General features: G+C 39.5%; 2 pseudogenes; one reads left to right on the top strand and one right to left on the bottom strand.

Annotated features, from left to right (window-relative positions):
• The first annotated feature begins 24,468 nt into the window (after positions 1-24,468).
• LOC121530297 lies at positions 24,469-27,416 on the top strand (annotated as a pseudogene).
• Positions 27,417-48,168: 20,752 nt separating this feature from the next.
• LOC108104320 lies at positions 48,169-53,266 on the bottom strand (annotated as a pseudogene).
• Positions 53,267-72,089: the final 18,823 nt, after the last annotated feature.

Genomic DNA, 72,089 nt, shown 5'->3' on the forward strand with positions numbered 1-72,089 from the left:
GTACCTGTGATTTCGATTTACTGATTAGGGTAGCGGATTTGCACGCATTAAAATTTTGTGCGAATCGAACTTAATCAGATGTCCCGCGAACTTAATCAGATTTCGTCGTGCTCGGCCACGTTGGGCTCCAGTTAATATCCAAATTTAAAACATAGAATTGTTAAAAGTTCAAATCGGGACTGACCTATTCTACTATCAACTTATCAGCTTAACATCGGTGATGACTGTGCTTGTTAGAAATTGAAAAATCTGATCAGATGCTCGTATTTATGCTTTTGACCTGTATGTTATTGAACTTCGAGCTGGCTCAGTATCAATAGCGAAGTCGATTAACCATGTTCGTCCGTCCGTCTGTCCTTATGGACGCTGAGATCTCCGATACTATAAGATATATTAGGGTTGTCTTGCGGTATTTTCGCTAGTTGGCGCTGACACGCGTTGACACGTGTTTGATTGATTGTCTTTTCTTTTAAGTCGTTCGTGAGTTATAGCGTCGCAATTTTACAGTACTACTACGATAAAGGCAAAAATGCATCTCAAGCCGCCAAAAAATTTGTGCAGTTTATGGACCCGATACAGTTTCCATTTCCACCGCACAACGATGGTATCAACGCTTTCGTTCTGGTGTAGAGGTGGTCGAAGATGCGGCACGCTCCGGAAGGCCTGTCGTCGAAAATGGCGATAAAATCGCTGAATTGGTCGAAAGAGACCGGCATAGTAGCAGCCGTAGCATCGGTCAAGAGATGGGCATGAGTCATTAAACCGTTATAAGAGATTTGAAGAAGCTAGGAGTCACTAAGAAGCTCAATGTATGGGTGCCACACGAATTGACGCAAAAAAACATCTTTGACCGTGTCGACGCATGCGAATCGCTTCTAAATCGCAACAAAATCGACCCGTTTTTTGAAGAGTATGGTGACTGGCGATGAAAAGTGGGTCACTTACGATAACGTACAGCGCAAACGGTCGTGGTCGAAAAGCGGCGAAACGGGCCCAGACGGTGGGCCGTCTGGCTGCTCACCTATGGCCAAACGCTCAATTCGGACCTGTACTGCCAACATATGTACCGCTTGAAGACAGAACTCATGCAGAAGAGGCCATCTTCAACAAAGGCCGAATTATCTTCCACCAGGACAACGCCAGGCCCACACATCTTTAGTGACGCGCCAGAAGCTCCGGGAGCTCGGATGGGAGGTTCTTTTGCATCCACCGTATAGTCCTGATCTCGCACCAAGTGTTTACCACCTGTTTCGCGCTTGGTAGTCTGAAGTTGACCACAAGAGAGTCCTGTGAAAATTGGCTCTCCGAGTGCCAATAGTGAAGCGAGAAGTTATGAAGTTGGCATCTCGTTGGGAACGCGTCATAGAACAAAACGGCGCATATTTGACTTGAAACGCATTATTGTAACCAATTTTATGAACAATTTAAAATTCAATCAAAAATACCGCTCGACTTTTTTGACAACCTAATTTTTTTTTTAATGTATATCTATATACAAAGTTGAGATTAAGCAAGAAGACTCTTGAGGTCCTTAGGGGGCGCAAGCTTATTTCAGCCCACCAAGCTCGCATTTTGTAGAAAAGCTGATATCTCGGCAATTATAAGTGATTGAAAGTTCGGATTAAGCAGGGTAGGGTTTTATGATGCCCCAAATGCGAATTGTTTTTGTCCATCTAGGCACGTTCACCCTAACTCCCACAAAACCCGGAAATCCAGAAATGCAAAAAGGTTGGAAACTATTAATGCAAGAAAGTTGTGTTTATGAATTTGTATTTAAGAGATGCCACTTCAACTTGCCACGGAAGTGTTTATTGAATATTCTTTAGAGACTAGCATTAGGTTATCAAATTGTAAGGCTAAACAAATATTTAACTATCTAATTGACGCTTTTAACGTAGGGCTTACACCTTTCGATTCCTGTTTTAACCACAATTTCTTTAAAAATATATTCCACTATGTCGATAGGTATTAATAAACTAATAATTCAAAATGTGAATGTTTTTCTATGCTATAGGCAATGCATGTTGCTTGAATAATGTGTGCTTGACTATAAAAATCTAATAAAAGCTCATTCAATTATTTCTTTGCAGTTCACTTGCGAAGAAATATATGGAAGGAATTTCGGATAGTGGGTATTCGTTTGGAGGACGGGACAGTAGAGACAGAAAATGCTGTTCCAAGTGTGTTAATAGACAAGGAACAATCTTTTCGAGTCTTCGGTAGCGGATTACAAAACAACACAGCTATAACATTTACCAATGAACAAAATGATTATGGTGGTCCATGTCTAAAACCAGCTACTGACTTGTTTACCCCGATAGAAGTAGCCCCTGATGGATTTTCTGCACTGTACTCAGTAAAGTTTCCCTCATTTATAAATGAATTTTATATTTGTGCCAAACTGCTGGAGGATGCAACATATGTAAGTGCTTTAATCTGACTAACAAATATTTTGAATTTGTGGTTTTGTTTTTGAAGTTACAAATTTTTCTTATTCCTGTTCATAAAATATTCTTTTCATGAACTGAATGTTATGCAAACTTAAAAGGCAATTCCAATCTACATGCCTCTTTCATATATATAGCAACGGCAACATATTAGTCAAAAGCATACAAAGGCATAATTCTGAGCTTAAGACTTTCTTAAGAAATGGTCAAATTGATAGTGATTAATTAGAAATTTTTTCAACACCGAACTCGTGGATGTCAGTTCAGCTCGACCAATTGTTTGGAAATCAATAATTTCTTTAAAATAATTACAAAATGTCAATCCACATTGACATGCAAAACATATAATTTCCGTGTAAAAAACAAAATGCCTAAAACTGCATTAAAAGAGAAGTTACTTTGATTGAATTTCATGATCAATTTTGTTTTTCGGGCGCTTTACGTATCTTGTTTCGACTGGTACAGCGTTATTATGGAGGAGTTCGCTTATTGACTTAATTTGAAAAAGGTTTCGACGGTAATCAAAAAGTCTAAATACGTAACCAGATATCCTGTTAGGAGTTGTCTTAATAAAACTAGGGAAATCTATATATAAATATAACTGCTTTAAATAAGATATTGTAGAATTATCCAAACGAAGTTCAGTAGACCATTCGGTTTGATCGTCTTTTGTTGAATGTTCTTTAGATCTCTTAAACTAAGGCTTTGCTAATGGCCGAATTAAAATATTAGTACTCCTTTCTATTAAATTCTATACTACTCGATGATCTCATTATGTATACTAAAAAGGCGGTTTACGGACTACCAATGTATCGGTTATTAGCTTAACTTATTCCTCTCTGCGAAATAATTTTTAACTGTCATTCAATTCAACGAATTTTTATATACTGTTGCCCAATAATAGAACTCGAAAATCATTTAGAAAAATTAAACTTACAAAAAAGATAAGATAAAGAAAAGATAAAAGGTCTAAGTCTCGCAGCTGGGCTGCCAACAGCGACAGCGGAGAGACGGTTATATATTTTCTTAAGTACACAGCTATGCTCGCTTAGCCTGGAGCTGGAGCGCGGAGGTATATGCATTTACATAAGGTCGCTCGTGCTAAGTTAGTAGAAGAAGTATTGGATGTAATGTGGTAGAGGGCATTTTAACTCGAACTTAATACCCTAAATGGTTCATGAAGGACAAAGTTCGAGCTGCAATGCTCAAAAATAAGGAATATAGTTCCTAGTGACCCTGGGGGCACATTGATGTTTAAGCGACCTATAAGGGCTTGGCTGTCAATATCTCCGCTAATAAGATTGTTTTTTTTCGCGACTCCCGTTGCTTGACGTACAACATCTCCTCCCGCCCAACCGACCAAGAAGCGCTGCCGTACGGCGCTATCAGCAACTCGGAATACGGGTATAGTACCGAGTGAAAAATGTTACGAACTAGTAGTTCCGAAGTGTGTGCTAAAGTTTAGTAAACCAATTTTTTAAGTTAGTAGGGAAGTATTGGATGTAATGTGGTAGGGGCATTGTAACTCGAACATAATATCATAAATAGTTCATGAAGGGCAAAGTTCGAGCTGCAATGTCCCAAGGATAAGGGAATATAGTTTCTAGTAGGCCTAGCGGGCACATTGATGTTTAAGCGACCTGTTAGGGCTTGGCTATCGGTGTCTCCGCTAATAAGATTGTTAATAAAGACAACGCCAGGCATTGTCCTGCGGTTAGCAAGGGTCGTTAAGTTTTATAAGTAATAGTCTACTTTTATAAGAGGGAAGATGTAAGTTTGCATCCCAATTATGGTAACGAAGAGCAAATATGAGAACATTTTTTTGGACAGATTCTGTACGGTCTTGGTGGACCGCGTACTGGGGGTTCCAGACACAAGATCTATACTCTAAGATCGGACGAACGAGAGAGGCAAATAAAGCTTTAGTTACTTAAGGGTCGTTGAATTCTTTCGACCATCTTTTTATAAAACCTAGCACACCTCTGGTTTTGTTAACCATGGAAAATATGTGGTCGGAAAATGTAAGTTTGGCATCCAAGAGGACACCTAAGTCGTCAACTAGCTTTATTCTATCAAGGGTTACACCACAAAGTGTATACGAGGTTATTGAGAGTTTAGAGCGACTGAAGGTCATTACTTTACACTTAGAGCCGTTAAGATTTAGTAAATTTGCAGAGCACCAAAATTGAAAGTTGTTGGTCAGCCGCAGGTCGATTAATTTTCTTTTTTTTTATGTCCCGGACGATGTTCTTGAACGAAAATGCGATCCGGTCAGAACTTGGTTGAGCACATTTTGTCAAATACCACAGAGGGGTCGCGTATCTTAAATGATGATACTTTCCTGTTATAATGATTTTTAAATTTAGTTATGTCATCCAACTTGATGTCGGCTTTCGTTCTGGCTTGTATGTAAGCAAATACGTCTGCCTCAGACGTATCATCGGAAAACCGGGGAAAAGAAATGTATGTTTTTCTCAGGTTGGATTACCTTTAGGGAGCTTAGGTGCAGCAGGTTCTAATCCTGAAAGCCAGTGCATGCCGGTAGTCCGGATACGAAATTCCCCTGCAGTCTATCGGGTGGGTTTGATGTTAATGGAAATTGGCTCTACTGGAGCCAGTAAGCTAGAAGCAGACAGACTATCTAACGATTTCATACCATCATATCCGGAAAATTCGGATGCCATAGGCGTTCCAAACAGCTGCGGCGACACTTCAATGTTCTGAAGGTAAGAAGTGGGAGGGAGAAGGGAACTAGTGATCTGCGGCACATATGAATGTGATTTTTTACGCTTTGGAGCGTCAATTAACAATTGGACATTATTAAATTGAATGTCCAGCGCCGTGAGAAAATCGCTGGCGTTACAAAAAGCGCCGAGCACCTCACGAAAACCATTTTTTGTTTGCCGCATAAAAGATCTCATTTCTCTTTGAGTCCCCCGACAACTTTCACAGTGTCCGATACGCTGGCCAACACAATACGCTTGTCTGGTTTGTTGTGATTATTTAATTGAGAGATATTTATTATTTTGAAACATTGTTTAATTGAACAAAGCCCACTGTGCGAGAAAAGGAAAGAAAGCTAAGGCAATATAATAAAAACTAGAAATGTTTAAGATATGCACACAAAAAGAAGATAAAGAGAGCGGAGGGAATATATAATATTAAACATAAGATAAGGTATAGATAAGCACAAGAGAAAAGCCCGCGTGCGATAGACAAGAAATAGGAGAATGTGAAAACAATTTAAGCAATTTGAGAGTTTAAACAAAACACAAACGCTACACAGTTTGATTCACTGCGCGGAAGGCAAACGGATGAAATAAATGTAATTAATATAGGTTTAAGTTAATATTCAGAAATAATCTAGCAGAGATAAACGAGAGTTGAAAAACACGTCCGTTCGCTTCGAAGAGAAAGTGATGTGTTTTCAATAAAACCTGATATCCTATTTTTAACTCAAAATCTAAAGCATTTTTGTCGTAATTAATTTTTTGGTTTTGCTTATGTGATTCTAATATTAATTTAGCTCTCATAAATTCTGGTTCTAATCTGAATTTTGATTCTATAGCATAGTCTTCTATATTATATAGGGGTTTTATCTTATTTATACTGTTAAAATATTTGGGCAAATTTGAAGTTTTACCAAAAACTAACTCATGTGTCATAGAGGGGGTTGTGTTAAAACAACCCATCCCAATCTGTTTTTATCAACTGAGATCTATGATCATATGATCTCTCATTAAATGTTCTGTGGCTACCGTGGCCGTCTGATGATGATGTGCGGTAGAAGTTATGTTTTTGATATTCAAATTTCTGCATAGCTCTTCCATCATTGAATTTTTATATTCTGTTCCCATGTCCGTAATGAACGTTTTTTTTGGACGGTACTTCCAGAATAAATTCTTCTAATATTGCTTTTGCTACTGTGTTTGCATTTTTGTTTTTTATTGGTATTGCTACCAAGTATTTTTGTTAAATCGCAGATTAAGGTTACTATGTATTCATTGCCATTTTCTGATTTTGGTACTGGACCAACAGTGTCCACTATTATTATTTTTTTTTTTGCCATTTAGGACATTTTCTTATGTACTCTTTTATATATATATATATATATATTTCCAATAATAGTGTCTCTGGACCTTGTCCAAGGTTTTTATAATGCCTGTATGACCTCTTTGTATGGGATCATTATACCCGTTACTCGTAGAGTAAAAGGGTATACTAACATGTAACAGATAGAAGGAAGCGTTTCCGCCCCTATATATATTCTTGATCAGGATCAATAGCGAAGTCGATTGAGCCTCAGCGTAAGTTTATTTCAGCTTTCTGCCACGCCCACTCTAACGCCCACAAATCACGATAAACTAAAATCGCTGAAATCTCGAAAACTATTAGAGCTAGAAAGTTGAAATTCAGTATGTATAAACTTTGGATACGCGCACCAAGCTGAAAAGACGTTTTTCGCATTTTCAAGAAAACCTGATATCTCGGTAACTATAAGTGATAGAAAGTTCGGATTAAGCATGTAAATTTTTATGATGCCCCAAATGCAAATTGTTTTTTTTTCCATCTAGCCACGCCCACCCTAACGCGTACAAAACCCGAAAAACCAAAAATACAAAAATCTCAGGAACTAAAAGAGCTAGAAAGTTAGGCTTAAGAACACGTATTTTAGGGATGCCGCTGCAACTTCCCACGAGTTTTCAACCGGCCACGCCAACTCTAACGCCCACAAACCACGAAACACTGTGGCGTCTATAATAATATTATGAATACCTTCGTTTGACCTTGTATAACTTATTTCTGTTAATATCTATCGATTTTGCTACTTATGAAGAAATTTAGGTTATAATGGTTTGTGACGTCACTAGCAATTACTCAACATGCTTTCTCCGACAATAGGTGGCGCTTCGGTAATTTCCACTAACAAAATAAATATTTTCAAATTGTGTAAAACAGTAACGGGTATCTTTTAGTCGCGGCACACGACTAAATAGCGTTTGCTCTTGTTTTGTAATGTAGACAATACAGCTTCTTTATCTTTATTATTCGTTATTAGGGTCACCTGGTTGAGTAGCGTTACTCTCAATCTTTTCACTATCTTATTGCCCATTTTCTTAAAATTATCAATTGAAACGTGTTCAAAAATATTTTCCCATAGCGCCACTTTGAGTTGACTGATTTTGTTAATACTGGCCTTCTTTTCAATCCTTTGAAAGATTTGACTTAACATCATATTTGCTATATATTTTTTTCCATGTTTAAATAGTTAAGTTATGATTTACATGCAAGGGGACTACTTAAGGTACTTCGTTATTGTTTATGACTTGGTTGCTCATGCAATTCTATTTCTTTTTTTCCTGCGCAGGATTTTTGCCTACTTTTATTTCTGGTAGTGATTTTCAGTATCTTATCCTTTTTTTTCAGTGAAGTGTTTTCCGTAGATATATGGTCTAAAGTATAGCTGCTAGTTCTTGCTCTTTGCTTTTATTTCTTTTTTCCTTTGTGAATGCGTTCCATTATGTTCTTGTGTTAAGACAGCTCCGCATGCTTGTTTACTTGCATTCGTTGTTATGCACAATAATATGTTATGTACTGTAATAATGTTAGTTTCAGCAGTAATATTTTTGATACTCGAAGGCTTTTTGACATTGATCTGTCCATTTGAGTTTCACATTCTTTTAGCTTAATCGCGTTATATGATGAAATCCTGACATCAAATCTAAGCATGAAAAGTATTTTGTTCTACGTAGTTGATTGAGAATATCGTCTATTCTTGGTAATGGGAATTTATCGGAAAGATTTTTTTTTTATTAATTTATTTTGGTATGATTATTAATGGACTGTTATATTCTGAGACTGATGGTTCTATGATTTTTCTCTTCTATTAATTTGTCGACTTGTTTGTCTACTTCTTCTTTTTGACTGTGAGGAATTCTATAGTTCCTTAAGTATTTCTTTAAACTGAGGTGGAAAATTTCGATTCAGTGTGACTAAAGTTTCATTTTGGTTTCCATTTTTATAAGATTTAATTATGTTGTAATCAACCAATCGTTCAACTTTTAGGTTTTTTTTATAACAAAAAATGCGTTTGGAGATCGCAAAAAGCATGCAAGCCGGAATCATTGTGGGAGAAGGTTATACAGTGATGGAAGAAATAATAGAAACGAATTTTCACTTTGGGTTTAAATACGTATTTTTAATAAGGAACTTGGTGATGAGTGGAAATTTTAATTATATACGAGGTGTGTTCAAAAAGTAAGGTGACTCTTCAAATTTCGCGAATTTCAAATTTTTCGATTATCGATTTTTTTGTTTTGTTATATTGGTACACTCTTCCCTAACATCTGTACCAAGTTTCAATGGAACATCCTCTTTTGTTTGGTTGTGAGAGGCGTAAAGTTACAAGTTGTTTTGCGAGCTCGGCGATTTTTTGCTATCGAAAAATATGGATCAAAGGATTTGGATTTTTTGGCCAAAAACAACACCACAATAATGCCTCAGCCACCATATTCACCGGATTTGGCCCCATGTGACTTTTTCTTGTTCCCAAAACTGAAGATAATCGAAAAATTTGAAAAATTTGAAATTTGAAAAGTCACCTTACTTTTTGAACACACCTCGTATAACTTCTAAAAGGTTTCGATAATCGAAAAATTTGAAATTCGCGAAATTTGAAGAGTCACCTTACTTTTTGAACACACCTCGTATATATATATGTATTTTACACACTAGAAAACAAAAATGCATTTAACTTTATTCAATTAGCTAAATATATAATTTAGCTTATATATAATTTTATAAGTTAAATTTTATGTTTTTGACTTGGAAATAAAAATAGAAACGAACTGTCTAATCGTCATCAAAATTGACTAGTTTAGCAAAATTAACCATGAAATGTTTTCAGGTTTAATATTGTGTTGCGTTACCATGGTTTTTCAAAAATTCCGGCACACCTACGAGGCATAGACTCCACCAGATTGGAGCATATTGCTGGATCAATGGAGTACCACTCTTCCTGGACTTTCTCCCAGAAATGCTCCTTATTTTTTGGTTGATAAACACTTAAACGCTTTTTAAAGAATGCCCACTTCAAAGGCATTTCATCTTCGGCATATGTTAACATAACGTCCATCATTATGTTTAAATAGTCTATACCACAGATATTGCCTTTTATCCAATAAAGTGGACCAACACCTGAAGCAGAGAAACATCCCCATAGCATTATATTGCCACCTCCATGTTTGATCGTCCTTTTGGTGTATTTGCGATCGAATGCTGTGTTTTTTGGGCGTCTAACATGGAGGGTACCATCAGATCCAAAAAAATCAATTATTGTCTCATCTGACCAAAGGGCATTTTTCCTGTTCTGGCGGGTCTCATGGTTTTTGCAAAGCAGAGTTGCCTATCGATATGCCTCTTGCTCATAAAAGGATCTCTCCTTGCTGAATGCGCTTTTAAACCGTGCTCAATCATTCTGTTGCGAATGGTGCGACTCGTTACGGATGCGTCCATGTAGTTTTTAAAATCCTTCGACGAAATAAATGGTTCCTTTTTAGACTTCATTATAATTTTGATGCTTTTAACAAAATTAAATGATAAAATGTACAACAAATTTATCATAGCACTCCTTGTAATAAAAATATTCCAAATAATACCTTTTATTTTAATTTGAACAAAGAATAACCACAGTTTTTGACAAAATACGACCGCGTTTCTATTATTTTTTCCAACCTAAACACGATGTCTTCTGTCGAAGTTTCATGAAAAACCAAAATTGCGGACGAAAAGCGTTCAAAAAGAAGATCGTGATGAATTGCAGTCATCAATGTTACTAAATTATTGGGTTTCATAAATATTCCTAAAGCTAAAACTTAAAAAAAACGGCTTTAAGTTAAATAATAATATTCATTTCTATTATTTTTTTCATCACTGTATAGCGCATATAGCAAAGCAATTTTTTTTTAACTCGCAGTCGCAAACTGCCTTGAGCTTAATCCCAATTCCCTATCTTTTAGTTGACCATTGATCCTGATAAAGTTCATAAGTGTATTTCTTTTAGGGCTGAAAAGCTTTCTTCTTAAATTATCATTACCTAAATATCATTCCCCGCTTAAAATTTTATCAAATTTTGTATTTAGATATACAAACAGATTGCAGGAGGTTCACTTCTAGGTACACAATAATGCTTCCGTTGACTATTGTGCGACACAATACCGAACACATAAATAATAAAACAAGAAGAACTGCTACAATTGAGTGCCGCGACTATAAGATATCCGTTATGGTTTTACGCAATTTTAAAATATTTATTTTACTAGTGGAAATGGACAAAGCCACTCTCCATGTGAGGCATTATAACCCATATTTCTTCATAAATAGCAAAATAACGTTCCGATTTGAAATATCTTAAGTAAATCTATAAATATTAAGAAAAATGTCATATAAGGTCAATCAAAGACGGTTTGTGGGCTTTATAGTGGGTATGGCCAAATGAACATCTCTAAAATACGTATTCCTAAGCCCAACTTTCTAACTCTTATAGTTTCCGCATTTTTGGTTTTTTATATAGCTTTGCTTTTATTTATTGAATCTACTCTCATTTTTGAGACTAACAATAAGTTGAATCTTAACATTAAAATTTAACTAACAGTATACTAAGACTGCATTCTGGTTGCGAGTATCTCAAGTCGGTCGCTGGGTGGGTAAGTCATTGCGACGAAGACGTGGTTGGTTGCTTAACCTTGTTAGACTTCTCGCCAGGTGGTTAGGGTCCAACGATAGCTTGGTAAAGTACTTTTCCTTCTGTTGAGCGATCACTTCTTTAACTGGTAGAATGTTTAAGTTTCGGTGTATGTTTTCGTTGCGAAGGTACCAGGGTGCCCCAGTGATTGTTCTCAAGATCTTCAACTGAACTCACTGACAATGTCAATATTGCTATTGCAATAACTGATCCATAACTGAGAGCAGTACATCCATATAGGTTTAAGTACCGAGTTGTACAGCAGGACTTTATATTCAAGGCTAAGAGGAGACCGAGCGTTGATAAGCCAATGAAGGCTGCTGGCCTTTAGCTCTAGGTGTGTTCTTTTGGCTCCAATGTGCCGGCGCCATTTGAGTCTTCTGTCAAGATGTACTCCATTTTTTTTTTTGTTAATGTAAACAAAGTGAAAATGTTATTCTTTTGATTAACACACTGCAGCTTAATCTAATCGGTTTCTATAAAGTTAAGTACTTAGTCTAAGGGTACTTAGGGTAAGATATTTTTGTTTTTTTTTATATATTAATGTGTGAGGTAATATTTTTATGTCAAAATCCTGTCCGGCAGGTCTTGAGGGTGGTGTCGTTTAAGTGTTCTTTTGATTCGGTTGCTTGGTTCAGCGCTTATTGCAGCGGTGCCAAGTTTTCTGGCTAGTCCATTGGGGTGCCCATAAACCTGAAGTCCGTAGAAAAGACTTGGTGATAATTTTGACTTGTATATTTTCACCTTACAGCTAAGTGCCAGCTTGTTGCGTGGTGTGAGAAGCCAAGCCATCCGAGATACCTTGCTTCTGTAGGAGTGTTGAGTACAAGTACAAGTACAAGCAGCCAAGCTGCGGGGTAAAATTATTTTTGGCTGTGTATAGAAGGCCAGGGTGCCACACTCTGTCAAAAGCTTGATGGATGTCAAGGAAGGCAGCAATAGCATACTCCTTCTTCTCTAAAGCTTCTTAAGCAAAGTTGACAACTCTATATAGGAGTTCCATGTTGAAGACGAAAACAAAACTGATGTCTGAAGGTTCCTGGATTTGCAAATTAACCCCGCTCAGTTGTTCTAGGAAGACTCCTCTGGGAAGGAGTTGCAAGCGCTATGGGTTTTTCACAGGTGTGACAAGTAGGGTGTCTATGACGTATCCATTGATTATAAAAAAATCGAGTGCTGTCGGTGTGATCAGGGGTTATATGAGTAAAACGTGGGTTCACTAGTGGCAAGTATTTGGTAATGTCCACTCGCAATGACTTCTTGTAACTGCTTTCCTGCTACAGGCTCGTGAGTTACCCCACCATGCATTTTTGGCATTAAAGTCACCGCCAACAATAAATTTGCTTCCAAGTCCAGCCAGCAAGTATTTAAATTCTGAACGAATTCATCTTTTAGTTGGAGGTAGATATATCGCCGCTAATGTGACATTTCATTCTGAAGTCTGTAGTTGGACACTCTGAATCTGTCTTTCGTTGGTAGGGGCGGATGCAGTACTCTGTGACCACCTCTACTATTGCCACTGGGCTGATGGGCATGGTAGATAATATGGCCTGGTAAGTAGATGCGCTGACCATCGCGCATGTGAGTTTCTGACAAGCATTATGTCAATGCTATTTACGTTGAGGAAAATTAGAAGCTCTTTGGATATGCGAATTAAACCACGAGCGTTCTACAATCCAATAATTAATATTGGTTGAATCATTTCGGCAGGTATGTTACTTCGTTTGCTTGCGGGAGTGTTGTTTAAAGTAATCGGCGGGCAGTTTTGCCTGTTCAGGGTGAACGTAACGTGCTTGCATTTTAGTTCATTCACATTCTGATTTGCCATTTTTCGACATCGAGCATATAAAGAGCTAGTTGCAGAGTTGCTTGCATCGGGCATTTTAAGCGGCTAAGAATAGCTGTATCATCGTCAAACTTAGATATTGTATCCGTGTGCTTGTCGGGATGTCTGCTGTGTAGAGAACATATAATCTTGGCCCTAGCATGCTACCTTGACTTCGACAATGTAATCGTCAGATATAGCAGTGTTGCACCTCACAACAAAATTTCTGTCGTAAAGGTAAAAATCTCAAAAAGCTTGTGGGTGCAGTAGGGGAGCATTGTCTTGATCTTGTACATTAGACCTTCTATCCAGACTCTATCAAATGCTTGAGAGACATGTAAAAATATGGCAGTACAGTACTTTTTTTTTCGAACGCGTTCCGAATTTCTGATGTTATTCGTTTGACCTGTTCAATTGTTCCGTGCTTTTCACGAAACCCAAATTGATTTGACGGGATTTCTTCCTTGATTCTCAGGCATGTGTTTATCCGAGTCATTAGGCATTTTTCGAAGAGTTTAGATAGGCATAAGAGTAGGCTTATGGGTCTAAACGACATGGGGATTGTGTGGTCTTTTCCCGGCTTTGCTCTCATTATTATAATAAACTTTTTCCACCTCACTGGAAAGCGGCCAAGTTTTGCGATGACGTTGAAAAGTTTGGTGAGAGTGCAAACGGCGCAGTATGGGAACTCAATTATCATTTTGGGAGTTATGAGGTCGCAGCCAGGGGATTTTTTTCGGATTCAATTGACTTTTGATGATGCTAACGATTTCGTTTGGGCGAAACTCAATTGGCTCATGTGGAATTTTTAATAGGCAGTACGGTTTCTTTCGGTGAGCTCAGAGTTGGGTGAGCTCCCCATAGTGACTGTTTTGTACTAGAAGTTGACAATTGCTCTATGTAGCGGCGGTGGACATATGTTTCTTCTTGCTGTAGAGCTTGAGTAAGTTGACGTGAGGTATGTCTTCAGTTTTGCTCTGGAGATAGCGATCTGTGGAATTGCCACTCTCGACGTTTCAAGGACGAGCTGTTCGATTTGTAGATTTGTCTTCTTTTGATTGCATTGTGTGTTTATGGTTTGAGGTGTTGAAGCTCGAGCTGCTGAGACGAGTACAGACTCTAGTGATTTAACATAGCTTTCTACATTAGCTTCATCGTTAAGATGAGGACTTAGCTCAATGTGTGAGCTAAGATACTTTCTGTACTTAACCCAATTGGTTTTCTGTGAGGTCATTTTAAATAATTGATCCAATGGTTTTGGATTTCGGAGTAAAATAAACAGGATAGGCGAGTGATCAGAAGAAAGATCCGAAAGGCATTTGGCGCTTATCAGATTTAGGAATGTTTTTGGTAATCGCAAAGTCTATTAAATCGGGTATAGTTACTTTGGGTCCACCTTACAGTATGTTGGTGTGCTAGAAGAAACATAGTCGAGCTTGTTCTTGGCCTTGATATTTGCATTGTAGAGCTGCTTTCCTTTTGGAGTGACGATACGAGATCCCCAGTGTGTGTGCTTGGCATTGTAGTCTCCTGCTGCTATGAAGTGGGTTCCTAGTGAGTATAAAAACTGGATAAACTCATCTTCAGCTATAGTAAAGCGAGGGGGCAGTATACGGCGGTTAGTGTAAGTTTCTTGCCATTATTTAGTTGTATGTTTATAGTAGTGGTGCTTAATACGACTTTTGATTAGAATTCCAGTCCTACGATGTGCTTTACCATCTGGATGATTTGTTCCGTAGAAAGAATATCCTCGTAGTTGAAAATTGTATCTGTTTTTAAGGTGTGTTTCTGAAAGCAGCATTACGTCAATTTGATTGTCAAGAAGGAATTGAGCTAACTCGAGCTTATGCTGCGAAACGCCGTTAGCGTTCCACGTAGATATCCGTAGGGAAGACATTATTTGGAATGTTGTGAAACTAGCATTTGAATCAATAGATTTTGGTTTCGCATCAGATATAGTTGTGGGTAAGGCATTATTGTAGGCTACATATCAAAGCTTCAAAATTGCTTTTTGGCTTCCGACAATTGATGCTGCTGAGCCGTGTTCGGTTCTTGGTATGCTGATTGCGGAAATGAACTTTTTGAGGCTGGGGTAGCCAGTCCCGTTTTTAAAGCACTTGCGTATTTCACTGGCTGCAGTCGAGAAAAAGACTTCAGGGTTTGATCTGGAGGCTGTCAACTGTTTATTTTGGGTGCGGGCAGTAATTCCTCTCTGGTGGATGCGACTTTTCAGCTCCTTATAAACTGGACAACCTCTATAGTTAGCAGTGTGATTGCCACCGCAGTTGCTGCAGTTTTTCGAGTTGTAGTCATCTTTGCTCGCTGGGCAGTGTGCGGAGTCATGAAGGTATGGTATAACCACCGGGAGATTGCGTTTGTGCGGTCCAAGTGTCGGGCGCCAGCCCGAAAAAAAACTACAACAATGGACGAACCACCGGACATAAGAAGTGGTACATCAATGTACAGCAAAAACCCAGGCGAACCAAAATTCATTATCTTAACGGACCAGACAACAAATCCCTCGAAAATCTTGACCCTTTCATACTTAAAAAACGATTGACTTTACATTCGATGGTGAGGTGCAGTCTTGCACCGTGCCGGATACATTTCGATGAAAACTAAAAACACCTTACAAGCAAACAAATTACTTAAAATAAACAAAATTGCAAACATTGAAGGAACTCTCTCTGAGCACAAAACCCTAAATTTCTCGAAAGGAGTAATATATTTCAACGAAAAATATTAAAAAAAGAGCAGTTCACGACTGAAACTGGTCTAATAATTATTACATTTGCTTCAATTACCCTCCCAGAATACTTTAACATTGGATACGAAAAAATATGCGTACGACCATATATCTCGATGCCCTTAAGGTGCATGAGATGCTTACGCTTTGGACACCCAACACCAACTAATGAACTGCTCTGATAATGTTCATACAGAGATAAATGAGACATGCCACTATGAAAAAGCTGCATTAACTGCATAAGCATCGCCCATTCCGACTCCAAACACAGCCCACTAGACCACAACTGTCCAACATTCAAAAACCAACAAGAACCAACAAACGTTAAAATTACAGAAAAAGTCGATTACAAAACAGCACTTACAATATACCACACTTGCCATAACCATCCACTTCCAATAAACTTCGCCTCAATTGTATCAAAAAATCTAACCAACACTATAACACCAAACAACAACATCAACACTCAGCAATCATAATAAAAACGCGCAAGATACCCGCCAAAGCAAACCACCTACATCTTACGACAACATCTTAACCATCACCCACACAAGACCTACACTAACTCGACCAGCAACCCCAGCAGAAACATTCATCATGGATTTCGACACTCCTACTAACTCCAAACATATGACAAGCGTAAAAACACAGGACCCTAAACTCCAAATTTTCTATAACAGCAAAAACAAAACACTTACTACAAACCTAAAACCGACGAAAGCTGATCAAACAAAAATAAAAAAGCCAGACCCAGCAGCAGACAACAAATAGGCACAAAATCAATCAAAACAACCAATCAACCTTTAAAATAACCATGAAAATTGTTTGAAAATTGAAAATTGAAAATTACGGCGAACTACAATAATAGCATTACAAGAAACTCATATAAAATACCTCAATATACCAATACCTATTAAATAATCCATAATAAAAAAACTCCCCATTATCATCTCCTAATCATTAAATAACACCTACCTCTTTTAATAGCATTACAAGAAACTCATATAAAATACCTCAATATACCAATACCTGTTAATTAATCCCTAATAGAAAAAAACTCCTCATCGTTACACGGAGGCGTAACCATCCTGGCTCATAAATCTCTGCAAACCAAAGAAATCACCCAAAACGATGACTTTGACGCAGTATGCTTAGAAGTGACCTTGAACATCAAATTCAGACTTATTTCGGCATACATCGCTCCAAACAAATCGTTCTCACTACAAAACCTTCAGGCTGTATTAGACAACTTTCCCACACCCACAATTGTCACTGGTGACTTTAACGACTGGCACAAAAACTAGGGCTCAAAGCTAAACAATCCTAGTGGGAAAATACTAGAGAAATACATAATACAATCTAACTACATTCTTCTAAACGATATGCCTCTAACACATTTCAACACATACAACTCACTAACAAATGTCGATCTGACTCTCGGCAGCTCACTCCTTAGAATTGACAGTACCTTGAGCACAGAAGATAACCTTTTTGGAAGCGATCTCTTCCCAATCATAATTAACTTCTTCACATAAAATACTGCTAACCTACAATCAACCACACGAAAACCCACTTTCATTATGGATAAGGCAAATTGGCATAAATTTGCCAAGCCAACAGAAAACTTCTTTGCGCACCGACCACAAAACACAAACATAAACAAAGAAGCTGCAACAATACAAAAAATTATCCTTTCGAGCGCTCACAAGGCAATACCACAAACACACCCAACGGGTAAAAATCTCAAAAAACTGCGAGACGATAAAATGAAACAAGAGGAAACGCTATAGTCGAGTGCCGCGACTTTAAGATACCCGTTACTGTTTTACAATATTTTAAAATATTATTTTGCTAGTGCAAATTCACAAGGCGCCACCTATTGTCACAGGAAGTATGTTGAGTATGCTTATAGTGACGTCACTGCCCATGTGAGGCCTTATAACCTTAATTTCTTTATAAATAGCGAAATAATGTTCCGATTTGAAAAATCTTTGGTAAATCGATAGATATTAACAGAAATAAGTTATACAAGGTCAAACGAAGGCATTCATAATAATAATTTAGACGCCACAGTTTTCCGCGGTTTGTGGGCGTAATAGTGGTAGTAGTTTTTGAGATTTTTGCGTTTTGGCTTTTCCAGGTTTTGTGGGCGTTAGGGTGGGCGTGGCTGGATGGGAAAAAATTAATTTGCATTTGGAGCATCATAAAAACCTACATGCTTAATCCGAACTTTCTATCTCTTATAGTTACCGAGATATCAGCTTTTCTAGAAAATCCGAAAATCGTCTTTTGAGCCTTGTGGGCGTATGGGTGGGTGTGGCCGGATAATAGTACCACCATAAGATGCGCTGGCATCTAAAGATTATAAATTCTGAATTTCAACTGTCTGGCTCCTATAGTTCCTGAGATTTCAGCATTTTAGTTTTTAGTTTGCGATTTGTGGGCGTTAGAGTGGGCTTGGCAGGATGCTGTAGTAAACTTGCACTGCGCAGGGACCATAAGAATCTTCATGGTTAATCTCTCTTTTGTATCTCTTATAGATCTCGGCGTTCATACGTACAAACGGACGGAGGCCAAGGTCAAACTAAGGCATTCATAATAATAATTTAGACGCCACAGTTTTCCGCGGTTTGTGGGCGTAATAGTGGTAGTAGTTTTCGAGATTTTTGCGTTTTGGCTTTTCCAGGTTTTGTGGGCGTTAGGGTGGGCGTGGCTGGATGGGAAAAAATTAATTTGCATTTGGAGCATCATAAAAACCTACATGCTTAATCCGAACTTTCTATCTCTTATAGTTACCGAGATATCAGCTTTTCTAGAAAATCCGAAAATCGTCTTTTGAGCCTTGTGGGCGTATGGGTGGGTGTGGCCGGATAATAGTACCACCATAAGATGCGCTGGCATCTAAAGATTATAAATTCTGAATTTCAACTGTCTGGCTCCTATAGTTCCTGAGATTTCAGCATTTTAGTTTTTAGTTTGCGATTTGTGGGCGTTAGAGTGGGCTTGGCAGGATGCTGTAGTAAACTTGCACTGCGCAGGGACCATAAGAATCTTCATGGTTAATCTCTCTTTTGTATCTCTTATAGATCTCGGCGTTCATACGTACAAACGGACGGACGGACAGACGGACATGGCTCAATCGACTTCGCTATTGATCCTGATCAAGAATATATATACTTTATAGGGTCGTAAACGCTTCCTTCTACCTGTTACATACTTTTCAACGAATCTAATATACCCTTTTATTCTACGAGTAACGGGTATAACCATTAATTGCGTCACATTTTGGTTACCCCGACGTGTTTATTATGTTCAGTTTAAAAGTGCCACGGAAACTTGTTGTTTTCTGTTATAATAACCATGCACTTAAATTACCATCTATGGCTCTGTTTTGAATTTGCGGACTTGGCCTTAGCGTGCACCTTTCGTGCATCTCCTTAGTGCTCCGCCGACTACGTGTGCCCTGTGCCGTATCTTGGCTACCGCCAACATTCTCGTCCGTGACCGATCAGGAGCCTTTCTTACCTACCGAGCGCTACTTGATTCCGGTTCACAAGTTCATCACATCATTGAACCATATTATCACAAAGCCAACACAAAACGCTCGGCTGGTTAGTTGTAATTATTTTGTTACAAGATTTTAAGTAGCAGACAATTTGAGACATAATTAGTTATAATTAATAATAGATTCCAACACGAGAGAGGCGCGAGCGGGAGAGGAACCGTTTATCGCGAAAGACGAGAAATAGGAGAATCTGAAAATAATTTAAGTAAATTGAGAGTTTAAACATAAGAAACAAAAGCTACACAGTTTAGTTCACTGCGCGGAAGGCAAACGGCTGAAGGTTTTATTTATACAAAGAAATTCGTATCGGTTTAAGCGTATATTTGTAAATAGCCAACAAAGTTAATGCGAGTAGAAAAAAACACGTCCGTTCGCTTCGGAAGAGAATCGCTTTTTGAAAATGAGAAAACCGTCTTTTGAGCTTTGTGGGGTATGGGTGGGTGTTTCCGGATAATTGTACCACTATAAGATGCACTGGCATCTAAAGATTATACATACTGAGTTTCAACTTTCAAGCTCTAATAGTTCGGCGATTTTAGTTTTTTTCGATTTGTGGGCATTAAAAGTGGGCGTTGCAAGATGCTGTAATAAACTTGTGCCAATTTCCGTGCCACCGTATCGGACGTTTTGGCCCGAGGCGATTCCGCCTTACATTATTGCTGTGAAAGTTGTCATGTCAGACTTTCTTAAACTTAATATTCTTATCTCTGATTTTGACTGGTCCGATCTCTACGCATGCAATGATATGACTTCAGCTTTAAACATATTCTACCATGCATTAAACCTAATTTTTATATATGTGTTCCGATGAGGTACCCGTCCAGAACGGATAACCCTCCTTGGTATACCAAGGGCTTAAGCACCTTAAAAAATATAAAGTTCAGGCTTCAGAACAAATACTTAAAAACTAGAACTCCGCTTAGTTACTCTCAATACTTATTTGCTCGGGCAATCCTCTTCTCAAACTGTTTAACCTCTCGCTTGAAACGACTACGTTTCCCCCTATTTGGAAGGAATCTTTCATCATTCCTTTACACAAGAAAGGGAAAACTTCGGATGCTGGTAATTATAGAGGTATCTCTAAATTATCAGCAATTCCTAAACTCTTTGAGAAAATTATTGTGCCCCATTTGCAACACCAGTGTAGATCAATAATATCTCCACATCAACATGGTTTTATGGCTCGACGGTCTACAACTACAAACTTGCTTGAATTTACTTCTTATGTCATTACTGGGTTCCGAAAAAGTCTTCAGACAGATGTCATCTACACTGACTTTAGTAAAGCATTTGACTCAGTAAATCACTCACTTTTAGTTCATAAACTTGACTTAATCGGATTCCCATGCGATCTTCTTAAGTGGGTTGAAAGTTATCTGACTGGTAGAACGCAACGTGTTTTATTTTAAAGATGTCTTGTCTGGTCCGATTTATGCTTCATCCGGTGTCCCTCAGGGAAGCCATTTAGGTCCGCTATTTTTCACATTATTCATAAATGACCTTCCAATCGCTTTAACAAATTCTTTTATTTTAATGTACGCAGATGATGTGAAACTTTGTATTCAATATAATGATGCGTGCTACCAGAGAAAACTACAATCTGACCTTAACAACTTTCAATTTTGGTGCTCTGCAAACTTACTAAATCTTAACGGCTCTAAGTGTAAAGTAATGACCTTCAGTCGCTCTAAGCCGTTAATATCCACTTATACACTTTGTGGTGTAACCCTAGATAGAATTAAGCTAGTAGACGACTTAGGTGTCCTATTGGATGCCAAACTTACATTTTCCGACCACATTTTTTCCATGGTTAACAAAGCCAGAGGTGTGTTAGGTTTTATAAAAAGATGGTCGAAAGAATTTAATGACCCTTACGTAACCAAAACTTTATTTGTCTCTCGTTCGTCCGATCTTAGAGTATGGATCTTGCGTCTGGAACCCCAGTACGCGGTCCACCAAGACCGTATAGAATCAATTCAAAAAAGCTTTCTCTTATTTGCTCTTCGTGGCCAAAATTGGGATGCAAACTTACATCTTCCCTCCTATAAAAGCAGACTATTACTAATAAACTTACCTACCCTTGCTAACCGTAGGACAATGCTTGGCGTTGTCTTTATTAACAATCTTATTAGTGGAGACATTGATAGTCAAGCCCTATTAGGTCGCTTAAACATCAATGTGCCCGCTAGACCCACTAGAAACTATATTCCCTTATCCTTGAGACATTGCAGCTCGAACTTTGCCCTTCATGAACCATTTAGGGTATTATGTTCGAGTTACAATACCCTCTACAACATTATATCCAATACTTCTCCTACTAACATAAAAATCGTCTTACTAAACCACTTAGCTCATATTTAATTAATTTATTTATTTAATATTCCACTCGGTACTATCCCCGTGTTCCGAGCCGTACGATAGACGGCAGCGCCCCTCGGTCGGTTGGGCGGGAGGTGGGTTGCACGTTAAGCAACGGGAGTCGCGAAAAAAAAAAAAAAATCTCGGTAACTATAACACTCTTACGCCCACAAAACCCGGAAAACTGTTACGTCACTATCAGTTACTCAGCTTTCTCTGACAATAGGTGGCGCCTTGTGAATTTCCACTATCAAAATGATTATTTTAAAATTGTGTAAAACAGTAACGGGTATATTAGGCTCGGCACTCGACTATAGCGTTTCCTCTTGTTTTATTTATAATATATTTGTTGTTTGTTTCACATTTGTTTTAAATTCTACTGGTTATCATAAGCTTAAAAAAATTTAGAAGTCAAAAAAATAAAATATTTAAAATTTTAAGGGTTACATTTTCTGACACAACTTTTCGCTGTCAATATTTTCTGCTTTCGACCAGCGCACCGTTTTTTTTCTTTGTATGTTTTCATTTAATAAATTCGTAATATTCTCTAAGTTGCTTGAAAAAAATTTAACAGCCAGCTGAGCGCCAAATATTTTTTAACAATGTGACTTTGTATAGGGATTAATTTTCATAGATAAATTGCTGGGTATTGAGCGGCTACACTGTCAACATCTTATTTGCTACGCTTTGGAAGCGAAAAATATAATTTTGTTTGGGTACTTATAAATAAATATAAAATATAATATATATATATAAATAATAATAATATATAAATACTTACCACCGTATTCAAGTCAATAACCCATAAACAGGTGCTGTTAAAAGGAACCAATTATTCATCCGATGGATGAAATATTTCCAAATACATTTTTATTGTATATTTATTGACACAAATTACTGTTAGATAACTTGGGCGCGGGAAGGAAAGCATTATTTACCTGCTCTTTTTATTATATTATCAAACAGGCGAGACGGTTAAACTAAAATATACATTTTTATATTATAGACGGCAAAGTTTCCCGCAGTTTGTGGGCGTGACCGTATGATAGTTCCTGAGATCTCAATGATTTCAGCTTTTGCTGTTTTGTTGTCGTAGATAAAGCGTGGCCGGGTGATGAATCCTAAGATTCTAGCTCTTATAGTTACCGACATCTAACCATTTTTAGATTTCCGCGTATTTTGGGAGTTAGAGTGGGCTCGTCCAGATGGAAAAAAAATATACTTCAGTGGCATGCTTAATCCCATCTTTCTATCACTTAAAGTTCCTGAAATCTGAGCGATCTTAGTTTCTCAGCGCTCAGACGAACAAACTGACAGACAGACTCGATTCAAGAATATAAATACTTTAAAGGGCGAGAAAAGCTTCCTTTTGACTGCTACATACTTTTTAACGAATTTAGTAAATCGCCTATCTTTCGTATCCCATAATGGTAAAGTTGTTTTAGCTTTCTTTTTAAAGAGAAATTCTCAAATATAAAATTAAAGTGATACAATTAGAACACATTGTAGCGTAGGATATCCCTTTTATTTTCGTTATGAAAAAGTTTAAGCAATGACAAACTCAATAAATATTCCTTAGAGAGTGATATTAAAACAAGCCTATCGAGAAACACTTACATAGACTTAAAAAACTTATATAGATATAAATTTATGTTAAATATAATTTTTTTATTTTTAGCATAGCAAAGCTGCAAACACAACGCCTTTGGAACACCAAGGAAATTCCGATTGCTTGAAAATAAAAACGTATGAACCATTACTACCCGTATGGCTGGCAATTATCATCATTGTCACATGCTTATCCTTCTCAGCTTTATTTTCTGGGCTTAACTTGGGCTTAATGTCAATGGACCGCACAGAATTAAAGGTGATAAACGTAAACGTTAGTGAGAATTATTATTTACATTGTAAAATACTAGATTCTGCGAAACACCGGCACAGAAAAAGAAAAAAAATATGCGTCGAAGATTGCCCCAGTTCGAGATCAAGGTAATTATCTTTTGTGCAGTATTCTGTTGGGTAATGTGTTGGTTAACTCAACCTTTACCATTCTGCTGGATGGATTAACTTCTGGACTTTTTGCGGTTATATTTTCCACATTGGCCATCGTACTATTTGGTGAAATTACGCCACAGGTAAGCTTACAATCAAGATCCCATAACAGCTATATGTAAAATCGTATATATTGTATTCGTTCAAAAGTATGCAACATATATATATATATATATATATATATTCATATATATATATTTGATTAACCAACAGTCAAGTCGATTAAGACATGTCTACCTGTCTGTCCGTCTGTACGAACGCTAAGATCTCAGGAACTATAAGAGATACAAAGTTCGGATTAAGCATGCTGATACCTACGCAGAGCAAATATTTTCACAGTTCATAAAGAAATGGAAGTTATAAGGACTATTTACTTTTTGACAATAGGTGTCGCTGCGTCAATTTTTAAATATATTAAAATTGAATTAAATATATTAAATTTATATATAAATATATTATTGGGTAAGACAGTCACTGCTATCTTATTTATAGTCGTGGGGCTCGACTATAGCGCTTCTTCTTGATTTATGTTATGTTTTTTTTATCGAAAGAAATTCATATTTTTGTATAAAAATTATATGAAAATGAATGAGAACCTACGAATGAAATCGTGCTTTAATAATGTTAATATTTTTACCTATCCGAACATCGAAATTACAGGTAATTAAAGATAAACAGGGAGCTTTAGGTGGGGGGATAAGTGCCCAAAATTTTTATTGCAATTGCAATTGAAATTGCGATGATTTAAAATCATTGCTTTTTATAAATAAGCGTCAAATAATACCGGTCTGTCGGAACTAAGTGATCCCTGTATTAACTCCGAACCTTTGCGATTTTCCCCTCTAAGTGTAGAGTCATAGGTTTGGTAAGTTTTTCAGAATTTCGAACAAAATTCTGTAGTATATTTGTTATTTAAAAAAAAATGTTAAATTTTTGATCTTTATTGAGTCGTTTTACTCTAGTGAGAATGGCGATGTGTATTTATGTGGGGTTTTATTTATATTTCATTTAAGTTTATATTATATTGCTTAAGTAACTTATAATTATGTTACACTATTTAATCTGAATCGGCGTCGCGTCTTAGTTGCTCCTCATGAGCACGTCTTTTCTTCGTCAAGTCATCGCGATCCTTATGTCGGTAGCTTCGTTCTTCTCGTCGTCGTCTTCCTCGTCTGCGTCTTATCGTGTCCTTCGCCAGATGGTCAGTTGTTTACTTGGGTTCTACTTCGTTATCAGGGTCTTCATCTGTTCTTCTAAACAATTCTAACATTTATATTCTGGTCAAACACTCAACTTATTTGTTGTTGGATGCCTTCCCCTTCGTGTGGCCAAGCCTAAAAGAGCTAGAAAATACGTGTTTTTCGTCAGTTGTGTTTATATATATATAACATAAGAATTTTTTTTTATAAAGTTGGAAAAGCTCATACTGTGTTTATTCGACCAATTTCATATATTCAAGTCTAGAATCGTTAGACAAAACACTGATGGGAGTGAAGTCGTTCTCATTAAACTTTTTTACATTAAAGAAGAAGTTGATTTTTAATATACTTTAAAACTCGGCTATCGAAACGAACGGCAAGTGCGTTTGAAAGGAAGTTCTTTTTCACGCTACAACAGAAAAGGTGAGAGAAGAGCGCCGGCCGAATTCTCCTGAGCAAAAACAATTTTTTAGGTCCTGGCCCCCTCTTTACATGACAAAAATTCCATATCTGCGCAAACACACCCCCTCTGAAGGGAAGACGTCCTTCAGGACAGCGCTAGTCCGATAGGCCTCGAGTTTTGTACCGCATCCACGCTGACGATGACAGTTCCGAGGCTGAACCAAAGCTGCGTCGAAAACAGCGCCTGTTGATTAGTGGGGCCCGCCATTAAGGTGTCATTCAACTCTCGATCGAAAAGAACGATAGCAGACGGCACGTGCAGTCGTAAGGGAGTTCTTTTTGTAACTAATTTATTTCTTCTGATTTCGCTTACATGCAACGACAAAAAAGATGAGAAGGTGAGCGGCGGACGATTTCGGCTGGGCTTTATTAGGTCCCGCTCCCCTCTTTACTTGAAAAAATTACATATCTAAGGGAAAAACGAAGAAAAGCTTTTGGGTCTTTGTTGGTAAAGAAGCTGATATATTTCAGAAGACTACATTTATTTTATGCATTATAAAATCCAACAGTTATGAAGAAATCATCTTCAAAAATAAATAAACAGAAAGCCTTTGCAATGTGCTATGCACGTGTTCTACCTGCATTGGAGACAGTGTAGAGAAGGTGCGATTGAGATACTAACTTTAATGTTATTGTTCAGCGAATCTGATATCGTTTAGTTATTTAATGCTTAAGCGTTTTCAAATATATTTATTTTGTCTTGAAAAAAATCACGATTTAAAGCTGACTTTAGATCTTCAATAGATCTCGGGGTCACGAAGAATTTGTCAATAGTGAAAAAATGGCTTGACAGTTTCTGGTTCATGCAAAACGTTGTGGAACCTCCACCCTCTATCATTGCGAGTGTATGCAAACATCAGTGAAAGGCTTGAACACCGTTATAACCTCTTCCAGCTCATCGAAAAGGGCATCTATACATACAAAACTGCCAGTAGGTTATCTTTGCAAAATATTTCCGCATTGGGTTCAACAATGCGCGTTTTCCACCTTTTAATCTTTGCATTAGGATTGGACTCCGATTCTTCGAAGGTTAAAATATGATGGTCAGTAAAGATGTATATACTTTTAACACAATACAGATGTTGCCTTAGCTATTTCAAACGGCTTTTGAAGTCAGGATATCTGAGCATGACATTCAAATCAGTTGCTAATAATCATCGATCTGTTATTGGTTATTGAAATAGGTCTGCGGCTATTAAGAAATTAAGTTGCAAAGCCGGTAGACCGGAGTTTATTGTTCTGGTTTTGACAGTTAAAGAAGTTTGAATACCCGCCCTCCTGCGGATACTGGCCTCGCCATCTGTCTTCGCATCCTTAAACACCCTCTATCGAACGCAGCATCCGCTTTCGAATCCGCGGCACCAAAAAGAGACAGCTTTCTACGATGAGCATCAGCGAAGGGAGTGGCCACGGTAGTGGGATTCGGAATCCAAATCGGAACGAAAATGGAGATGGGATTCTCAGCCTGATGCAGGACCTGCAAAACAAGAACAACTTCCTCGAGAATTTGTTTAGCAAGTTCTGAAAGTCCATTATCAAGACGAATTCCAATCTCAAATTGCAACTGAGTAAAGTCAAAAGGAAGAATGCCAAGGCAAAGCCCGGTTGTGCCTACCAATAAACGGAGATTGAACAGGTGGTCAACTTAATTACTCTCGGGATTTGGATATTGATTTGCGCTTATCCAGTGCCAGGTTTCCAGGCACCCGCTCCTTTGCTCACGCTCGAGAACCAAGCCACTCGGCCATACTTTTCTGCATAGAATTGATCATTTGGCTAATGCAATGCTTACCAGCAGCTCTTTCATGATACGTTCTTCTACCTGGTAATATGTCTGGCCCCAGCTCTAGTTGTTGTGTTCACTGGCCACCACTTCCATGGGATGCTGCAGCTGAAATTCGGCGGCGCTTTCTATATCGTGAGCATCGTATTCTTCAAGGTGGACGGAATGATACCGATGGCTCATGCCACTTGGCATGATATAAAAACATATATATATTAGGTTGTCAAAAAAAGTCTTGCGGTATTTTTATTGAATTTTTAATTGTTCATAAAATTGGTTACAATAATGCGATTCAAGTCAAATATGCGCCGTTTTGTTCGATGACTCGTTCCCAACGAGATGCCAACTTCATAATGCCCCTCTCATAGAAGCTCGCTTCCCAATTGGCAAAAAACTCGGAGAGCCAATTTTCACAGAACTCTCTTGTGGCCAACTTCAGATTACCAAGCGCGTTCGCCATGGACAGATACAGGTGGTAATCACTTGGTGCAGTTCCGGACTATACGGTGGATGCAAAAGAACCTCCCACACACAGAAGAACCTTCCTGGCCGTCAATCCAGGCTTGGCCCCCGTCTGGGCCGTTTCGCCGCTTTTCGACCACGACCGTTTGCGCCTTACGTTATCGTAAGTGACCCACTTTTCATCGCCAGTCACCATACTCTTCAAAAACGCGTTGATTTTGTTGCGATTTAGAAGCCATTCGCATGCGTCAATACGGTCAAAGATGTTTTTTTGCGTCAATTCGTGTGGCACCAATACATCGAGCTTCTTAGTGACTCCAAGCTTCTTCAAATGGTTAATATCGGTTTAATGACTCATGCCCATCTCTTGACCGATGCTACGGCTGCTACTATGCCGGTCTCTTTCGATCAATTTAGCCTTCCGGAGCTTGGCGCATCTTCGACCACTTCTACACCAGAACGAATACGTTGATACCATCGTTGTGTGGTGGAAATGGAAACTGTATCGGGTCCATAAACTGCACAAATTTTATTGGCGGCTTGAGATGCATTTTTTTTTTTTCGCGACTCTCGTTGCTTAACGTGCAACCCACCTCCCGCCCAACCGACCGGAACACTGGGATAGTACCGAGTGGAAAATTAAATAAATAAATAAATTAAATATGAGCTAAGTGGTTTAGTAAGACGATTTTTATGTTAGTAGGACAAGTATTGGATATAATGTGGTAGAGGGTATTGTAACTCGAACATAATACCCTAAATGGTTCATGAAGGGCAAAGTTCGAGCTGCAATGTCTCAAGGATAAGGGAATATAGTTTCTAGTGGGTCTAGCGGGCACATTGATGTTTAAGCGACCTAATAGGGCTTGACTATCAATGTCTCCACTAATAAGATTGTTAATAAAGACAACGCCAAGCATTGTCCTACTGTTAGCAAGGGTAGGTAAGTTTATTAGTAATAGTCTGCTTTTATAGGAGGGAAGATTTAAGTTTGCATCCCAATTTTGGCCACGAAGAGCAAATAAGAGAAAGGTTTTTGAATTGATTCTAAACGGTCTTGGTGGACCGCGTACTGGGGGTTCCAGACGCAAGATCCATACTCTAAGATCGGACGAACGAGAAAGACAAACAAAGTTTTGGTTACGTAAGGGTCATTAAATTCGTTCGACCATCTTTTTATAAAACCTAACACACCTCTGGCTTTGTTAGCCATGGAAAATATGTGGTCGAAAAATGTAAGTTTGGCATCCAATAGGACACCTAAGTCGTCTACTAGCTTAATTCTATCTAGGGTTACACCACAAAGTGTATAAGTGGATATTAACGGCTTAGAGCGACTGAAGGTCATTACTTTACACTTAGAGCCGTTAAGATTTAGTAAGTTTGCAGAGCACCAAAATTGAAAGTTGTTAAGGGTCAGATTGTAGTTTTCTCTGGTAGCACGCATCATTATATTGAATACAAAGTTTCACATCATCTGCGTACATTAAAATAAAAGAATTTGTTAAAGCGATTGGAAGGTCATTTATGAATAATGTGAAAAATAGCGGACCTAAATGGCTTCCCTGAGGGACACCGGATGAAGCATAAATCGGACCAGACAAGACATCTTTAAATAAAACACGTTGCGTTCTACCAGTCAGATAACTTTCAACCCACTTAAGAAGATCGCATGGGAATCCGATTAAGTCAAGTTTATAAACTAAAAGTGAGTGATTTACAGAGTCAAATGCTTTACTAAAGTCAGTGTAGATGACATCTGTCTGAAGACTTTTCGGAACCCAGTAATGACATAAGAAGTAAATTCAAGCAAGTTTGTAGTTGTAGACCGTCGAGTCATAAAACCATGTTGATATGGAGATATTACTGATCTACACTGGTGTTGCAAATGGGGCACAATAATTTTCTCAAAGAGTTTAGGAATTGCTGATAATTTAGAGATACCTCTATAATTACCAGCATTCGAAGTTTTCCCTTTCTTGTGTAAAGGAATGATGAAAGATTCCTTCCAAATAGGGGGAAACGTAGTCGTTTCAAGCGAGAGGTTAAACAGTTTGAGAAGAGGATTGCAAATGGAAGACGCGCAGTACCTAAGCACACAGCCGGGAACGCCGTCGGGGCCCGGAGAGTTAAATAATTTTTATAACACTGAGAGTTAAGCACGGTAAAATTTGACCGAGCAAATAAGTATTGAGAGTAACTAAGCGGAGTTCTAGTTTTTAAGTATTTGTTCTGAAGCCTGACCTTTATATTTTTTAAGGTGCTTAAGCCCTTGGTATACCAAGGAGGGTTATCCGTTCTGGACGGGTACCTCATCGGAAAACATATATCAAAAATTAGGTTTAATGCATGGTAGAATATGTTCAAAGCTGAAGTCATATCATTGCATGCGTAGAGATCGGACCAGTCAAAATCAGAGATAAGAATATTAAGTTTAAGAAAGTCTGACATGACAACTTTCACAGCAATAATGTAAGGCGGAATCGCCTCGGGCCAAAACGTCCGATACGGTGGCACGGAAATTGGCACATTTGGCTTGAACCATATTATCACAAAGCCAACACAAAACGCTCGGCTGGTTAGTTGTAATTATTTTGTTACAAGATTTTAAGTAGCAGACAATTTGAGACATAATGAGTTATAATTAATATTTTTAAGCACTATTTAATCGAAAAAAGCCCACTGTGCGAGAACAGAAAAAGAAGAATAAAAACAAGATAAGTTTTAGATATGCCCACTATAAGAAGTGAGAGGGAGCGGGGGAATAGATTCCAACACGAGAGAGGCGCGAGCGGGAGAGGAACCGTTTATCGCGAAAGACGAGAAATAGGAGAATCTGAAAATAATTTAAGTAAATTGAGAGTTTAAACAAAAGAGACAAAAGCTACACAGTTTAGTTCACTGCGCGGAAGGCAAACGGCTGAAGGTTTTATTTATACAAAGAAATTCGTATCGGCTTAAGCGTATATTCGTAAAGAGCCAACAAAGTTAACGAGAGTAGAAAAAAACACGTCCGTTCGCTTCGGAAGAGAATTAACTTTAACTTGCCTTTATCGTAGTAGTACTGTAAAATAGGCCGTATTTTCTCTTTAGTTTGCTCCATGATTGCGACGCTTTAACTCACGAAAAGAAAAGACAATCAATCAAACACGTGTTAGCGCGCGAAATGAGCCTTCCAAAAGGTATAGTATGACCTGATGCGACGAATAAAACAAGAACTACGCGCTTTCAGCGCCAACTAGCAAAAATGCCCCAAGACCACCAGCTCCTGTTTTGGCAATGTGTTTCTCAAAAGACTTTGTTCAGTACTCAAAAGGCGAACGATACTAACGAAGACGGAAAAATATGGTGAATTTCCTCGCCTACTAGAAGCCAGAAGACCGCATAGCCTGCATTACATTTACATATTTATACAGATTCTACAGATCAGGGACTACTCGATGTGTTCGCTGATACTGAAAAAGGCGATCATAGACGCTATTATGGGGCGTGGCTCGCGATCGTCGGATATTGCTATCGTTTCTGGTGCAGCTCCGTTAGTTGTAGTGCGGGATTCTAGGACACATACCATATATGGATGAATAAATGGTTTATCTTAAAAAAAAAATGGAAACGGTGTTTTCTTTCTTTTTACTAAAAATTTAATAAGAGAAAAACGATCAAAAATTGCCATTACTAAAGCCTTAGTAAACACAATAATGTTTATCTAATATAATATTAATAACTAAAATATAGAATCTTTTATAACGTAAATAATAATTATTATTATTATAATATTATTATTATAATATTAATTAAAATATAAATAATTGCTTCATTTTTAATTTATGAAAAATCCGTTTTACATTTTTTATAATACATACGTTTTCCGCCTGCCTTAGCAGATCGTTGCGTATTATTTCATCGGAAGTAAACAAGACTGGTTAACATCAGGGCAGGTATAAAAGGAAATTTGTTCGTTTTCACTTCTGTCTGTTTTAGTTAGTATTGTTTTATCGAACGTTAGCTAGACTAGTAGAATGAAAAATGTCGGAATAAATAACGCAATGACAAATCTTTGGGTAAGTATAGTAGATTTGGAATTACTGTAAGTGTCTTGATTTGCATTTTTGTGGGCAATTGAATGTGCCGTTAACTGGCCGCCAATTTCTATTAGCTAAATTCTGGTTAATTGTTCCCCTGTTATAAGAGGTTGTTGTTTTTAAATGTTTAACTTAAATTAGGGTTTGTGCTTGAAGGAGGTTATGAGTCAGTGAAACGTTCTGTACGCACTTTTGTTTGGATAAATTTTAATATTTTGAGGAGTTATGATATTTTGTTGCCAGCCTTCCCTGTCGAGGAAATAAAAACTACATGTGTTGATCAAAAAATTAACTTCTTAGGTGGGGCTTATGAAAGATTTTTTCCGACCTTGTTTTGATACTTACCCTTCGGTCATCTTCAACCTCCTCTGCCTTGAATCGTTGCTTTTCTTTGGTTTTTATCCGTTTATTGGCAAATACACGGTGTCACCTTGTTAATAGGAAATTGGGTCGCCTCTATTATGCACTGTATTTCCTCCAAGGGAGAAAAATGTTCTACACCTTGCGATGACTGTTCCAGCTCCTCTCTGTCATTACTAGAATGAATTTTCACATAATACCACTCGTAAAGGGCAACATCCAGGAAACAAAAGTTCAAACGAAGTCTGAAGTTAATTACAGAGTATTATCAAAATATCTCACCGACAAAAAAAGAACTTTTATACTTATCAGCTAAAAAGCAGCAAGTGCCTGCAAGTCGTACTTAAGGGCATAGAGTCCGAAGTATCGCCTGCAGAGATAACAAGGGCGCTACAAGAGAAGGGATTTAGCGCTAAGACAGTCTTCAATATCCTTAACAGGGATAGAAAGCCGCAGCCACTCTTTAAGGTTGAGCTAGAACCAGAAATTAAGCCCCTAAAGAAATACGAAGTGCACCCTATATACAATCTTCAGTTCCTGCTACACCGCAGAATTACGGTTGAGGAGCCACACAAACGCAATGGCCCGGTACAATGTGGGAACTGCCAAGAATTTGGCCATACAAGATCTTACTGTAAACTGCGCCCAGTGTGTGTAGTTTGTGGTGAGCTTCATGACTCCGCACACTGCCCAGCGAGCAAAGATGACCACAACTCAAAAAAGTGCGGCAACTGCGGTGGAAATCACACTGGTAACTATAGAGGTTGCCCAGTTTATAAGGAGCTGGAAAGTCGAATCCACCAGAGGGGAATTACTGCCCGCACCCAAAATAAACAGTTGCTAGCCTCCAGGTCAAACCATGAAGTCTTCTTCTCGACTGCAGCCAGATCCTCACTAGGACCCATAAACTCAGCCAAAAATGTTACATACGCAAGTGCTTTAAAATTAGGACTGTCTACCCCAGCCTCAAAAAGCTCATTGCCGCAATCAGCATACCAAGAACCGAACACGGCTCAGCAGCATCAACCGCCAGAGCAGCCAAAAAGTAACTTTAAAGCTATGATATGCAGTCTACAACAAAGCCTTACGGAGTTTATGTCGTTTATGCGTACAACAATGCAAGATCTGATGCGAAATCTATTAATATAAATGCTGGTTTCACAACAATCCAAATAATGACTTCCCTACGAATATTTACGTGAAACGCTAACGGCGTTTCGCAGCATAAGTTCGAGTTAGCGCAATTCCTACTAGACAATGAAATCGACGTAATGCTGCTTTCAGAAACAAATCTTACAAACAGATACAATTTTCAACTACGAGGATATTCATTCTATGGAACAAACCATCCAAATGGTAAAGCACACGGCGGGACTGGAATTTTAATCAGGAGCCGTATTAAGCACCATTATCATACGAAATTTGCTAAAAACTACCTACAGGCCACATCCATAAATATACACCTAAATACTGGCAAGCAATTAATGCTAGTATGCCACTATCCGTCCGATACTATAATGCTCGCCACACGCTTTTTGCACAATAGCCGAATTACCAAAAACATTCCTAAAAACATGATAAGCGCCGAATGCCTCTCGGATCTTTCATCTGATCACTCGCCTATACTTTTTACTTTACTCCGACATCCAGGAACATGGGATCAACCATTAAAACTGACCTCACATAAAAACAAATTGGGTTAAGTACAGGAAGTATATTAGCTCACACATTGAGCTAAGTCCTCACCTCAGCGATGAAGCCAACGTAGACAGTTTTGTTAATTCACTAGAATCTGTACTCGTCTCTGCAGCTCAAGTTTCAACACCTCATACTAAAAACACACAATGGAATCAAAAGAAGTCAAATCTACAAATCGAACAGCTCGTCCTCGAAAACCGACGCTTACGTCGAGCATGGCAAATTCACAGATCGCCATCTGCTAAGCAATGCTTAAAACATGCCTCACGTCAACTTGCTCAAGCTCTACAGCAAGAAGAAACATATGTCCACCGCCGCTACATTGAGCAATTGTCAACTAATTGTACAAAACACTCACTATGGAGAGCTCACCCAACTCTGAGCTCACCGAAAGAAACCGTGATGCCTATTAGAAATTCCACGGGCGGCTGGGCGCGCAGTGACGCAGACAGAGCCAGCACGTTTGCCAACCACCTTAAAAATGTTTTCCAACCAAATCCTGCCACTAATGCGTTTGCTTTGCCGACTCTATCATATGAGCCCCAGCCTCAAAATGAGCCGATTGAGTTTCGCCCAAACGAAATCGTAAACATCATCAAAAGACAACTAAAGCCGAAAAAATCCCCGGGCTGCGACCTCATAACTCCCAAAATGATCATTGAGCTCCCATACTGCGCCGTTTGCACTCTCACCCAGCTCTTTAATGCCATCGCCAAACTTGGCCACTTTCCAGTGAGATGGAAAAAGTCAATTATAATAATGATAGCAAAGCCGGGGAAAGACCACACTATCCCCAAGTCATATAGACCTATAAGCCTACTCTCTTGCCTATCCAAACTCTTTGAAAAATGCCTAATGACTCGGATAAACACATACCTGAGAATCCAGGAAGGAATCCCGTCACACCAATTTGGGTTTCGTGAAAAGCATGGAACAATTGAGCAGGTCAACCGGATAACATCAGGAATTCGAAACGCTTTCGAAAAACGAGAGTACTGTACTGCCATATTTTTACATGTCTCTCAAGCATTTGATAGAGTCTGGCTAGAAGGTCTAATGTACAAGATCAAGACAATGCTCTCCTACAGCACCCACAAGATTTTAGAGTCTTACCCTTACGACAAAAAATTGTTGCTGTGAGGTGCAAGCTGATATATCTGATGATTACACTGTTGGAGCTGGAGTTCCTCAAGGTAGCGTGCTAGGGCCAACACTATATGTCATCTACACAGCAGACATCCCGACAAGCACACGTCTGACAACATCTACGTTTGCCGATGACACAGCTATTCTTAGCCGTTCTAAATGCCCGATTCAAGCAACTGCGCAGCTAGCTCGTCATATGGTCGATGTTGAAAAATGGCTATTAGATTGGCGAATTAAAGTGAACGAATTAAAATGCAAACACATTACGTTCACTCTGAACAGGCAAAACTGCCCGCCGATTACGTTAAACAACACTCTACTCCCACAAGCAAACGAAGTAACTTACCGAGGAGTACATCTCGACAGAAGACTCACATGTCGCCGGCACATTGAACCCAAAAGAACACACCTAAAGCTAAAAGCCAGCAGCCTTCATTGGCTTATCAACGCCGGGTCACCTCTTACCCTTGAATATAAAATCATGCTGTACAACTCTGTACTAAAACCTATATGGATGTACGGCTCCCAGTTATGGGGGAACGCCAGCAATAGCAACATTGACATTGTTCAGAGAGTTCAGTCGAAGATCCTGAGAACAATCACCGGGGCACCTTGGTATGTTCGCAACGAAAACATACACCGCGACTTAAACATTCAACCAGTCAAAGAAGTGAACGCAGAACAAAAGGTAAAGTACTTCACCAAGCTATCGGTGCACCCTAACCACCTGGCGAGAGGTCTAACAAGGTTGGGCAACCAATCACGCCTTCGTCGCAATGACCTACCCACCCAGCGACCGACCTGAGGGACGCGCAACCAGAATGCAGTCTTAGTATACTGTTAGTTAAATTTTAATGTTAAGATTCGTCAACTTATTGTTAGTCTCAAAATTAAGAGTAGATTCAATAAATAAAAGCAAAGCAAAAAAAAAAAATAAAATTCCTAGAATGTCGTTGATAACACTCATTGGGAGCGGGGTCTGATAATGCAGTGGGTTGGATATGGTGAAGCCTTTGAGCTTTACGGAGGGGATTTAAATTAGAGTTAGCGCTCGGGCTTCGTTTGATGCCACCGGTCTCTCCTTGACGCGAGTTAAAATTTGACTTATAACTTTGGCCTGATTAGATTGACTCGTGCTTGATTGCTGCTCTAGCCCTCTGGAATCTTGGAGGGCCCTGCACGCTTCCGCTTGGAGCGAAGTTGTGCCCTTTATTAATGTGTACCCTATGGTTTAAAGGTTATTGTTAAATTGATGCGCCTGGGAAAACCTTGGTGCGATAAGAGGTCTTTAATTCTGTTAATTTTGTCTAAAGGTCTGTCCAAACAAAGCCGTCCTTGGCGCAGGGTTCCTCGGTCCCATCTTTTGTAATTTTAGACAAATAGAGAATGCCTCGTGGACGTCCGCAGGCTTACGGATTATCAGTAGCCTAGAAGCGTCGCCGTTTACCCCCCTAATAACGGCATTAAGAGCGTTGTCCCTTTGACCGGCAATCTCCGTAGAGTAATTCATGCTTTTAATTTTGTTCATTATAAGCGAGACGTGATTATTGATCATAACGCAGAAGTTGTCCAGTTTTTGGTTTCCTCTCGTCATTTGAGCTAGTTCGTACTCTAGCGTATCGACATCTCGTTTATAGGCAAAGTGTAATGCCAATACCCGTTTGACCCCTGTCCAATCGTCATCCCGCAGATTGTAGGCGTTGAGCGCCATGTCGGCGTTGCCCCTAATTTTTTGTCTAGTCTGAATAAGGACTAACCTATATAGGGGTTCCTTCCGAATGACCTTGAAATCATTAACAATGGATTGAGCCCTATTAATCCAAGAATTGTATTTCTCGGAATCCCCCTCGAAAGAAGCTCTCTTACCAGAGAACGGCAAGGGTAGACCCAGACAATGAGTGCACTTGAATCATTTGTGCCTTTTTGGCACTCAGAGTGTGATCGGCACCCTAAAATAAGGGTGTGTGTCTTACACAGCTCATTTCGAATGTGTACTTGCGCACGCAGTGCTCTTTTGCACAGACATCCGACCCGCTCATAGGAGTGTCTGAGAAACCCATGTTTTTGGGATGAGTGAGTGTCTTCAAATGATTCGGGTGTCTTCAAATGATCTGAGTGTTTCGGATGTCTTCAGCTGTATTGAATGAGCAGGGTTGACCGAATAATTTTACATGAAAGGAAGGAAGGAAATCACAATAATGGTCCCTTAAAAAAGGACAAATATTTTAGGATTTTCCGTGTCAGGTCATCTACCTGCTATTCGCAGTGCGATTGAATTATGATCTGTATTCTTATATGCGTGTCGGGTGTCTGTGCATTAGAATCATGTGCATAGAATTGAGTGGGTGACAAAAACGCGAACACTCAAAACACACAAAGCGATCTGTGCACTCGGGTGTGTACTCTTTTCTTGCTGTTCATGAGTGTAAGTGTGAGTCGGGTGCCTATAAAAGACACCCTTGTCGTCCTCTGTCCCTTACGCAATCCGGTACGGCCGGAGATTCCTTAAGTTCGCACTCCGTATGTAGACGCATTAATGGTAGCGGTATGTCCCGTTCCGGATTGCGCTGCTCGAAGTCAGTTTCTATTCCCTATTTTCCTAACCTCTTCATGCCCGCCATCTGTGTGGTTAGGGCTGTAATGGTAGCATCAAGACTGCTCAATCCACTCTTGCGTGAGCGCGGGTTTAGGAGGAGGCGGCAACGCGAGATTTGTATTAGCAGAGTATGTGTGCAACAATGTGTGGTGAGAAGATTTGCACACCCAGCACCGGTTATACTTTCAGTTTTTAACAGTGTAATCCTTGCGAAGGCAGTTAATGCATAAGGGCACTTTTTTTTTAGCAAAATCGAACCTTTGCTGCACGTTTAGGTGAAAGAAGTGCAATTTCCTTTTTGATGCCCTGCCGAGGTGCAAATCACACATAATCCAGGGTCGGCCCTGGCAGCGACTAACGGGAAACTTTTATTTCCAATCTTCTTCGGGAACGTATTGCTTGGCTGAACATTTTTGGACTTGGAGCCTCTTCGGCGACAGGAGAAGCGAATTATAGTCCAATTGTTCTTCCCACTTTTTCTTTGTTCCTGCATTGGCCTTACTCATTATCAAATAGATGAGGATGGCATTCGTTATCCGTTTGTCATCCCCAATAGACAGCAGAGCATCATAAAGAGCTCTGACTGTGTCGATCAGGGTTTTCAATGCTGTAGCTGATGGCTGGGACATTTTCGGAAGATTGAAAAGTGTAGATATATTGTCGAAGAAAAACAGAAAATCATTATCGTACACCCCCTTCAGGCTAGCCAGGACTTTGGGGTTATTAACCGCAGTGACTTGGAACGCCCTGACTGTGCCTAAAGCACAATATCGTGCAGAGTGTCATCTTTGTCGGCAAATGTTTCGAAAAGGCTTATACAATTTTTAAATTCGGAGTGCTTTCCGCTGAAGGTTGGAAGAGCAACGCTCGGCGGGGCAGCATCATCGGCGCTCATACGCCTGCCTTTGCTTATTAGCGAAATTAATAATGATTTTGCCTTTACTACAGTCTCTTCCAGCTCCTCCTGGAACAAATCCTCTATTGCTTCTATTGGATTCTAAATCAAAACAGCATTTTCGATGTGCGAATTCGAAATTTCTAATCGACATTCTAATTCAACTGCATTTAAAGAGAGTCGACCCTCTTGTAAATACTGCTGTGCTCGGGATATATATATATTATTCCATCTCGTTTATTCTTAAGCTGTTCGATATCTTTGCTTGCCATGTTATTGCTTATAAATTTTTTTTGAAGAATCGAAGAGTGTGATAAAAATTTATTTTAATTCGATCGAAATAACGAATCAAATAAAAAATAAAAAATAACGAGTGGTATATTTCGAACGTAGGCAAGCAGGGGACTTGTCGATGAATTTTCGAAAAAAACAAATAAAATTAATATTGTATTTGTTAATTTCTTCGGCACTAATACGCCGCACGCATAAAATTTAAAGGATATCACAAGCCTAGCCAGAATACCGAAAACGCTGCGAAAAACAACAACAACGCTTGTACTTGTCCAACGACAGAAACGAAAATGCAAAGAGAAAATGCTCTCTCTTTTATATTATATGTAATAACACTTAGCGTAAAATGATGCTCTGGTCGATAAATAAAATACAACGAATATATCCCGCAATTTTCTTCGAGCAACTAGTTACAGAAAAAAACGAAAACGAAATAAATCACTTTCCTGCCTTGAAACTGGACTCTAAATTAAAATACAATTTGGGTCCACGACGAAATTAAATTTAACACCCAAAGCAATTCACTTTTTTATCTTAATATTTATTGGGAGGTATAATAAATATATAATAATTTGTTAGTGCATGCGAATTTTTATTTGTGTTAAATTATGTGTTAAATGCAAAAAGTTGAAAGATGGGCCGAAATTATTTTGAAAAAATGCCACAGAAGAACTTCCAACTTCCCTTTTTGGCTTCATTTATAGTCTTTCTGGCTGCTGCTTAATTTCGACCGACGCGGAGTTTTATGAAACACAATAAATTTAAATCACAAAAACAACGCCTGCAATCACGTCGGGGGGAATTTTGTGAAATGCAGGGTTTTATTTATGACATCGAAATTGAATTTAATGCGACGAAAGGGCACAGCGCGTGCGAACGACAGGGAGGGAGTTTCAATGTTAACTAATTTATTCGACTTAGATTAGTTTAAGCTATGGACAGAGATGAAGACAAAACGCGAGAGAGGGCGAGAGGATAGCGGCGACCGAATGCGCCTAAGCGAAATGTTTTATTGGGTCTCGCTCCCCTCTTTACACTGAAAGACCGGACATTGAACGAACATATGGGTTTTCTTCAGGATGTCATTTGAGCTTCAGGGCTAAATCTCTTGATTAGTATTTAGAGTTCATGGCAGTTAGGGATGCCTTTTGGGCTTCAGGGCTAAATCTCTTAATTAGTAATTGGAGTTCATGGTAGTTATTGAAGTAAACAATATTTTCCACTGTAATACAGTAAAAACTGATAATAATTGGTAAATATGGCCGTGTATATTAAAGCGGTGGTGTAAGAGAGGCTGCAAATGAAGCATACGTCTACATTTGTTGAGTTGATATTTTAAACTGATTTATTTCCGTAAAGTCCTAACTTAGGTACCTAACAGTAACATCGCCAAGACTCTTATTTCTAAATATCCCAACGCAGGTACAAGCGGGGAATTTCCGCTGCCCGATATCATTATCTAAAAAATGTGGTGACCACAGGAAGTCCCATATCGCAGGTATACTTATTGTCCGAGAAGCGGTTATCAACTTATAGATATGCAAATTAATGTTTTTCTCCCACGAAGTCCACTCGGTGAGTATCTTCCTTCTAGGTGATTCCCTCGCAGCCGTCTCCGTAAAGGCTGTCGGCTGGTTGCTCCTATCCACTGTAGATTAGGAAGATTATGATGGAAGGGTGACTGCCCTTCTTCACCTGCTGGCCTAGGGACTCAGTCAGGTTTGGAATAATAAAATGGTTAACGGCAGTTGCCGGAGCTATTCTGTGAATGAGCTTGTGCTCTTTATTCAGCTTCTTGAATGGAACTGACTCCAGGGAATATTTTTAAGGCTAACATAAGCCCACAGCGGCCACGCAAATATGCTGTGTTTGCCGTCTGTGCACGAGCGTCCAGTCCATTGCTTGGTCGGCAGTTTGGCCGGCGCGACAATGTTAACGTAACTATGGTCAACGACTCTGGTCTTGCTGACCACAGTTAACTTGCATACAGATGCTTAACAGCTCAGTACTGCAGCGGTTTGATGTTTACATAACATTCTTATATTATATATATATATATGTACGTGTTCATGTGTGAACAGGTGGAGTTATTCATAGCTTATATAATCATCCGACAAGACAATATTATTTTTATTTATGTTTTTTTAGTTTTAAGTTAGATGAGTAAATTGTTGGTTTATCGGTTTTAAGGTTGCATATGTTTTCGTAGGTATTGTAATAGTTATACCCGTTACTCGTAAAGTAAAAGTGTATATTAGATTAGTTGAAAAGAATGTAATAGCTAGAACGAAGAGCTTCCGACCTTATAAAGTATATAAGTTACGGCCGGACATGGGGAGGAATGGAAAGTATTATCCCCAATAATATTACCTAGTTAGGTTTAGCTGCATCGTTTTATCCCTGGTTCTCGATTCCTTCGTCCTTCCTTCCACAACTTAAATTAAATTTTTACGATATTCTTTAAAATAAAGCAGTAAGCGTTTCAGAACGTTACAATGGTTTTATTGTTTAAATTAAAAGTTAAACTTATCGCATCGGGTGTACAAACTGAAGTAATTCTAAATTATAATTCATGTGGCTTGTTGACTTGACTTAAATAAAATTGTACTTCAGCATATCGCTGGCAGAGCAGCTACGGGAAACCGATGCCGACATTAGCGGTTTTGTGGATTTCGCCCAACGTGTTGCCATGCACCAGGTGCTAGCACTGCTATAGCTGCGACAGCTAGCGGTCGGTCAGTGCTCTTCCATTGTCGTGCTGCTGACAGCAGCGTTTCTGGATATTTGGGCCAACGTGTCATTTGTGCATTTCGAATGTGCTAATACGCACAAACTACTCTGTTCCACAGACACCCAAGACACTGACAGCAAAAAAAGGAAGTGTTTGAAACACACATGTTTCGGGAAGAGTGATTCGGGTGTATTCAACTGTTTTGCATGAGCAGGTCAATGAGGATTGCCGAATAATTTTACATGAAAGGAAAGAAGGAAGTCCCAATAATGTTACATGAATATATCCCCTTCAGAAAGTGCCACTATTTTAGGATTTTCCGCTGTGCGATTGACTTATGATCTGTATTCCTATACGCATCTGAAATAAAAGATTAAGCTATGTCTCTCTGTCCGTCCGTCCGTGAGATCTCAGGAAAAAAAATAGATAGAGAGTTGAGATTAAGCAGGCAGATTCTATAATTTACTTAACATGCTTTCTCTGACAACAGGCTTTGTGAATTTCTACAAACAAAATAAATATTTTAAAATTGTGTAAAACAGTAACGGGCATCCTATAGTCGCTGCACTCAACTATAGGGTTTTTGTTTTTTTCTATGGTCTGCGTTTTTGCTTTAATTTAGAAATGTTTTCGTTTCTAAGGAGTAAGAAGGCGTAGTAACTTGTTTTTTTACATTTCATTTATTTATCTTTTTGGGTACGCGGATCGTGCATATTTCACCCGTTACCCATTTACCCGTTACTCGAATAGTAATAGTTGCAAAGTATGGAAAAGGTTAAGAAATCGGTTCTATAAGTATATATTCTTTACCTATCAGATCAATACTCGATTTGTCCGTCTGTCCATCGTTCTGACAAACTATTTTTCTGTCCGTATGAAATCCATGATCTAAGGAAGATCTTAAGGAAGAGTAGGAGATGCAAAGTTCGGATTAAGCATGTATATTTTTGAAAATCCTCTTTGCCCTAGGAATGCTGTATTATTGTTGGCATTAAGCATGCAGTTGTCATTGATCCCGCCGAAGCGTTTGATTATACCCGTTACTCGTAGAGTAAAAGGGTTTCCAACCCTATAAAGTGTATATATTCGTGATCAGTATCAATAGCAAAGTCGATTATGCTATGTTCGCCTCTTCGTCCGTCCGCCCGTGTGTCCGTCTGTCCGTATGAACGCTTAGATCTCAGGAACTTTACGAGATGGAATGTTGAGATTAAGCATGAAGATTAGTGAGGTCTCTACGCAGCGCAAGTTTATATCAGCATCTTTCCATATTCACTCTAACGCCCATAAATAACGAAAAACTGAAACTGCTGATATCTCAGGAACTATTAAAAGTAGAATGTTGGGATTAAGTAAGTATAATCTTGAGATGCCCCTCTTACGCCCTCCAAGCTCGAAGAACGGGTTTCGCTTTTTGTAGAAAGGCTAATATCTTGGTAACTATAAGTGATATAAAGATGAAATTAAGCACGTTATTTATGTAGGGTAGTACGAATTGATAATCTTTATTTCGGATATATATAAAGGTAAATTAAAGAAACACAGCTTTTGCTCTCTTCAATATTCGCAATCGACTGACTTCAACTTAAATTAATAAGGCGCTATTTCTATTAGGAAAAGGGTGATGAGTATAGACATTCTTTGATGAAAAGAGACAGTTCTATATGGCGTTTTGGCTGATAGAAAAAAGCTACGAGGTTGTGGAATTCCGAACAGTGTCTCCCCATATGAAATTAAATAGGCTGCTTAACACCTTTATATACCCATATCCCACAATCGGCTATCCTGAATCTTCATTCGCCCCTGAATGAACCCCATTTTTTCATGTATTCGGCTGTTGTCGTAGTAATGTTTTGTCCCTCCTGATTACCTTCTTTCTTTACTTCATAAGGGCCGAAAAATTTTGGACGAAGTTTCATTCAGTTCCATACTGTGTTCTTTTTATGGTACTGCAAAACTTAAGACTAAATCTTTTAAGGTTTTCAGTTCTAAAACTTTGCCCTTTTTATAAACGGATTGCCCCCATTTTCATGTGACGGACGCTTATTAAAAGGTTTGTGGCCAAATGTGTTCTTCTGGAACTTTCCGGGGGCGTGGCTTTTTGCAGTGCGTCTTTTCATTAATCTGTGCTTCAGCAGAGAGTTGGGCTCGATAAAAATAGGTACGCGGTTGACGATAGTTTCGTTGGCCAAGAATGATTTAAAGAAGCCTTCATCGGTTGTGAACTTTATTACGGCCTTAATGCGTATTAAAAAAATAAATCTAATTGGGAAATAAAGTTTTTCGCTCATGCGAATTTGGCGCGGCTCTTCCTCTCTCATCTAAGATAATTTCATTTGAATAAAATACACGCACCGTGTCCTTTCGTCGATTAATAATTTCGCTATTTCCGAAATAAAATAATTAAATACCCTGCAGTTTACAATTTCTCGTTCGGTTAATATAAACTCACATTAAATTTCATGGTTACCCAGACGCCTTACCTTCCCACAAAAGAGCAAAAGAAATTGAAAAATAAACAACAATAATAAATATTGAATGGAATTGACCGAATAATCTTTGCAGTGATAAAAAACCTGGACACTAACTAAAACTAAAAAAAATTAAAATAAGTTAAGTCCTTTTATCACTACCATATTAGAATGGGCGACTTATTATTTATTTCATCATAGCCACATTTTTGCAGAAAACAACATTGCAACTGCAATTTAGTGTCGGAAAATACACAAGTACAAGAACGTTATATATATCTAAAAATACTATTTATATACTTTAACAACAAACACAGCTAAAAAATCTCAAACAGATCAACATACTTCCAAGTCTAAAAAACCAATAAACGTCATAAAATGTCTATCAAATAAAAAATGCATCTCATCTACACTTCCTAACGGCACTAAAGCAATCGTCATGCACATGCAGACTATGGCCTCCCAGTCTCACAGTCAACGCTACGAAAAATAAATTCAACGATCAACTCAGCCTTCCGAACCGCCTTTGGTGCCTTCAGAACCGCTCCAATCTAAAGCACTTTTTTCGAAGCTTGCTTTTATAAAATTTCGTATAAACATTAAGCAACGGAAATAACTCACTAATTATAAAAATAATACTAAATGAAAAATAATAAAATCATACCTCCGTTCAAAACTTCACAATATAAATTAAAACAAGAGGAAACGGTATAGACGAGTGCCGCGACTATAAGATACCCGTTACAGTTTTACACAATTTTAAAATATTCATTTTGCTAGTGGAAATTCCCAAAGAGCCATCTATCGTAGGAGAAAGCAAGTTGAGTAACTGATAGTGACGTCACTGACCATGGAGGCCTTATAGCCTAAATTTCTTAATAAATAGCGAAATAATGTTCCGATTTGAAAAATCGTTGGTAATGTATAGATATTGACAAAAATATGTTATACAAGGTCAAACGAAGACCTACACTATAATATAATGGACGCCACAGTTTTCTGCGGTTTGTGAGCGTTAGAGTGGGTATGCCCGGATGAAAACTATGGGAAAGTTTCAGTGGCATCTTTAAAATAAGTATTCTTAAGCACAAGTTTCTAGCTCTTTTAGTTTCCGAGATTTTATCAATTTTGGTTTTTCGGGCTTTGTGGGCGTTAGAGTGGGCGTGGCTTGATTAGAAAAAATCCCATTGGGGGCATTATAAAAACCTATATGCTTATTCCGAGCGTTCTACCAATTATAGTTACCGAGATATACGAGTATGCTTTTCTGCAAAATGAGAAAACCGTCTTTTGACGGTACCACTACAAGTTGCGATGGCATCTAAAGATTATACATACTAAACTTTCTAGCTCTCAACTTTCTAGCTCCTAATAGTTCCTGAGATTTCGGCGTTTTTAGTTTTTCGCGATTTGTTAAAGTGCGTTAGAGTGGACAGGATGCACAAATAAACTTGCGCTGCGTATGGACCTCAAGAATCTTCATTCTTAATCTCAACTTTGTATTTCTTATAGTTGCTGAGATCTCAGCACTCATACGGACAGACAGACAGTAGGACAGACGGACAGTCGGACAGACAGACCGTCGGACAGACAGACCGTCGGACAGACAAGAAAAACAACACAATTATTGCGTACACTATTCACATGGACGGATCGCAATGAAACAACACTAGCAGCGTCACTATCACAAACGAAGTTGAATCTGTTAAACAATTTAAATTTACCAAGTTCTCATCAGTCAGCTGAGCTTCTAGCTATTAAAGTTGCTCTAGAAACTTGTAAAATTGTGAAATTCTGCATTTGCACGGACTCCCTTCCTGTTATCGACGCGATCGACGCAGACAAAAACGAACACTACACCACTACACCGAACACTACACCACACTTTGGATACCAGGTCATTTTGGAATACCAGGAAACGAACAAGCAGATTCCCAAGCTAAAAGCCTGACCACTCAAGTTATAAATATAAAATTTCCACAACGAAAAACCTATCATCACCAAAATCTCAGCCTAATTGTGATTCATCCACCGCTTGATAAGGTTGGTGATGGTCTTTCGGTTCTCATTGTTTCTTTACTGTTAACTAAAAATATGTTTTTATTATTAATTAATTAATTAAAAAACATGTATGAAATTTTTCTTAAAAGAAGTGCTGAGAAGATTTAGGAGTTGGAATTGCTGTTTGAGCGGAACAACCGGTGTTCTCAGCCATTATTGACACTAAGATGGATGCATCAATCACCCCCTTGTACTACGGGCTTCGTTGATGCGTCCAAAAATCGGCAGGAATTGACACACAACGTTACGTTTACTAATAAAATTGTATTGTCTTGTATATAACATATTTAGTGTAAGTTTATTTTATCTATTAGGGAGATAGAGAATGTAAAATCTTTAGTCTTTTTACTGTAACACTGTTGTCTACTAGACCTAGAACTACAGTTCTGCGATTTTGTTGTCTGTCAATACTTATACTTATATAATAACCCTTTGACATTGTTTTGGGTTCGGTGCCTTTTCTGAATTAAAATTGATTAATATTCGGGAATGGTGGAAAGCTCGTTTGAAATTGCCAATGTACAGTGATATTTTTCAAATATTTCTCTGAATATGTTATTCTATTATGGTTATTCTAAAAGTTTTTCTTTCTTTCAAATAAAGTATTTAAATCACTGTTTTCTGTAACAGTTTGGGAAAATAATTGGTAATCTTTTAATAGTTTAAGAAGAATAAAACATGTAAGATATTTACCAAGATACTTGTATTTTCCAATTAGTCTTAATCATAACTCTGATGTTGCCTTTCATAAAAAATGCTCTAGTCATCAGTGCTGTATTTAGTTATTATGTACAGTGCTTCGTTTCGTTTTTCTTAAGTGGTATCGGATTGATTTATTTTGATCTCTTGATATCCGTTGACTGTGCATTTACTCTCTGTTATCTTCAAAGCGACGACAGCACTTTCTTTGATACTTATTAGCACTCACTGATAAATTTCCTTCTGTTATGTTTTCAAAATAATTGTTCTTTTACATATTACAGGCGGTTTGTTCAAGGCATGGATTGGCAATCGGAGCTAAGACCATTCTAATAACAAAAACTGTAATGGCAATAACAGCACCACTCTCGTACCCAGTTTCACGTATTCTTGATAAGTTACTAGGTGAAGAAATAGGAAATGTTTACAACCGGGAACGTTTAAAAGAACTTGTTCGTGTAAGTATATTTTTGTGTTTATAATCTTAAACGTTTAAGTTTTATGCATTTAATTTTAGGTTACTAACGATGTAAATGATCTTGATAAAAATGAGGTTAATATCATATCCGGAGCTCTAGAGTTACGAAAAAAAACAGTATCAGACGTAATGACACATATAAATGATGCCTTTATGCTTTCATTAGATGCATTACTGGATTTTGAAACCGTATCTGAAATTATGAATTCTGGTTATTCTCGTATACCAGTATACGATGGCGATAGAAAAAACATTGTAACTCTTCTTTATATTAAGGATTTGGCCTTTGTTGATACTGATGATAACACGCCATTGAAAACGTTATGTGAATTTTACCAAAATCCGGTTCATTTTGTTTTTGAAGATTATACTTTAGACATTATGTTTAATCAATTTAAAGAAGGAACAATTGGGCACATTGCTTTTGTGCACCGTGTAAATAATGAGGGAGATGGAGATCCCTTTTATGAAACAGTCGGTTTGGTTACACTGGAAGATGTAATTGAGGAACTGATTCAAGCTGAAATTGTCGACGAAACTGATGTTTTTGTTGATAACCGCACAAAAACCAGAAGAAATCGATATAAAAAAGCTGACTTCTCTGCGTTCGCTGAACGCCGTGAAGTGCAAGCGGTACGAATTTCTCCTCAGTTAACATTAGCTACTTTTCAATATTTAAGCACAGGTAAAATCAAATTAGATTTTTAAATTTTATTTAATAACTAAAACAAAAATATTTTTAGCTGTCGATGCTTTTAAAAAAGAGTTTATTTCTGAGCCTATATTGCGAAGATTACTTAATCAAGACGTTTTTCACAACGTTAAGACAAAAGGAAAATCTAAAGACGATCCCAGCCTCTATATTTTCAGCCAAGGAAAAGCTGTCGACTATTTTGTACTTATATTGGAGGGCCGAGTTGAAGTCACTATTGGCAAAGAAGCCCTTATGTTTGAAAGTGGCTCTTTTACCTATTTCGGAACACAGGCATTGGTCCCAAATGTGGTCATCGGTAAGTAAACCTATAATTAAACAAGAAGGGAATATGATTTGGAAATTATATACCCTTGAAGTTTAGACACGTACTAATGGCGAAATGCTTTTTTGATGGAAACAATAAATTTTTTAAAACCGTAAAAACATGGAACGATGGAATTTGTAGATGGCCGAAAGACCGCTCTCGTTGACCAAACGCTGCAGCTGCAACTTCCAATGTCTACTTTATCTCCTTGTTCTCCACGTTGACTTTGGTACTGGCTGACACATAGTTTCCGAGATGCTGAGATCTTCAGATTAATCGACCATAGCACGCTTGCGAACGGGTGGAGCTACGCAGTGATTGGCTGAAGGACTGTACCGTATCCTTGCTGGCAGCTGGGGTAATGTTCAGGCGCTCCTTCTCGCCGACCAGCAGCTTGTATGTATCGATTTCCAAATCCAGTGAGACTTTGATGTCCATGAGATCCTGGTATTCCTGCAGTTGATGTGTCATCTCTTCGCACAGTCGAAAAACCTCCTTTTCGAGCTGATCCACCTCATAGCCGTGACGCTCGCAAGTGTTATCGAGTTCCTGCTCCAAATTGCGTACGAGACCATTGAGAGCGACGTTAATCTGCTCAAGATCGTGAATGTTGGCATATAGACCGTCAATACGAACACGGGATGAGTGCAACTTTTCGATGGACTTGTGCGTAGAGTTGGATGTGCATGCAGATTTATCCTTGTACAGCGAATCGATACAGTCGCGACTAATTCGTATCTGCTCCTCATACTCGGAGCTAAGGCGCCCGTCGATTTCGCTGTTCTCCGTCTGGCGGATGCTGCGCGACTCATTGATCTCCTGTGAGTGGACAGCTCCTCTCGCAGGCTCTTTATGGTATTTTCAAAGTTAAAGCGAGATAGTGTCTCCTGCTCTAGAGCCTTGCGCGTGTCCTTGAACTGCTTGCGCAGACGATCCATCTCCTTGGTCGCATCGTTCAGTTCATTAGTAATCTTCTTCCGATCCGCTTTGGCCAGTTTGAATTTGCTCCGGTCATTGAAACGCGACTTGTACATGCGCCATTTTCGTCAGCAGTCCTGCACTCCTTGGTTTTCTTGTCCAGACGGACAAGTTGTGATAACGAAGCAGATATTTTAATGTTGGTTTTTTTATACTCTAATATTCTTTTCTGAAGATTTCTGGAGACTTTAAATTTTTTATGAAATAACAAACTATAACTATCTACAGACTTTGGGTTTAGCGCCCAGGCATAAAGTTTTGGAATACTTTATTGGAAGGATTAAGTTTCAGTTCGAAGGTAACGAGGAAAGTTGTGGCGTCTATAATATTATAAATAATGTTCTCATTTGACCTTGTATAACATATTTCTGTCATTATCTATCTATTTACCAACGATTTTTCAAATCGGAACATTATTTCGGTGTTTATGAAGAAATATAGGTTATAAGGCATCACATTGACAGCGACGTCACTATAATTTACTCAACATGCTTTCTGAATTTCCACAAGCAAAATGAACCGCGGCCCTCGACTGAAGCGTTTCTTCTTGTTTTTATTAGATACTCTGACCATGTTTGATGCCAAAATGATCCGCGGCCCTCGACTGTAGCGTTTCTTCTCGTTTTTATTTGATACTCTAACATTGTTTGATGCCATAGTAGGCTTCGATTCGCTAACGCGGGCAGGAGCGGCAGTAGACCTAAGCAATAGAGTCATAAAATACGCAAACGTCACTGGGAAACTCAGGTAAATTGACTGCGAGAATGTGAATTTCTCTAAAATCGATGACATTGGTGCCAGATTCTGCAAAAGCCGAGTTCAAAATCGTTATTCTGAAAAGAATCAGTGTTTTCGACATCTACCGAGTCGCTCACCTTTAACACCTCGGTCATCTCTACAATTTGAACTGTGAGCGACGAACCCGTCTACTCCAAGTTTTACCCTTATCATATTAGGGCAGCAGACCTTGTGAATAAAGAAATCAAAGAACTGCTGAACTGCTGTTATCGGGTTCCTGCTCCAAATTGCGTACGAGACCATTGAGAGCTACGTTAATATGACCAATACCGTCAATACGAACACGGTTTGAGTGCAACTTTTCGATGGACTTGTGCTTAGAGTTGGATGTGCATGCAGATTTATCCTTGTACAGCGAATCGAAACAGTCGCGGTTAATTCGTATCTGCTCCTCATATTCGGAGCTAAGGCGTCCGTCGATTTCGCTGTTCTCCGCCTGGCGGATGCTACGCGACTCATTGATCTCCTGTGAGTGGACCTGATCCTTGAATGACAGCTCCTCTCGCAGGCTCTTTATGGTATTTTCAAAGTTAAAGCGAGATAGTGTCTCCTGCTCTATAGCCTTGCGCGTGTCCTCGAACTGCTTGCGCAGACGATCCATCTGCTTAGTCGCATCGTTCAGTTCATCAGTAATCTTCTTCCGATCGGCGTTGGCAAGTTTAAATTTGCTCCGATCATTGAAACGCGACTTGTACATGCGGCATTTTCGTCAGCAGTGCTGCACTCCATGGTTTTCTTGTCCAGACGGTTCTTTAGCTTCTCGTTCTCCCACAGAAGCTTGCTATTGATCTCGCCACGCGTACGATCCCTGGCCGTACCATCCAGAAAAAGACGTGTGTCCAGCAACTCTGCCGCGAACATGTTCTTAATATTGGTCGTCTCGCGGGTGACCGTGTCCCTGGTGGTCTGCACCTCAATGCTGAGACGGGAACTCTCTATTTCCAAGTTACGCACACGGTCAATATAGGGGACCACACGATCGTTCAGGTTCTGCAGCTCAACCTCCTTAGCGGCCACACAAGGTTTCCCTGGATTGCAACCATCTGCAGAAACTACCCATCCAAAGCGCGTCTTCTGCATAAGAGGCCGAGTTGGATTTGCCCAACTGAGAGCAGATAAAAAAACAGTCTGGCTCCAATCAGCAAATCCACACGCTGCGCTCTGTGAAAGCTGGGATCTGCCAGAACCACATTAGCGGAAACCTTCCAGTTTGAGACATAAATGTTCTGACCAGGTTGACGCTCTACGATGTAAGACGCCACAACTGCTTTAATGTATACCGAATACGTGGATAGGCGAGATTTCCGGCAAACATTAACCGATGCTCCATCCATAGTGAATTCAGTGTCTCCAAGGCCCGTCACTGCTACAGAGCGTTCGGACCGATAAAGCTGAAGTTGGCTGCCAGTCGCGATGTGATGAGATGAACTTGTGAGGTGGAATCAAGTAGCGCTCGGCAAGGAAGGAAGTCTCCTGATCGGGCACGAACGAGAATGTTGGCGGTTGGCAAGAACACTGTTTCAGCGTAGCGATCCTGGGTCACGAACGCGCTAGCTGGCGGAGCCTGAGAGGTCGCAACACCAGACTCATTGGCAGGATCCAAGGATCACAAGGATGCAACAGAGCATGATGTCGGCGATAACACGTTGGGCAGCGGGAGGATGAGCATCCGCAGGCTAAGTGCCCAGACTTGAGGCAAACGAAGCAGAGGGCAAGTATTGTTCCTCAACTGGCAAGGTGAGGAACCTTGAGCAAGAAGGAACAGCATGTTCCAGGATACCGCACAGGGCACACGGAGTCGGCGGAGCATTAAGAAACATGCAAGAACGATTATTAAATGGCCTACTTCAGCTCACTTGATCCGTTGGCAGATGCGGAGTTATGCCAAATCAATGTCCAAAAACCGAGCCATAGATCCCCAAGTCGTCAGGCTGTCAGCACTATTCGCTGCCAGACAGTCTTCCCTCTTCGCCTTTGTGGCAGGGATGATCTGGATGAGGGGGCATCCTCGAATTTCTTCCGCCGTCCCGAAACTCATGAGGGCCCTCATATGACCATGAAATCGGTCGCCCAACTCCCGAAGAGTTGCAACGGATCCCGACTCGAATAACCTTACCTGCAGGGTTTCGTTGATTTGAGCCTAGAATTTTAACCGCCGATTACTAAAACAGTTGCGCAAAAGCGTCAGTAACCTCCAACGCTCTCACATTCTCCAAGGCAGACTCCCTCTGGTGGGCAACACCTCTACTGGAGCGCTTGGCAATTTCCACCTAGATGTCGACGTTCCATCCGCGGCTAGCTGAGAGAATTTCCAATATACATTACTTCCGATATCGCTATAATTTAGCTCCTCCAATTCGTCCTGACGCGCGGTGAATCGATCACGCAGACGCTCCTCCATTGTCTTGAGGGTCATAATTGTTAAGTCTTCGGTCTGCATCGCAGCCTTGTCCTTCTGATGCAGGACCTTCAGTTCTTGTCAGGTCACCTCTGCTCGTCTCCGCAGCAACCTTTCGCATTATGTAATTAAGTGCACGGTTATTACAAAAGTTCGTTTAAGGCTAGCGAGCTACGAGTCAGATGTGTTTTTCTCACCGTTCCTGCAGTGTGTTCGTAAGCGTAATCACAAACAGTAAAAAATATAAAAATAAAAGCGAAAGGGCGCTGGCTGCAATGCCAAAGAGCAAGGGTATTTTCCCTCTGCAAATATAATATCCAAATCAAATAAAATCAAAACGAAAACTTTACAGATGCCGGCAACCAAGCCAATAATTAGTGCACCCGGTAAACCAACGGCACAAAGCCGCGAAAAGCAACAATAGCAACAAGACGAGCGCCGACTCTCTGTGGCTCGGAACAACGCGTACTTTTCGTATGTCTCTCCGGAACCAAAAAGTTGTGCAATGTCTTCGACCGCAACCGGAGACGTCCGCTCTCTGCCGTCCGCGTTGTCGTTACTCAGTCTTGGAGCTGACTACGCCCTCCCTCCTTACTATCGGTAACTACCGTTTCTGCAATTACAACAACAACTGTGTCTACGTCGTCGTCGGCTCTCCAGCCAATTCTCTCATTGCAAGCTGAACCAACAACAACCACAGCTACAGCTACGAAAACAAATTAAAACCAAAACAGAACAAAACCGGTACATACATATCAAGCGTAAGCTCAGACCGCAGAATACCGGTGTAGGTAACAAGTCAAAATAAACCGTTTCCAAATGGAAAATAATTTACCAGGGAGATCCAACAGCAATAGATTTTCGCTCCTAGCAGAAAATGAACAAGAACAGGCTCAGAAGACCCAACCGAAACCTAAGCCTCCTCCAATTTACATAAAGGGAGAAAATCTCGAACGCTCTGGTAAACAAAATTGTTGCGTTGACCAGGAAGGGAAACTTTCATGTTGTTCCGATCACAAAAGAGGATATCCATGAAACTAAGATTCAGACCAAATGTAAAGAACAATTCCGAGCTGTATCCAAATATCTGGAGTAACCTGAACCAACAACAACCACAGCTGCAGCTACGAAAACAAATCAAAACCAAAACAGAACAAAACCTGTACATTCATACCAAGCGTAAGCTCAGACCGCAGAATACCGGTGTAGGTAACAAGTCAAAAATAAACCATTTCCAAATGGAAAATAATTTAGCAGGGAGATCTAACAGCAATAGATTTGCGCTCCTAGCAGAAAATGAACAAGAACAGGCTCAGAAGACCCAACCGAAACCCATTAGGGAGAAAATCTCGAACGCTCTGGTAAACAAAATTGTTGCGTTGACCAGGAAGGGAAACTTTCATGTTGTTCCGGTCACAAAAGAGGATATCCATGAAACTAAGATTCAGACCAAATCTAAAGAACAATTCCGAGCTGTATCCAAATATCTGGAGCAACCTCAACCAACAACAACCACAGCTGCAGCTACGAAAACAAATCAAAACCAAAACAGAACAAAACCGGTACATTCATACCAAGCGTAAGCTCAGACCGCAGAATACCGGTGTAGGTAACAAGTCAAAAATAAACCATTTCCAAATGGAAAATAATTTAGCAGAGAGATCTAACAGCAATAGATTTGCGCTCCTAGCAGAAAATGAACAAGAACAGGCTCAGAAGACCCAACCGAAACCTAAGCCTCCTCCAATTTACATTAGGGAGAAAATCTCGAACGCTCTGGTAAACAAAATTGTTGCGTTGACCAGGAAGGGAAACTTTCATGTTGTTCCGGTCACAAAAGAGGATATCCATGAAACTAAGATTCAGACCAAATCTAAAGAACAATTCCGAGCTGTATCCAAATATCTGGAGCAACCTCAACCAACAACAACCACAGCTGCAGCTACGAAAACAAATCAAAACCAAAACAGAACAAAACCGGTACATTCATACCAAGCGTAAGCTCAGACCGCAGAATACCGGTGTAGGTAACAAGTCAAAAATAAACCATTTCCAAATGGAAAATAATTTAGCAGAGAGATCTAACAGCAATAGATTTGCGCTCCTAGCAGAAAATGAACAAGAACAGGCTCAGAAGACCCAACCGAAACCTAAGCCTCCTCCAATTTACATTAGGGAGAAAATCTCGAACGCTCTGGTAAACAAAATTGTTGCGTTGACCAGGAAGGGAAACTTTCATGTTGTTCCGGTCACAAAAGAGGATATCCATGAAACTAAGATTCAGACCAAATCTAAAGAACAATTCCGAGCTGTATCCAAATATCTGGAGCAACCTCAACCAACAACAACCACAGCTGCAGCTACGAAAACAAATAAAAACCAAAACAGAACAAAACCGGTACATTCATACCAAGCGTAAGCTCAGACCGCAGAATACCGGTATAGGTAACAAGTCAAAAATAAACCATTTCCAAATGGAAAATAATTTACCAGGGAGATCCAACAGCAATAGATTTGCGCTCCTAGCAAAAAACGAACAAGAACAGGCTCAGAAGACCCAACCGAAATCTAAGCCTCCTCCAATTTACATTAGGGAGAAAATCTCGAACGTTCTGGTAAACAAAATTGTTGCGTTGACCAGGAAGGGAAACTTTCATGTTGTTCCGATCACAAAAGAGGATATCCATGAAACTAAGATTCAGACCAAATCTAAAAAAACAATTCCGAGCTGTATCCAAATATCTGGAGTAACCTGAACCAACAACAACCACAGCTGCAGCTACGAAAACAAATCAAAACCAAAACAGAACAAAACCGGTACATTCATACCAAGCGTAAGCTCAGACCGCAGAATACCGGTGTAGGTAACAAGTCAAAAATAAACCATTTCCAAATGGAAAATAATTTACCAGGGAGATCCAACAGCAATAGATTTGCGCTCCTAGCAGAAAATGAACGAGAACAGGCTCAGAAGACCCAACCGAAACCTAAGCCTCCTCCAATTTACATAAGGGAGAAAATCTAAAACGCTCTGGTAAACAAAATTGTTGCGTTGACTTGAAACGTTCATGTTGTTCCGGTCACAAAAGAGGATATCCATGAAACTAAGCTTCAGACCAAATCTGAAGAACAATTTCGAGCTTTATCCAAATATCTGGAGGAAGATAGGAAAAGCTACAACACATGCGAACTAAAAAGCAGCAAGGACCAGCAAGTGCTACTAAAAGGAATCGAGCCTGACTTAACCGCCAAAGAAGTTATCGATGTTCTTAAAGAAAAAGGGTTCTCTGCAAAGAACGTCAGTAAGAGCCGCAGGCACTCTTCAGGGTCGAGCTCGAGCCAGACAGCAGAGTCCTGAAGAATGAAGTGCACCCCATCTATAATCTGCAATACTTATTGCACCGAAGAATTAACGTTGAAGAGCCACATAAAGGAAACGCCCTAGTGCAATGCACAAACTGTCAGGAGTTTGGACATACTATTCACTTCGAACAGTCTGTGTAGCTTGTGGAGACTTCCACAATTCGGCTAACTGCCCTGCCAACAAAGAAGAACTTGGTGCTACAGCTGCTTGTAGCTAAGCAGTCCAAATAAAAGATGAGAAATTTACGATTAACAATGTGAAACGCCAATTGCATTTCACGGCACAACCTCGAAGTTAAAAAGTTTCTGAATGATAATCATATCGACATTATACTACTGGCAGAGACGCACCTCACAACCAAATACAACTTCCAAATAAGAGGTTACACCTTCTATCATCCAGATGGTAAAGCCCACGGCGGAATCGGCATCCTAATCAGGGAACGCATCAAGCACCACTTTCACCAAAGTTTTGCAACTACTTACTTGGAAACAACGTCTATCAAAGTGCAGTCAGGCAACGGAAACCTCACCACCTGCCCACCTTTCGTTACAATTTCTAAAGGACAATTCATGGACTAATAAAACTCGCTTTGAGATTGCTTTATAGCTGCCAAAAACAACGCATTGGGGTTCACGCCTTGTGACTCCCAAAGGAAGACAATTATACATTGCAATCATAAAACCGAACAACAAATTAGACTTCGTTTCCCAGCCCCACATACTGGCCAACAGACCGCAGGAATGGTCCAGACCTAACAGACTTTGCGGTGACAAAAAACATTCTCCGCAATATAATAAGCGCTAAAGCGCTTTCGGAACTGTCGTCAGAGCATTCGCCAGTGCATATAACTCTTCTTCAAAGCACAAAAACTACAGATCACCACCACAGGCTGACGTCGCACAGAACCAACTGGTTAAAATATAGAAATTATGTAACCTCACGTATTAAATTAAACGCTCAATTCAACTTCGCAGCGGACATCTACTGCTCTACCGATGCTCTTGAAGAAGTATTCGTGGAGGCAGCCACTATCTCAGCACCACAAGGCCGGGAGGTGCAACCCAACCACGTCAGATCTGCAAATTGAACGGCTAGTCCTAGGAAAGAGGAGCCTGCGACGTGCCTAGCAAACCAACAAATCGCCGTCATCAAAACAACGTCTTAAGGAAGCCACTCACGCCACTATGCACTGCTGCGGTATATTAAAAAACTTTTGCCAAACCAATCTAAAACATCCTCTGTGGAGGGCTCACCCAAATCTGAGCTCCCCAATCAAAACAGTTATTCCGATAAGAAATTTATCTGGCAGCTGGGTTCGCAGCGACGAAGATAGACCCGAAAATTTTGCCTTACATCTCAGAAACATCTTTTAACCGAATCCTGCCATATCAGTCATATGATTGTTAGTTAGATTTTCTAGTTTAAGATTTGATACACTTATTGTTAGTCTCCAAAGGGAGAAGATTGAATAAACAAATAGCAAAGCATGAAAAAAAATCAAAACAAAAATCTTTTAACATTTATATTATCTCTTTCCGTTCCTTTCTGTTTGTTGTGATAACGAAGCAGATATTGTAATGTTGGTTTTTTTTATACTCTAAAATTTTTTTCTGTAGATTTCTGGAGACTTTAAATTTTTTTTGGTTTAGCGCACAGGGATAACGTTTTGGAATACTTTATTGGAAGGATTAAGTTTCAGTTCGAAGGTACCTAGGAAAATTGTGGCGTCCATAATATTATAATTAATGTTCTCATTTGACCTTGTATAACATATTTCTGTCATTATCTATCTATTTACCAACGATTTTTCAAATCGGAACATTATTTCGGTGTTTATGAAGAAATATAGGTTATAAGGCATCACATTGACAGCGACGTCGCTATAATTTACTCAACACGCTTTCTCTGACAATAGGTGGCGCTTTGTGAATTTCCACAAGCAAAATGAACTGCGGCCCTCGACTGAAGCGTTTCTTCTTGTTTTTATTAGATACTCTGACCATGTTTGATGCCAAAATGATCCGCGGCCCTCGACTGTAGCGTTTCTTCTCGTTTTTATTTGATACTCTAACATTGTTTGATGCCATAGTAGGCTTCGATTCGCTAACGCGGGCAGGAGCGGCAGTAGACCTAAGCAATAGAGTCATAAAATACGCAAACGTCACTGGGAAACTCAGGTAAATTGACTGCGAGAATGTAAATTTCTCTAAAATCGATGACATTGGTGCCAGATTCTGCAAAAGCCGAGTTCAAAATCGTTATTCTGAAAAGAATCAGTGTTTTCGACATCTACCGAGTCGCTCACCTTTAACACCTCGGTCATCTCTACAATTTGAACTGTGAGCGACGAACCCGTCTACTCCAAGTTTTACCCTTATCATATTAGGGCAGCAGACCTTGTGAATAAAGAAATCAAAGAACTGCTAAACAACGGAAAAATTAGGCCTTCCTTGGGTGGTGGACAAAAAAGGGACCGAAGATAACGGCATCAGATAAAACCGATTGGTGATCGACTTTAGGAAACTGAACGAGCGGACTTTCTGAGGCTATATTGCGAAGATTACTAAATCAAGACGTTTTTCACAACGTTAAGACAAAAAGAAAATCTAAAGACGATCCAAACCTCTATATTTTCACCCAACGAATAGCTGTCGACTATTTTGTACTTATATTGGAGGGCCGAGTTGAAGGCCATATTGACCAAGAAGCCCTTATGTTTGAAAGTGGCTCTTTTACCTAGTTCGGAACACAGGCATTGGTCCCAAATGTGGTCATCGGTAAGTAAACGTATAATTAAACAAGAAGAGAATATGATTTGGAAATTATATACCCTTGAAGTTTAGACCTGTACTAATGGCGAAATCGTTTTTTGATGGAAACAATAATTTTTTTAAAACCGTAAAAACATGGAACGATGGAATTTGTAGATGGCCGAAAGACCGCTCTCGTTGATCAAACGCTCCAGCTGCCAACTTCAAATGGCTACCTTATCGTTGTCCTTATTGTACAGCTTTATGAACTCGGGATCGATCTCCTTGTTCTCCACGTTGACTCTGGTACTGGCTGACACATAGTAGTCCGAGATGCTGAGATCTTCAGATTAATCGACCACAGCACGCTTGCGAACGGGTGGAGGTACGCAGTGATTGGCTGAAAGACTGTACCGTATCCGTGCTGGCAGCTGGGGTAATGTTCAGGCGCTCCTTCTCGCCGACCAGCAGCTTGTATGTATCGATTTCCAAATCCAGTGAGACTTTGATGTCCATGAGATCCTGGTATTCCTGCAGTTGATCTCTTCGCACAGTCGAAAAAGCTCCTTTTCGAGCTGATCCACCTCATGGCCGTGGCGCTCGCAAGTGTTATCGAGTTCCTGCTCCAAATTGCGTACGAGACCATTGACAGCTACGTTAATCTGCTCAAGATCGTGAATGTATATAGACCGTCAATACGAACACGGGTTGACTGCAACTTTTCGATGGACTTGTGCGTAGAGTTGGATGTGCATGCAGATTTATCCTTGTACAGCGAATCGATACAGTCGCGATTAATTCGTATCTGCTCCTCATAATCGGTGCTAAGGCGTCCGTCGATTTCGCTGTTCTCCGTCTGGACCTACTGTGAGTGGACCTGATCCTTGAATGACAGCTCCTCTCGCAGGCTTTTTATGGTATTTTCAAAGTTAAAGCGAGAATTTGTCTCCTGCTCTAGGGCCTTGCGCGTGTCCTCGAACTGCTTGCGCAGACGATCCATATCCTTGGTCGCATCGTTCAGTTCATTAGTAATCTTCTTCCGATCGGCGTTGGCCAGTTTGAATTTGCTCCGATCATTGAAACGCGACTTGTACATGCGGCATTTTCGTCAGCAGTTCTGCACTGCATGGTTTTCTTGTCCAGACGGTTCTTCAGCTTCTCGTTCTCCCACAGAAGCTTGCTATTGATCTCGCCACGCGTACGATCCCTGGCCGTACCATCCAGAAAAAGACGCGTGTCCAGCAACTCTGCCGCGAACATGTTCTTAATATTGGTCGTCTCGCGGGTGACCGTGTCCCTGGTGGTCTGCACCTCAATGCTGAGGTGCAGATACCTGATATCTCGGTAACTATAATTGATAGAAAGTTCGGATTAAGCATGTAGGATTTTATGATACCCAAATGTGAAGTGTTTTTTTCACATCAAGGCACACCCACTCTAAAGCCCACAAAACCCGGAAAACTGTGATGTCTATAATAATATTATGAATGCCTTCGTTTGACCTTGTATAACTTATTTCTGTTAATATCTATCGATTTACAAAAGATTTTTTAAATCGGAACATTATTGCGCTATTTATGAATAAATTTAGGTTGTAAGGCCTCACATGGTTTGTGACGTCACTATCAGTTACTCAACATGCTATCTCTGACAATAGGTGGCGCCTTGTGAATTTCCACTAGCAAAATGAATATTTAAAAATTGTGTAAAACAGTAACGGGTATCTTATTGTCGCGGCACTCTGCTATAGCGTTTCCTCCTGTTTTACTTTTTGTTATTATACCCGTTACTCGTAGAGTAAAAGGGTATGTTAGATTTGTTGAAAAGTATGTTACAGGTAGAAGGAAGCGTTTCCGGCACTATAAAGTATATATATTCTTGACCGGGATCACTAGCGAAGTCGATTGAGCCATGTCCGTCCGTCTGTCCGTATGAACGCTTAGATCTCAGGAATTATAAGAGATACAAAGTTGAGGTTAATCAGGCAGATTCTTGAGGTCCCTACGAAGCGATCCTTCAACGCCCACATATGAAAAATTATAATCTTGAAATGGCACCGCAGCTCGAATTGGTATTTTCATGCAACTACGCCCACTCTAACGCCCACAAACCGCCACAATATTAAAATGTATGTCCTTCTACTTAATACCTACCGATTTACCAAGTATTTTTTAAATCGGAACATTATTTCGCTATTTATAAAGAAATGTTAGTAATAAGGCCTCACAAACGGTGACGTCACCAAAGTTAGTAAACATGCTTTTTTAATAAAAATATCTTGGTAACTATAATTAATAGAATGTTCGGATTAAGCATGTAGATTTTTATGATGCCCCAAATGCGAATTGTTTTTTTTCCATCCAGGCCCACCCTAACGCCCACAAAACCCGAAAAACCAAAAATGCAAAAATCTCGGGAAATAAAAGAGCTAGAATGTTAGACTTAAGAATACGTATTTTAGGGATGCCACTGCAACTTCCCACGAGTTTTCATCCGGCCACACCCACTCTAACGCCCACAAACCGCGGAACACTTTGGCGTATATAATAATATTATAAATGCTTTCGTTTGACCTTGTATAACTTATTTCTGTTAATATCTATCGATTTACCAAAGATTTTTCAAATCGGAACATTATTTCGATACTTATGAAGAGATTTAGGTTATAAGGCGTCACATGGGCAGTGACGTCACTATCAGTTATTCGACATGCTTTCACCGACAATAGGTGGCGCTTGGGTAATTTCCACCAGCAAAATTAATATTTTAAAGTTTTATAAACCAGTAAGGGTTATCATATAGTACTGGCACTCGACTATAGCTTGTATCTTGTTATTGTTTTAAAATAGTAACACTCTTACTGGTACATGATACTTACGTCTCGACTTTATTACGACTAAAAACTTATAAAAAATGTTGGCACGGGCTTTTCGTAAATAACACATGACTTAATATAGTATTTAGCAATGGTAAATTATGGTTAAATCTTTATCTGTTGTTTAATATCATTTTTATTCTTACTGAAAATAACAATTTAAAATTATAAGTGTGGACTTCTTAAAATAAATATATATAAAACTTGGGATTAAGAAATTTTTATAATGCTACGGAAAATTAATTCAAAACTGTTGTTTTAATTTGTATTTTTTTTTTCAGACTCCCCAACACAATTGGGTTCTATGCAGTCCTTAAATATGGATTCCAAAATTCGACAATCTTTTGTACCTGACTACTCCGTTCGTGCTATATCTGATGTTATTTATATTGCTATCAAAAGGGTTTTATATCTTACGGCGAAAAAAGCAACGTTGTTGGAAAAAAGTCGAAAATCAGGAACATTTTCAAGTGAGACATTTGATGACGAAGTGGAGCGCTTATTGCACTCCATAACAGAAGATGAAAAACCACCATTCATTGATTCTATACCAAACCTAAATTCAAATTCATTACCCACAAATATGGATAAATCTTACGGCGAGAAAAACAACAGTGTCAGTGAACATATTCATGGTGTTGAAAACGAAGCGGATAATGTCTCAATAAGTGGAAGTTTTCTTGCTTCAGAAGTACGAAACCATACAAATGGAGAACAGGATGATAGAGACACGACCACAGCTATCATGCCTCTTTTGCCAAAGCCCCAATAACAAGAAAAAAGCAAATTTATTAAAGCACTTGTTTTAATTAATCAAAAAGAAAAAACCCATTAGTTATTTTCAACAAATATTTTGTGTTGCTTTACTTTTATTGTTCTTAAGCTTGTGAAATTCGGAAATGTTAAATTAAAATTTTCATTTTTATAAATAAGATACAGTAGATTACCAAATATATACGAGTACATAAAAAATGCATTGACTTAAATATATTCTTAAATTATATATAATTACGTACTTAAGACGTTAGCCTTAAGAAGTTTTCAATTTTGTACTAACAACTGTAACTTCAAGTGGTTTTTAGTTAAATACCTTATTTCGTCCACCATACAGCTTTTAAATATTAATCCCTTGCTGAAACGCATTAACTTATTACTTGCATTACAGTACTAGAAACAATTTATGAAAACTCATCATGAATTTAATCCCTAAATAACTACTTTCAGGCCTCAATTTTTTCTAGAATATGCGTGGGAAATGATTTTTTCGGAAAACAATTTAAAATTACAAATTTTTTTTAACAATATTACCTTATGAATTTTTGCTTGTAGTATGTGTAAATTGATTAGTTGTTGTTAAAGCTATTGGAAAAACAAGTTTTTGGAATTTTAAATATTATAAAGTTTTATTTCCATATATATATATCCCTAATATATACTTTACCACAATTGAGATTTACATAAAATTTTAGAAATCTCTGTGTAAAAAAGTGTACGGATCAATTTTTGAAGTCTTTATTATCCGTGATAAGTAGATCACTTGCCTGAAATAAATACATATTAACCAGAAATGACTACCATGCTATAATTTGTAATATTTATTGGTATCTTTATTTTCACATAAATATAAAACACAACTTTAAATCGAGCTGCGATATTTGAAAAATTTAATTCTGCAAAATTTAAAATAAAGCAATTATAAGTATTTTTTATATTTTATGTTGCATATAAATTTTTTTATTTTTATAGACAACATCAGTGGAGTTCAGTTGGAATTAGGCGTACTTGGGCCGCACCCACTTCAATGTCATAATACAGCGAAAATCTGTAACGTCTATAATATCAAGATAACGTCTATAATATCAAGATTTATGTTACTCCTGAGTAAAAGGGTACATTGTATTTGTTGAAAAGTATGTAATAGGTAAAAGGGAGCTTTTTCGACCCTATAAAGTATATGAAAGTTACGATCTCTGGAACTATAAAGTTACAAAATTGAGATTAAGCATGAAGATTCTTGAGTTCCCTAAGCTGCTCTAGTTTCACAAAAAACTAAAAGTGCTGAAATCTTAGGAACTGTCAGAGTTAGAATGTTGGAATTAAGCATTTATAAACTTAAGATGCTAGCACATCTTGAGAGTTGGCCACGCTCAACAACTCGTAGTACAGTTTTGGCTGCTTTTTGTAGAAAGGCTGATATATCGGTTACTATTAGTGATAGAAGGTTGGGATAAAGCATATAGTTTCTAATAATGCTCCCAATGCGCATTATTTTTTCATCGACTGGCCAAGCCCATCCTTACGCTCAGAAAAAGCTTAAATTTCAGAAACAATAAATGCTATAAAGTTAGTTTAGTTGGTTAGTTGGTTGGTTCTGAGGGTGCCACCGCAACTCGAGGTGATATTTAATCCAGCCACGCGCACTCTAACGCCCATATTAGATTCGTTGAAAAGTATGTAACAGGTAGAAGAAGCGTTTCCGGCCCTATAAAGTATATATATTGTTGATCAGTATCAATAGCGAATTCGATTAAGCCATGCCCGTCTGTCTATCCGTATGAACGCTGAGATCTTAGGAACTATGAGAGATAAGGGGCAGAAGAGATTAAGCAGGCAGATTCTTGAAGTACCTCCGCAGCGCAAGTTTATCCAAGTATCCTGCTACACCCACTCTAACGCCCAATCACGAAAACTAAATTCGGTGAAATCTCAGGTACTAATAGAGGTAGAATGTTGGAATTAAGTATGTATAATCTTTAGATTCTCTTTTTGTAGAAAAGCTGATGATATCACGGTAACTATAGGTGAAAGATATGTGGGGTTATGCATGTAGTTTTTATACCCGTTACTCGTAGAGTAAAAGGGTATACTACATTCGTTGAAAAGTATGTAACAGATAGAAGGAAGGTTTTGCGACCCTATAAAGTATATATATTCTTGATCAGGATCAATAGCGAAGTCGATTGAGCCATGTCCGTCTGTCCGTCCGCCCGTCCGTCCGTCCGTCCGTATGAACGCTGAGATCTCAGGAACTATAGCAGATACAAAGTTGAGATTAAGCATGAAGATTCTTGAGGTTCCGGGACAGCGCAAGTTTATTACAGCATCCTGCCACGCCCACTCTAACGCCCACAAATCGCCAAAAACTAAAATTGCTGAAATCTCAGGAACTATTGCAGTTAGAAAGTTGAAATTCAAAAAGTATAATCTTTAAATGGCAGCGCATCTTATAGTGGTACTACTATCCGGCCACACCCACCCATACGCCCACAAGGCTCAAAAGACGGTTTTCGGATTTTCTAGAAAAGCTGATATCTCGGTAACTATAAGAGATAGAAAGTTCGGATTAAGCATGTAGGTTTTTATGATGCTCCAAATGCAAATTAATTTTTTCCCATCCAGCCACGCCCACCCTAACGCCCACAAAACCTGGAAAAGCCAAAACGCAAAAATCTCGAGAACTACTACCACTATTACGCCCACAAACCGCGGAAAACTGTGGCGTCTAAATTATTATTATGAATGCCTTCGTTTGACCTTGTGTAACTTATTTCTGTTAATACCTATCGATTTACCAAAGATTTTACAAATCGCAACATTATTTCGCTATTTATAAAGAAATTAAGTTATAAGGCCTCACATGGGCAGTGACGTCACTATAAGCATACTCAACATACTTCCTCTGACAATAGGTGGCGCCTTGTGAATTTCCACTAGCAAAATAATATTTTAAAATTTTGTAAAACAGTAACGGGTATCTTATGGTCGCGGCACTCGACTATAGCGTTTCCTCTTGTTTAAGATGCATCGAGTGCAAATTGTTTTTCCCATTAACGGTCTTTTAGGTCAAAACACTGAATTCAGATGGATTGTATCCGGTTGCACAAAATCCAAAACCTTGTGGTTACTACAATGGAAGACGATTTTAGACAGATTTTGGAAATCGAAACCTATAATACTGAGGAAGAAATTTGAAAAAATAACATTTATTAGATTCCACGAAAAATTTTATTTGAAAACAATGAAGATTTAAGAGACTCCTAAGCGCAAGCACTAGCTGGATTTAATAATTTAGAAAGAATATTAAAGAAAAATACGAAACTTAAAAAAATTATACTAATTTCAAGCATGAATATATTAACTTGAGACACATGGTAGAATCAAAGAATGAAGAAAGATATTATTTACTTTACTTGAATGGCAAGGAGTGATAAGAGAATCCAGCCTTACAACCAAATTGAAAGTAGTTTTTGATTCCTCAGCGAAACTACAAACAAAAAGTATACATTTTTTGTTTTTTATAATAGGTTTGCTTTAATAAATTCAGTTGAATCTACTCTTAATTTTGAGACTAACAATAAGTTTACTCCATTCTGGTTGCGAGTATCTCAAGTCGGTCACTGGGTGGGTAAATCATTGCGACGAAGACGTGGTTGGTTGCTTAACCTTGTTAGACTTCTCGCCAGGTGGTTAGGGTCCAACGATAGCTTGGCAAAGTACTTTTCCTTCTGTTGAGCGATCACTTCTTTAACTGGTAGAATGTTTAAGTTTCGGTGTATGTTTTCGTTGCGAAGGTACCAGGGTGCCCCAGTGATTGTTCTCAAGATCTTCAACTGAACTCACTGACAATGTCAATATTGCTATTGCATCCATATAGGTTTAAGTACCGAGTTGTACAGCAGGACTTTATATTCAAGGCTAAGAGGAGACCGAGCGTTGATAAGCCAATGAAGGCTGCTGGCCTTTAGCTCTAGGTGTGTTCTTTTGGCTCCAATGTGCCGGCGCCATTTGAGTCTTCTGTCAAGATGTACTCCATTTTTTTTTGTTAATGTAAACAAAGTGAAAATGTTATTGTTTTGATTAACACACTGCAGCTTAATCTAATCGGTTTCTATAAAGTTAAGTACTTAGTCAAAGGGTACTTAGGGTAAGATATTTTTGGTTTTATTTTATATATTAATGTGTGAGGTAATATTTTTATGTCAAAATCCTGTCCGGCAGGTCTTGAGGGTGGTGTCGTTTAAGTCTTCTTTTGATTCGGTTGCTTGGTTCAGCGCTTATTGCAGCGGTGCCAAGTTTTCTGGCTAGTCCATTAGGGTGCCCATAAACCTGAAGTCCGTAGAAAAGACTTGGTGATAATTTTGACTTGTATATTTTCACCTTACAGCTAAGTGCCAGCTTGTTGCGTGGTGTGAGAAGCCAAGCCATCCGAGATACATTGCTTCTGTAGGAGTGTTGAGTACAAGTACAAGTACAAGCAGCCAAGCTGCGGGGTAAAATTATTTTTGGCTGTGTATAGAAGGCCAGGGTGCCACACTCTGTCAAAAGCTTGATGGATGTCAAGGAAGGCAGCAATAGCATACTCCTTCTTCTCTAAAGCTTCTTAAGCAAAGTTGACAACTCTATATAGGAGTTCCATGTTGAAGACGAAAACAAAACTGATGTCTGAAGGTTCCTGGATTTGCAAATTAACCCCGCTCAGTTGTTCTAGGAAGACTCCTCTGGGAAGGAGTTGCAAGCGCTATGGTTTTTTCACAGGTGTGGCAAGCACGGTGTCTATGACGTACCCATTGATTATGAAAAAATCGAATGCTGTCGGTGTGATCAGGGGGTTATATGAGTAAAACGTGGGTTCACCAGTGGCAAGTATTTAGTAATGTCCATTCGCAATGATTTCTTGTAACTTCGGATATCTCCCGAAGTGTTTTTGATTGCAGAATCCGGATTTTATTGAGGTTGGATTTTGCCGTAATCCCATAAATCTGAAGTCCGTAGAAAAGACTTGGCGATAATATTGACTTGTATATTTTCACCTTACAGCTAAGTGCCAGCTTGTTGCATGGTATGAGAAGCCAAGCCATCCGAGATACTTTCCTTCTGTAGGAGTGTTGAATAAAAGTAATGTGCCTGCCAAATGTGAGTTTTTTGTCCAAAGCGAGGTACTTGTAAGCAGAAAGGGCTCTGATTGGACTTCCGTTAAAGCTGACTCAAGGACAGCTGCTACGGAGATTGGTGAACGTCACATTGGCACATTTGTCTGCATTTACGCGAATGTTCCAGTTCATGGCCCTTTGGTAAAACGGGGACAGGTACTCTTGCAGTGCAGTTGAGGTAGCAGAATTACCTGTGCTTTCTGTCAGGACAGGAGTGTCGGCGTGATCAGGGGGTTTTATGAGTAAAACGTGGGTTCACTAGTGGAAAGTATTTAGTAATGTCCATTCGCAATGACTTCTTGTAACTGCTTACCCCTTCTACAGGCTCGTGAGTTTCCCTTCCATGCACGTTTGGCATTAAAGTTACCGCCAACAATAATTTTGCTTCCAAGTCCAGCCAGCAAGTATTCAAATTCTGAACGAATCCATCTTTCAGCTGGAGGTAGATATATCGTCGCTAATGTGACATTTCCTTCTGAAGTCTGTAGTTGGACACTCGCAATCTGTCTGTAATGACTGCAGAACCACCTCTACTATTGCCACTAGGCTGATGGGCGTGGTAGTTAAGATAGTCTGGTAAGTAGATGCGATGACCATCGCGTATGTGAGTTTCTGTGACAAGCATTATGTCCATGTTATGAACGTTGAGGAAAATTCGAAGCTCTTCGGATATACGAATTAAGACACGAGCGTTCACCAATCCAATAATTAATATGGGTTGAATCATTTCGGCAGGTATGTTACTTCGTTTGCTTACGGGAGTGTTGTTTAAAGTAATCGGCGGGCAGTTTTGCCTTTTCACGGTGAACGTAACGTGCTTGCATTTTAGTTCATTCACTTTATTATGCCAATCTGATAGCCACTTTTCGACATCGAGCATATGAAGAGCTAGTTGCAGAGTTTCTTTCATCGGGCATTTTAAGCGGCTAAGAATAGCTGTATCATCGGCAAACGTAGATATTGTATCCGTGTGCTTGTCGGGATGTCTTCTGTGTAGAGGACATATAATGTTGGCCCTAGCATGCTGCCTTGACTCCAACAATATATCGTCAGATATAGCAGTGTTGCACCTCACAACAAAATTTCTGTTGTAAAGGTAAGAATCTCAAAAAGCTTGTGGGTGCAGTAGGTGAGCATTGTCTTGATCTTGTACATTAGACCAACTATCCAGACTCTATCAAATGCTTGAGAGACATGTAAAAATATGGCAGTACAGTACTTTCTTTTTTCGAACGCGTTCCGAATTACTGATGTTATCCGTTTGACCTGTTCAATTGTTTCGTGCTTTTCACGAAACCCAAATTGATTTGACGGGATTCTTTCCTTGATTCTTAGGCATGTGTTTATCCGAGTCATTAAGCATTTTTCGAAGAGTTTAGATAAGCATAAGAGTAGGCTTATGGGTCTATATGACATGGGCATTGTGTGGTCTTTTCCCGGCTTTGCTATCATTATTATAATTGACTTTTTCCATCTCACTGGAAAGTGGCCAAGTTTTGCGATGGCATTAAAGAGCAGGGTGAGAGTGCAAACGGCGCAGTATGGAGCTCAATGATAATTTTGGGAGTTATGAGGTCGCAGCCCGGGAATTTTTTCGGATTCAGTTGTCTTTTGATGATGTTAAAGATTTCGTTTGGCCGAAACTCAATTGGCTCATGTTGAGGCTGGGGCTCATATGATAGAGTCGGCAAAGTAAACGCATTAGTGGCAGGATTTGGTTGAAAGACATTTTTAAGGTGGTTGGCAAACGTGCTGGCTCGGTCTGTGTCACTTTGCGCCCAGCCGCCCGTGGAATTTCTAATAGGCATCACGGTTTCTTTCGGTGAGCTCAGAGTTGGGTGAGCTCTCCATACTGTTTTGTACTATTAGTTGACAATTGCTCAATGTAGCGGCGGTGGACATATTTTTCTTCTTTCTGTAGAGCTTGAGCAAGTTGACGTGAGGCATGTTTTAAGCATTGCCTAGCAGATGAGGATCAGTGAAATTGCCATTCTCGAAGTAAGCGTCGCTTTTCGAGGACGATCTGTTCGATTTGTAGATTTGTCTTTGAAACTCGAACTGCAGAGACGAGTACAGACTCTAGTGAATTAGGTCGATGGGCATCATACCAGAAATGCTCCGTGAAGTACAGTTTGGTTTCCATCATAACTCCCAGGTATCTGATTGCTCTAGACGATTCAATGGAGATACCTTTCTCCACCAGTTTTCGGCTCGATATGAGAACTGCCTCTGTTTTGTGGCGTGCTATGTGGAGGCCGACCGTTGAAAGCCACTGCTCTATGATGGCCACCGATATCGGTTTTACCGACATGGTCGATTAGGCATATTGACCTATAAGACGACGGTTTTTCCGGTGGCTTATTGGGTTTTGACAGAAGGACCAAATTCTGAATCATACATCGTTTGGGAAAGGTTCCTTCCGCAAGGCACTGGTTGAAGACTTTTGCGAAAGCCTCTGGATGATTATTCATCGCCAGTTTCACCGCACTATCCAGGATTCCACCCGGACCTGGCTCTTTTCCTGAGGGCACGTCTTTGGCGTCCCGCGGTGGTACCAATGTGTCTGTTACTTGCACGCTCTGAGAGGTTGGTCGTTCTGTCGTGAAGAGGTGCTCCACTATCTCCGTCATCCAGGTTGCTCTCCCCGGCCGTGTGGTTTCGCCTGCCTACTTTTTTACCACAATTTTGTATGCTGAGCCCTATGGGTCATCTTCGGCCGAGTCGCACAGGTTCAAGAAGCATCTATTTTTCGATTCCTTGATGTGTCTTTTCAGCGTCCTACGTTTCTCTGCATACTCCTGCCTAGTGATCTCAAGGGTAGAGCGGCATCGCGCAGCAGTTCCTGCGTGTGTCCGCGATTTCCGGATTTCCTATAGACCGGTTCGAGGTGATGACTACGTTTCCTTCATGTTGGCCCTGCCAGTGCCCTTCTGGGCACTGAAGGTCCCTGAGGAACATATCAGTCTGAAGTGTTTTGGTGTTGAAGCGTTTGAAAATTTGTGGTTTTGAGTTCCGCCTTGTGGACGCTGTATATAGCTGTATATGGAAAGATCTATCACGCTGACTCAGATAAAAACCGAGCCTATGCGCTGTTTTTCTGGTCCTGTTTTCCCTACCGTCAAGATAGCTGCCGATTAGGTAGGATCAGAAGAATAGGCCGGTCCTGTTGCTTTTTTATAAGGCTTTCTTATTAGAGCTCATGTCCTGCATAGCAGTGGTTCATGTTTACTTGGATGATCCTCACTTCGCTGTTTGTTTTCTGTTCATCCTATTTGCTTTGGCGCTTAGAAATAAATTGGCTCACTTAAGCAGTTTGCCACCTTATGACCAGGTTTCCCGCAACAGCCGCTACACCTTTCCGCTATGAGCCCGAACTCCAAGCATTTTTAGCAGCGTTTTTCTACCACCCGCTTTTTTATACGGCACATATATTTTGCCGCCAGGGCTGTTTTGCTGCTTGCGGCGCCAGTCCAATAATGTCCATCTGTGCCCCCATGTACTCGGGGCGCAAAGCTTTGACTTTAGAGGAATCAAGCTGCTATCCTACGAGCGCAGAGACCACGGCTGCTAGTTCTTCCTTTGCAGTTAGCTCATACAGGTCTCTTACGTCGACATGGACCTCATCCACCATTGCCCTAACGGATGCTAGGTCTCCGAGGACTCGGCCACCTTGATAGTCTGGGTGTCTTCTCGTGCAGAACCATCGAGCTCCAAAAGAGCTTCCCCCTTGGCCGCACGCCTTGGAGCGCACCTCTTCCAGCTTAGAGTAGTTTCTCCTTGTTATCAAGTTGAGAATCTGGCTGTACGAGTGTCCCTCGGTGCCTGCTATTACAACAGCGTCAGGGCGAGCTCTTCTGTTAGGCCTCTCTACGTTCTTCGGGACAGGTTGTCCTGTCCTGGTTCTTTTTTGGCCACCTGGAGTGGCCCCCGCCTTTTCCCTGACTACTAAGTTATAGCAAGCGAGGCTTGGCGTTATTTGCGTTAACAAGTACTTCTTTATCCACTTGGGCGGTCCGTTAGATGAGCTTTCTAGTATTCTGCTTAGCTTCACTTATATCTACTTAATGCTTACCAGGGTATCCTTCATACCCTGGTTTATATGGCTGCCGGTTTTTTCTCAATGCAGGCTGATATCAGCCCGTCAATCAAGCCCTTCAACTCCTTTACCAGTTCACCTTGGGAATTTTGGCACTTGATCTTCTTCGACTTTTTTCGGTGCCGGTAGGGCTTCTGGACTCTCAAAGTTTCTTTGGCCTTCCGTACACTGCGGCGATCTCCACCGAATTTCCATCCGCGGCCACGCTCGCCGACTCTATTTCTGGCTCTATGGTTAGCGGCGTTCTGCTAACTCTCAGCCACATGCTAAATGCTTATAGGCTGGTCCAGGTAGACCAGCGGCTTCACGATTCTACTGTTTCTCAGCTTATTTTCAAAAAGAACAGCTGACACAAGCTGGTTTTTGTGGCATCCGGCAGTGCAGTGCAGAACCAATGGGGGACCCTTGTCAAGCTTGCAGCCCTGCAAACGATCCGCCCCACGCTAGCAAAGACTGGAAATCTGCTGATTGCCGCACTCGCTTTTCTTTATTAATACGCACTAGTACGCGGGAAAATCGGAATATCGGAAGGAAAACCACCCGTTGAGAGCGCGGGAGTACCCCGTTCCCCGCTGCCTCTACCGTTAGCAAAGAGGATGTAGGATTTTAAATCCCTGTATCTTTTTTATCTCGACACTGGCCTGTACGTTACTTACTTATCCACCATATCACGGTTACTTTATGTATTTTCTCGAGTGACGGAAAAATGTTCGCAAGCTGCTTGCGTA

Source organism: Drosophila eugracilis, unplaced genomic scaffold (assembly GCF_018153835.1).
Source record: "Drosophila eugracilis isolate 14026-0451.02 unplaced genomic scaffold, ASM1815383v1 contig_129, whole genome shotgun sequence".
NCBI lineage: Eukaryota > Metazoa > Arthropoda > Insecta > Diptera > Drosophilidae > Drosophila > Drosophila eugracilis.